The 72089-nt window shown below is 44.4% G+C and overlaps 1 long non-coding RNA gene and 1 other non-coding gene across 2 annotated transcripts; both read right to left on the bottom strand.

Moving 5' to 3' along the window:
• Positions 1 to 30073: 30073 nt before the first annotated feature.
• Positions 30074 to 38544, bottom strand: LOC119810159. Its single transcript, XR_005284716.1, has 3 exons — positions 38284 to 38544; positions 35831 to 35937; positions 30074 to 31974 (listed from the first exon to the last, which is right to left on the bottom strand). It is a non-coding gene; the product is annotated as an uncharacterized LOC119810159 (long non-coding RNA).
• Positions 38545 to 47201: 8657 nt separating this feature from the next.
• Positions 47202 to 47308, bottom strand: LOC119810997. Its single transcript, XR_005284917.1, has one exon. It is a non-coding gene; the product is annotated as a U6 spliceosomal RNA (small nuclear RNA).
• Between the last annotated feature and the right edge of the window lie 24781 nt (positions 47309 to 72089).

The following is a 72089-nucleotide window of genomic DNA, read 5'->3' as shown; positions in this document are numbered from 1 at the left end:
ATATAAACACACACCAAGATTTGGAAAGGCTGCTTAGCAAATGCCGCTGAGGGTTGTCTACTCTGCGTAGTTGATAGGAAAAAGGCAAATGGATGCTTTTGTTTCGATTGAGGATGACCTTTTTACCATTACATATATTTATGTATGTGTGCACACACGCGTGTGTGCAGGGGACAATTTTGTGGCTTTAGTCCTCTCTCTCCATCTCATCAGTTCCGGGATTTAAACTAAGGTCACCAGCCTTGATGACAGGTCCCCCGAACTACTGTGCCATCTTGTAGGTCTAATCCTCATAGCGTTGTATAACTGTAACGGTAAAAGGCTGGGACTCTAGTGCCGTGGCGAAGTTCCCGCTTACTTTGAATTTACTAAACAGCATCCGGGATGGCACTTTCCTTTCGGGATAAAGACAAAACACAATGAAAAGAAAGGGACCAGAATGACACACAAGGGAACAAGGAATAGAAAGAGCAGAGACAAGAGGATCCGTTTGGCACGAAGAGCCGGCTGCACAGAGCCTTCCATGGGTAACAAGCTGCAGAGATAACAGGAGACGCAGTTGGCGGCGGCGTGCACTTAGTAGCAGGCAATGCAGAGCAGTGGCCAGCATTATGGGTGGCCCTGTCTGCCCAGTCTGGACTACAAGCGTCAGAGTGACTGCGGCCTCTCTCAACACCCCTTAGCTCTTCCAGCTGGGTGGTTTTAAGGCTTCTGAAGCCCCTGTTGTATAAAACATCTCGTGTTAACTTTTATTTGTTCATATACTTAATCCTTTAGGAACTTTGGCTCAAACTCAAAGTGCCGCATCAGCTGGGCCAGGGCTCCACCATGAAGCTGCACACCAAGCCCTTCCTATACTGCTTGAGGTATGTTTCTTTTGACTAGATGCGTTTTGAAATGATCCAGCAATGGAAAACTAACTCTGTTTGCAAGTGAAGCAGAAGCAGAAGGTATTTTTTGAATCCTTGAAATGAGAGAAAATTTAGCTGCAAGTCGCTTTCTAAATGTAATGGGGTTTCTTGCCTTGTAAGGAAGTTGTCATTTAACTGTGTATGACTCTTATTTATAGGTTGTTATTTATAGATCTTCTATGCACCCATGGGTAGGTATTGTATTTCCGTCACTCTCTTTCATCCTGAGTATGGTACCCACCTCGGGGCAGGTGAAATTGGCCTCTGTGTGTCTCGGTGTCTGCGGCACAAGTGCTAGTGCTAAGCATTCACTGGATCGTTTAAAATGCACCAATTCAGCAAACTAAACAAACAACAACAAACAAACAAACAAAAAAACCAGAACTGTATAGTTCCTTTCTTGGCTGAGGGCTGGGGGAGGGGAGTGGGCATTAAAGGGCAGGTGGGGAGGGGAGTCATGGGAGGAGCTGCAGCTGTCCTCAGATTTCTGTGGCTCCCATTTGCCAAGAAAAGATATGTCCTAATTTGGCTTTTAATTGCAGGTGTGATTGTCCCCAGAGCTGTGCCAGGGACATTACCATGTTAATAGCAGGAAGTGTACTGGGATCAGAGAAGCAAGCTCCTCGTTCCTCCAGCAGCTGAGTCCCCAGTCTCAAAGGCAGGATTCTAAATATCCTGAAAGGGAAGGACTAGCTGCTGATCACGGGAAAGGAGTCCTTTTGCGGGTCTTGGCGTGGGGGTGGGGTGGGGAGAAAGGCAACAGATTAAGCAGTGGATCAAAATATAAGAGAAAGGCTCACCAAGTTAAAGAGCAGAAAAGAACCAAAGTAAAATAAAAATAGCTCCAACCCAGAGATCAAGAGGACTATTTTGTGTAAGGGAAGAATAGAAGTGGTCCGCGTACACTCTGCCAAACCACCAGCTTGAAGCACAGCATTGTGCCAATGGCGGAGGGGCTGAAAGGGTCCATTATTAAGAAGTTAGCGCTTGACAGCGGCCGACTCCACCACAGCAAAATCGCTCCCTTCCAAGAGACGGCGTCCTAGGAGTCTTGGGGTAATTACTCAAATCTTCAAATTATCCTTCAGGGAGCAAAACGGAGCATGCAGAATCAAAAGCAGATCTGGGGCAGAGATTCTGAGAAGGAGGGTTCCTTCTCGTTTTCAAAACTGACCATTTCGATTGCAGAAACCGCAAGAGGGGAAAGGGATAAAGAAAAACACACCCATGTACCAGGAGGCACTAAATGGCTGGCAGCTGTACAGCCCCGCGGGAAAACAAGATCTGCCCATGTCAGTACTCGGAGCAGGGTTGGCTAAACTTCTAAAACAAGTTGTTTCGAATCGAATTGCCCAAGGAGAATGGGGGTGCAGAAATGAAGGCGCCCGGGTTTTGTTGCAGAAGAATAGTTTCTCTAGACACTGGTTCCTGAAAGAGCTAATATGCCCAACAAGTCACTTTCCATCTACTGAAATCAAAATACTACTTGAACCTTATTTTCTCTATGCAAATACTTATTTCCTAACTCGACTTCCTATTGTAAGAAATACACTCATTTTTTTGCTGTTTCCATATGTGTGTGTGTATGTGTGTGAATGTCTCTGTGTGTACAAATATGTATTCATGTGTATCCATAGATGTGTGTAAGAAAATACATGGAAGTCAGAGGTCAACTCAGGTGTCATTCCTCTATTGCGCTCTCCCCTCTCTCCTCTCTCTCTGTCTCCCTTCTTCTTCTTCTTCTTCTTCTTCTTCTTCTTCTTCTTCTTCTTCTTCTTCTTCTTCTTCTTCTTCTTCTCTCTCTCTCTCTCTCTGTCTCTCTCTCTGTCTCTCTTTCTGTGTGTGTGTGTGTGTGTGTGTGTTTTGTATGTGTCTATTTGTCTATCTCTGTCTCTCTCTCTTTCTTTCCTCTTTTGAGACAGGGCTTTCCTCAGGACCCAGGTCTTGTCAATTAGTCTAGACAGGCTGGCTAGGAGCCCCAGGAACCCTCCTGTCTCTGCCACCCCAGCACGTCAATTATAGGCCCTGTCCACCGCCTCCAGCATCTTTACATGGATTCAGGGAATGAGATTCAGGTTCCTGTTCTTGCATGGAAAATGTTTTACTGAGAGGGCTGCTTCTCTGGCCCCATACATTCAACGTCACCAACATCCTCGTCTTTTCCCACTTTTTTCTCATAAGCCCTGGATGTGAGAGGTTCCCAGAACTTTCCACAAGAAATATTTCTCAAGCAAAGATCCTAGGCATATTCCTGCAATGTGAGAGAGCTCTAGAAATTACAAAAGGAACTTAAAAAAATTTTAAACCCAGTGTCTTGGTTATGATGATGATGACATTAGAAAGATGGCAGTACCTTCTGCAGCAGAGGTTTATCATTGTGCAGCCATCTTCACAGAGGAAGGCTTTAGTCTCTCAAATAACAGTACATCAATTTACTTTCAGGGACAGGAGAAAAGAGTCTTTCGTTCAATGACCCTTAGGGTTTACAAAGTCTTTGAAAATTAGCTACAAGGAGAGTGATATGTTTCCCAACTGACAGATGCTCAAATTCATCATTCTGCTAATTCAGAAGCAAAACAATCAGGTCCACTGATAAGGACTTCGAAAGAATTCTAAGGATTAGAGCAGTAAGTGCCTGGTAAGTCTTAGATTTGATGGACTGTAAGTTAAATTAAAGTGTAGATACTTAAATATCAATGTTAATATATTTAGGTTTGTGTGTTTTAGCCCTGGGTTGCATACATGTAAGGTTGCATACATGTAAGGTTGCATACATGTAAGGTTGCATACATGTAAGGTTGCATACATGTAAGGTTGCATACATGCTACACGAGTATACTGTCACCTACTTTTCATGTGGAGACAGGGTTTCATTAAGTTGCCCAAGCAAGTCTTGAACTCTTCCTGTGGTCCAGCCTGTCCTTGAACTTCCAACACTATCTCAACCTCCCTAGCAAATGGGATTATAAACCTGTGCCATTGGGCTGAGGTGTTTAGTTTTATTACTGTTGCTTAGCTCTCATTATCTCCCATTGAAGACACTTGGTTCTCTACGTTTCTACGGTCTAAGAGTAACCTGAGGGATGCTGGAGGCATGGATACAGGGTTAGCGAGGGTCTCAGAGCAAAATTAATCTCTGATCAATGTCATCATGTATGCTCACATTGTTAAAGATCTGGAACCACCCCTCCCCCCAAAAAATTTCTAACATTTCCCAGCTGAAAACTCCATACCCACTAACCCCACCACCCAATCTCCAGTTCCTGGCAACCACTTTGTCTATGTCTTGTCTCGGAATATAACTGTCTGTCCATCATCCTTGGATGATGCTCTGAGTTGTCCAGTCAGGTAAAGGAGGAGAACCATATGCCCTCTACTTTGATCTTCTACGAGTTACCTAAATCACAGCTTCTGGGTATAGTGTTTTAGCACATCCCAAAATCCTTTGTTGTGCCAACCAGGAGGAACAATTTACTTGCAAGGCTGCAATGCCTCAAGGTTACTCACAGGAGAAGTGCACTGCACTGCTGCACAAACAACAACCAGAAAATGCATCTGTGTTTGCTAGGACCGTGGAGCAGTTATTTCGGCTCCTCTGTGCTCTGCTTACCAAGGATTCGCCTTCGCTGTTTGTCTCAGCAGACCTCATGGGAATGGGGCAACGAGAGTGACACAGAGAATTGCTGGGTTGAGAGAGTGGTCCTTATGGTGACATCCGGGCCCCGAGCTGCTGCTGCTGGCCACGGCTGGGACCGTGGCTCTGCTGCAGCTGGGGTCACTGTTGATGGTCACTGTTCCTATTACCACAGGAGCCTAAGCAAATCATGCACTGAAGCACAAGGGTCTTGATGGGCTGACCCTGGCCCCCACTGGGAGCTGACCCCGCCCCTTACGGGGAAAGGGGGAGTGGGGATGGAGAGCATCGGAGAGCTGGCTCCACCCCCACCGGAAGGAGTGGTCCCAGCAGCCCAGACAGACCCACCAGGCACAGATCCAGGGCTTTGAGTTGGCTCATCCCAGCGTCTGCCCCATCTATGACCAGCTAGAGCAGGTGAAGCTGCAGGATCTCCATGACTTGGGGCAACAGCAGGATTTCCAGTAGGAGTTTCGGTGAGGGTCCAGTGGTGATGGTGTGCCACAAGGCAGAGGCCTTGAACCTGACCCACAACGCACTACACAATGCACATTTGCAAGTGAAGCTGCGTCCACAAAGGGGTACTCTGCACCATACACAGCAGCTCCCAGTGCCACAAGGACAAACGAAGAGGTGACAGACTGAAGAGGCTGAGGATGGAAGAGGTTTTTTGGCTCTGTTTTTTGTTTATTTGTTTGTTTTTAGTTGATATCTTTGTTTGTATTTTCATTTTTTGTGTTTTGTTTATTTCATTCTTTGTTTTTGTTTTGTTTTTAATAATTTGGGAGGTTTTCAGGGAGCTGTAGGAGTGAGAGGCAGTTACGGAGGGAGTAGGAGATTGGGGGGTTGGAGTGCATGATGTGAAATTTCTAAAGAATCAATTGAATGTGTGTGTGTGTGTGTGTGTGTGTGTGTGTGTGTGTGTGTGTCTGTGTGTGTGTGTGTGTATGGGGGCAGGAGATTGGCCCTTGATTCTAAAGCTCTGCCAGACCCCGATTCTTCTACCCAGAGCAGGGTACCCTAAAATATGTGTCCAATTTCCCTCCATCACTGAAAGATCTCGCTATGATTGTTTCTACATGGAACCAGACCAGATGTGTGCACCCAAGGATGAGAGGCTGTGATGGCTTCCTACCCATCTGTAGAACGGTATTCTTCTTAGACTCAGATCCTGGTGCTTTGTTCATCCAAGCAATTGCCCTGCCCTGTAAGGGATGATACTTCTTGCTTTGGTATTTTATTACCTCTGTTACAACAGTAGTGAAGGTCTTTGTCATACTTCTGCATTCTGACCTAAGGTAGATGTCACAAAGGAAGTAGATCTTTACTAAAATAGTTTTCTGTGCCCTGGGACACGCCACTGTATGACCCAGGTGTTTCAGACCTTTGGAAAGGTCATCTGCTTCTAATAGAAACATATTATCTGTGTACCCATGCTAAGTGTTATCTGCTACAGTGTTCTCTTGTCTGGTTGTGTCTGGTTGTGGCCCAGGACCAAGCTACATATTTCCATCTGGATATTGTTTGTCTCCTGATGGGTTTTGCATGAGGAGCCTTAGTTCTCAGCCTTACAGTGTGAGATGGAAAAGGACAGGAAGGGATGAAGTTTAACGGGAGACAATTAGTTTATGGGGACAACATCCTTTGGGAGGATTAATGCCCATCAGACATTAAGAAAGGGGCTATCATGATGCAAGACCACCCCACATTAGGATTCTCCCACTCCTACTGCTCATAACTCTCAATGCACCCCTGCTGTGTGATCTCGCCCACCACGTGATCATGATCCCACTGCCACCGCCACAGATGGCACCTCCTGAGCTTGAGTTTTCTGTCCTCCAAAATTGTGAGCCGAAATAAACTTACTTGGTTTATTTCTAAAGAATGGGCAACAGATTCGAGTAGACAATTTTCAAAAGAAATACAAATGGCCAATAGAGGATAGGGAAAGTTTTGACATGCTTAGCTGTTAGGGAAATGTAAATTCAAACTGCTTTGAGAATCCACCTCCTCTTAGTCAGGTATGACTATCCTCAGGAAAACAAATGATAATAAATGCTAGCTAGGTGTGATGGAAGAGAGACACGTATTCATTTCGGGTGGGAACGTTGACTGGTGTAGCCACTGTGAAAATCAGCATGGAGGTTTCTTAATAAACAAAAAAGTAGAGCTATCGTATGAGCCAGTTATATCAGTTACTTCTTTATCACTGTGACGAAACACCATGACCAAGACAGCTTAGAGAAGAAAGAACTTACTGGGGCTGAGGGTTCCAGAGGCTTAGGGTCCATGACAGTGGAGCAGGAGGCTGGAGCAGCAGCTGAGAGCTCACATCACAAATCACCAACAGAATCCAGAAAGTGTGCCCTCAAGATGATGCTAGTCTTTTAAAACCTCAAAGCCTATCCCGTTGGAGTAAATCCTCCAGCATATCTACCTCCTGACCTTCTCCAGATAGACACCAGCTGGGGACCAAGTATTCAGACGCCCCAGATTTGTAGGGCTAGCACCTTCAAATCACCACACCAGATAATGCCACTCTGGCATATGTCTAAAGGACTCCAAGTCCCACCGTAGTGACACTTGTAAATGTCCATCAGTAGGTAAGCAGATAAAGAAAACGGGGATGCATAAACACAATAAGATTTTATTGAGCCATAAAGAGGAATAAAATTATAAAATCTGTGTGAAAATGGGTAGGATTGGAAAGTATTATGGCAAGTGAAATAAGAAAGAAGAAAAAAATACCGTATTTTTTTCTCATGTGTAAACAGGATTTAAAGGTTCATTTGTTGTCTGTGAATGCGTGCTCACCTGTGTGCGCTTGTGTGTCTGTACTTGTGTGAATGTGCATTTGCATGTGCATGCATATATGTGTGCCTGCGTGTGTGTGTGTGTTTTGTGTGCGCATGTGTGTGAGGAAATCAGAAAAGGAACCATGGGAGGGTAAGAAAAACCATATTATCAGAGGGATGGGGATGGAAAGAGGATCACAGAATGCATGTGATGTGGACACAGGAGTGCTGTTGGGGGAAGGAAAGTGACCAAGAAGAAGGGGACAAGGGTTTGAGGGAGGGCATTGGAGGAGGGAGCAAATATGAATAAGTCTGAAAACACGCAACTAAGCTGTTGTTCTGTATGCTAACTTAAATACTACAGTTTGAATAGAATGTCCAAATTCATATGTCAAAAAGAAGACCTCATCATGAATTGGGGTGGGGGTGGGGACATGGGAAGGGTTGGAGGCAGAAGAGGAGGGAAATGGTATGATTATGTTTTCAATTTAAAATTGCAAATAAAAGATAAAAACACAGATTTCAGTTTCCTCATTTCTAGGATTAGAAAGTGGAACATTTGCGTCATGAGTTCTATTACCTCATGAACGGGATAGTACCCTCCTCTTGGCCCCTTCCACCATGTGATGTCACAGCCGTGGGTACCATCGATGGAACACACAAGCCTACACCAGGCACTGACTCTGCCGGTGCCTTGGCTTTGACTATGTAGCTTGAAGAACTGTGAACGATAAACTTGTGCCATTAGCCAATCACAGCAGCCCAAATAGACTGAGGGAAATATTATTTCTGTTCAAATAAACAAAACATTTTAACATTGAGGCAGTAACACTATGATACCCCCATGATTTTTGCCTTCCACTCAAAAATAAAATATGATATAATAAAGCTTGAAGAAATTTCTCAATAATAGATTTTTAAGAAACCTATTCTTCATTCTGGGTCGCCTTGTCCAGCCTTAATACATGGAGAGGTTCTTAGTCTTACTGCAACTTGATATGCCATGTTTTGTTGATATCCATGGAAGCTCTGCCCCTTTCTGAGTAGAAAACAGGGAGGAGTGGATGGGGGTGGGCAGAGGGCAGGTTGAGGGGGGGACTGGGAAGAAAGGAAGGAGGGGAAATTGCAGCCAGATGTAAAATAAACAAATTTATTTTAAAAAAGAAAGAAAAGAAACCCCACAGAGACGCCAGGGAAGAGCCCTGCATTCTTAGTATTTCAAGGATCTTGTCACAATCTGTCATAGGCGCCTTCTTCTTGCATGATTCCCTAGTTCTACTATGGCATGATGACACACTCTCAACAGTCAAACAGAAATTCTTCCAAGACTGTGTCCTGACTTTGTAGTCTATAAGACGCACGTGCACACCTTCTCACACGGGCCAGGGGCAGTCTTTCAGCGCCAGGATGCTGCAGCTGGCCCTGGCTCAGGTCCACAGGGGACACAGCTGATGGAATGCAGCCACGTCCGCAGGCTCTTGCTGCTGCTGCCCTATGATGGAGTAAGTGCGAGGGACCGAGGCAAGCTTGAAGCTGAAACCTGACTGAGGTGTGCCACGGTTCTCCTTGTGGAACAGGAGATTCTGAGAACATCTCTAAATAAGGAGAAGTCTTCCGAGGCCACAGATCTTTGGGAAACGCTCTCCCACTCTTGACGATCTGCAACGGACATTCACACAACTGTTTAGTGGAACTGTGTGATATTTTTTTTTCTTTCAGCCAAACAATTCTCGGTATGATCTAGGTGTACATTTTTCTTGTTTTGAATGTATTGGAATTTATTTACGTTAACTTGAAAAACTCTAAGCAGGAGACGATGGAGAGTGAGCACACATGTGTTCATATAAGACCGTGTCACACCTGAGAGTGCCCTTCAGTCAAGCATGGGAGTAGACTCGGAGTAGAAGATGAGGTCTGCTCAGCTGTGGTTTAGGTGCTGGGTGCTGAGTGATCCCCAGAGGCTCTTAGGTTAAAGGGTTACCCGCTGGGTGGTGCCCCTGGAAGAGGGACCTTTGAAAAGAAGAGCTGGTTCGAGGTTTTGTGTCATCAGCTGTAAACCTTCAACAGAGATCATGGAGCCACAATCCTCTCTTCTCTCCTTGCTTTCTGGCCACAATGTAGGCAAGTTAGCTGCACCCCATTTTCCCACCATGATGTGGTCGCAGACCTAAGGTCATATAGCCAACTGATCATGGACTGGAACCATTAAAACTCTGATAACAAACAAGCTTTTCTTGTTGTTTGCTTGTTTATAAGCTAATTCCTTTAGGTAATATGCTATATTAGTAGAAATCCAACACAAAATATGTATATATTGCTAAAAGAGGCTGCAGCCCCTGAAGTTTGTCCCATCTCTTTTCTTCACAGTTAACCCAGGTCACATAAACTTGGAGTCCTGTTTTGCTGAGATGTAGGGTTTGAGAGGGCCAAAGTAAATCTCACATGTCAACGAAAAATCCTTCGGGTCTGCCTCTGCCCTGGGCCTGAAGCAGGAGGTCTAGGCAGTCTCATCTGGAACAAGCTATGCAGCCTGACAGGGGCTTCCCATGGGGGCCTGGGAAACCATTCTGTGAACTGTTTGTTGTTTTATAGTTCAGGGGATACGTTTATGAGACCTTCCACAAGCCACTCACAGAGCTATCTGCAGCAGTAGACGGGTGTTTTAAAGTCAAAGAACCCCTCCTTGCGAAAGAAAAGGGAAATGAAGCCGCTACATGCCGGGTACCTGAGGTGACCAGCGCCAAAGTCGGCCTAAGCTGCCTATTGATATTTTAATATTTTCCCATGTCACTCTCCCACAGCTGACCTGGACTCCCTTGTTGACCTAACCTAAGCCTTGCATACTTTCTGCTAAGATAGGAAATGGTTAGGGGTTCATGAAGGAAAACAAACACGTCTCTGAGACTACTATACGGCTGTGTTCTGTTGGGAATTTTGGATCGAAAAACACAATGAGGCAAGTGTGTTTGTGTGTATGTAACTTGTAAGTCTACCACACAGTCTGTGTACAAAATGGATAGAAGGGAGATAGTAGAAAGGCAGCCAGCTCCCAAGATTCAAGCGACCAGCCCGAGTCCAACACAAACAGTTCTGGACACAATTTAAAATAAATTAAACATCTAACGACAGTGTATTAAGTTGCTTAGAAACAAGCAGTTTGGATCAGAATGGGAAAGGGAAGCTCAGAAAAACTGTCCTTAAGCAGTCTAGAAAGTACAAGACACCTTTTTGATTTCCAAAAGGTAACAACTTCATGGATGTAGGAAGGAGAAAACAGCCCAAGCATTGTTATCAAAGTTTATAGAACTTAATAGTTATAATTTAACTTTTTCAGTCCTATGAATGCAGAAAGACATTGTTTAGTTCAATCAACCCAACAGTTCAGATTCACCTCTTTAGGAATGAAGATTGTATATCTGGGCTTGGAGGGGACCTCCTGGGAAAAACGACTGAGAGATATGCAGTGGGATTTGAGGGTCCCCAGGAGACCACTCACTGTGCTGACAGCCTCCCACTGGCTTCACTAATAAGACCTCTTCTTAGTGCGTAGGAAAGCCAGAATGCTGGTGGACGGTCAACTGCCAGCCTTTAAAAGTGGGTGAAGTAGATAAACAAATACTCTAACTTTATTAGCAATTATCTTTTGTCTGACAAAGTTATCTCCTCTTATGATCTGATTGGTGTCTTTAAATTCTACAATTAGAAACCTATTACCCAGGCAAAAACATCAGTATCTATGAAAAAGGACACAGCCGGGAGGTGGTGGTGCACACCTTTAATCCTGGCACTTGAGAGACAGGGGCAGGTGGATCTCTGAGTTCAAGGCCAGCCTGGTCTACACAGCAAGTTCCAGGACAGCCAGAACAACACAGAGAAACTCTGTCTTGAAAAACAAAGAAAAAAAAGAGAGAAAGAAAGGAGGGAAGGAGGGAAGAAGGGAGGGAGGAAATAAAAAAAAGAAAAAAGGTATACAAAAGTACAAGGGCTGGGGAGATTTGAACTGCTTGCCGCATAGGCATGAGGAGCAAAGATCAAATCCCCAGGAACAATGTAAACGCAGGATGGGTGAGGCAGCCTGCCTGTGATCCCAGAGCATACCAGGTGAAAACGGGATCTTCTGAGCACACTCGCCAACTAGACTATCACTGTCCTCTGGATTCAACTGAGGAAGCAGGCCTCAACATGTAAGTCAGAGAGCCATCAAAGAAGACTTTGACACCTACCGTAAAGCTACACACACGCCTGTGCGCATGCGCGTGCACAGGCACAAGAAAAAGATGGGAGGGAGGCAAAAACACAGAATAACTCTTACTAAACCTTTTTTATGTCAACTGAGAAATAGGTTAACATATGACAATAAGTGATTTTACTTACCAAGACTTGGGAGCCTGAGTCGCCAGGTTCTTGATAAATTCAGACTTTGCCTGGAAAGATCAGAATGATCCTGAGAACCCAGGATGCTGAGGAACTCTGAGAGGCAGAAAAGGAGCATCCGTCAGTCACCCTGGCTCATTGTAGGATAAACTCTTTGTCCGGTCCAAGAAAGCTAGCTCCAAAGCATCTCTGGGATTGTTTTCCTCTTTAGAACCACCATTTCACAAATAGCAGCCTTCAGACTCCCCAGGAATCACCCTGAGATTTTCTGTTCATGGTGCTACTGCCACTCCATCAACAAACACGGGATGATGATACTGGCCTGTGTTGTTCTTCCTCCTGAGACAAACTGGGGAGAATAGGTGAGCACACATTGCTGTGTTTGCTATCCAGCCCTCCCTAGAACCATCTTGTATGTCTCTTTAAGTGTTCTATTTTGCTTCAGAAGCATGTTTTTCTAAGTTAAGGAAACTGCTTACAACTTAAAGAAAAAATATAGAGAGTTTCCCAGAATCCTTTTGGACTTTTCCATGTCCTATCAAATCATCTAAGAAGCAAACAAGTGTGTTTCTGAGGGATTAAGAGTAATATTGAGTTCTCTACAGAGGTGCACATGAGTCATTCCCTGTGCAATGGGTATGAAGAGATTCTAGAAAGACCAGAAGATTGTCCTTGCAACCTGGCTGGATACAGATTGCTCCGGAAAAATGTCAGCGTCTCCCATTCTTCCCAAGCATGCTTGGACTGGGCATGCCCAAGAGTCCTCTTGCTGGATTTCTTGCTTTAGAGTTCAGGTGATGAGCACAGTTGCGGGGAGACTTCCAAACCATGTCGCAGTGCTGCAGCGTCAAAACTCACACAGTTGAAACAAATAAATTGGGGGCCTTCCTAAGTAAGTAAGAAACTCAGGTTCCGGCAACTCAGTAACAAGTGCTGCCCATTAAGCCAGGAACTGACCGGTTTGTAGCAGCTTAAATGGGCACCAACAGCCACAAAACCCAGAGCCATTCAACTCACAACCTAGACTTTGATTAATGTCCAGAAAAAGGCTGTGTTTCCTGAAGGTCACTGGATGGTGAATGCTAATAGGAGCAAGGCACCATGGTTAAGTTAATCTAACCGACAAATAGGGGCTGCCTCCATGATAATTGGAATGTTATTGTGAGCTATTGTCATGTCCCAAACAGTCATGAATTGTCTGATTAAATTAGCTCTCTGGAGAGAACTTACAGTGTTTTCAACAACTGTATGATTTTCTGGAACTCTTTAGACCTCATATGTAGAATTAGGTCATGTGCTTAACATTATGTATCTTATTCTTTTCACAGGGAAAAGATGCCTGTAAGTCCTTTAGGCTTGAATAATTTGGGCATAAGCTAATGGAAAAACAAGAAGGAGGAGAAGAAGAGGATAAGGAAGAGGAGGAGAAGGGGCAGAGGAGTAGGAGGAAAGGGATAAAAAGGACCAGGAGGAAGAAGGGGGGTGAAGAAAGAGGACTTACTGCAGGAGAACAGGACTGTGCTGACGGTTGCTGGAACTGCCTTGCCTAGAGAGTACTGGTCTTCTGTTGAGCAGAGTGGCCTGTTCTGCGTGGAGTCTTCCATTGCTTCTGTACACTATAACCTTGAGGTGAATGGGAGGGGATCTCGAAGATGTTAAAGTACTATTTCTCAGAGGTGTGTGGGAGAAGTAGTTTATCTGCGTCTCTCATATTTACACAAGATAAGGATGCTGCGGGTAAACCGAGAAACTGGGGTTTGAGCTCAACCCCTTAAAGGCTCAGAAGAATCAAGAGGGAACCGTTTCCTGTGTTTATTGACTAATTCCTCACAGAGATGCTATGTCCAGGCTCATGGTTACAGTCTCTAATGTCTCACCTTGAAAAGTGTTCTACAAGATGATGTGTCTACACCACCACCGGACATCTGACAGGACTGCTCCAGAGGACACTACAGGCAGTAGGGCCGCGAGACCTGGCTCTCCAACCTCTTCTACTCTCCTTTCTTCTTGTTTCCTGGTTTGAGACATCGTCTCTCCTTTTCCCACTTGTGGTAGTTTGGATGTAATTGGCCCCTATAAGCTCTCAGGGAGTGGCACTACTAGGAGGCATGACTTTATTGGGGAAGTGATGTCACTGTGGGGGCAAGCTTTTGAGGTCTCCGATGTTCAAGATTTGCATGGTGTCCCAGTTCACTTCCTGTTTTGTGTGGATCAAGATATTGGGCTCTCAGCTCCTTCTCTAGCACCATGTCTGTCTGCATGCCACCATGGTCCACAATGATGATAATGGACGAAGCATCTGAACTGTGAACCACCCCAAGTAAATGTTTTTCCTTTAGAAGAGCTGCTGCAGTCATGGTACCTCTGCACAGCAATAGAAGCCCCGAGACACCACTTAAATGGAGGCTATCACTTTTGATTACTTAATGAGTCCGGAAGACCTTTCCAGTAGTCTCTTTTTCAAAACTTTATTTTGTTTTTTGTTTTACTCTTATAAGGCTTGTAATCCTACAGTTTTAACTTTCATTTTTGTTTGCTTACTGATGAGTGTTATTGATAGAGAAACCTCATGAGAAATGCTCGGCTATGGTGAGGTCTATCTGCATAATGGCCCAAGTTTGACGCTAATTCCCCATGTTTTCCCAATGGAGAAATATGCTTTCTCTCATCTTTAAAAGAAATTAAAAACTAAAAGAAATTATTCAGTTAAATAACACTTCTTAAAACGTTCATCAGATTCAATCTGTTGTGTTGCCTGTGAGCCGGTTCTTTTGCTTTTCATGAGGGGGACCCTACAGTGGTGCAGGCCGGAAAGAGAACCATGAGGAGGTGAGAAGTAAGTTCAGATCGACTTCGTCAACCTAGATCAGATGTGTGGAGTCTGACGTGGAGTTTCATTGTCAGCATATTTCAAACACCGTACAGTTTGGGAAGACGTTTACAGGCAACAGTCATTCCGATTTTCGGTGCACAATAAAGTTTAACGTATAACTCCCTAGAAACTTCTTTGCAAAGTACATGTGACCACAAGGGTTGGTTCTATAGCTAAAGAGCATAGAATCTAGATAGCATAGAAGTCAGCAGGCTATAAAGTACATGTCACACCCCCCCCACATCAGTTCTACTAACTGAGAGCTAGAGGGAGAGTCTGAGATAAATGTTGTAGGGCAGCAGGAGCCCGAGAGATGGTTCAGCAGTTAAGAGCACTGGCTGCTTTGCAGAGAACCCAGGTTCTATTCCAAGCACCCACACAACAGCTTACAATAATTTGTAGCTCCAGTTCCAGGGGAATCCGTTATCTTCTGACCTCCCCAGGCACCAGGCATATACATGGCATGTGAGCAAACATGTGAGCAAAACACCATATCATAAAATTTAAAATTAAAAACTAAATCTGGCACCAGAGTTCTGCACTTGTTTCTTTCGGTCAGCTGAACTGATACATCAGCATCCCTAAGGCCCACGGGTGGCGGTAAGGTTGTATATGTTTTATGGATTTTGACGAATGTATAAGGACATAGATCACTTCCTATGATACCCTACGGAACAATGTGACATCCTTAAATCTCTTCTATGCTCCAGCTAGCCTTCTCTTCGACAGCTGCAGGCAGCCATTCACCTTTCTTACTGTCTCCATCCATGGTTTGCCCCTTCCAGACAGTTGCATCATTAGACTTGTATGTCTCATTTTTCAAATTTGCTTTTTTTAAACTTAGTTATATGAATGTAAGCTTCCCTCATGCATCCTCTTTGTGATCTTATCACTCAGGAGACTGAGGTAGGAAGACTGTGAGTCTGAAGCTAACCTGGACTACACAGCAAGTTCCAGACCAACTTGAAGTACATAAAAAGACATCTCAAAAACTTCAACATCACAGATTAATAGCTTGTGTCTTTAGGCTAAATAATATCCCATTGTTAAGTGTACTACCAGTCAATGATGCACGTAGTGGGCCAGGAACACGAATGCATTTCCACCAGTCCTGCAATCCACACAAAGTTAGCACCGTAAACCTACTTGGACATCACCCTAGTCCTGGTTCTAGGGGTTTACAAAAGCTAGTGATGCTCAAAGTGAAGGTTTCGGTTTATTCTCTAGACCCCTCATTGGAGAGAGTACAAACGACATTAGTAAGACAAACTCAGTGCGTTCTGCTTCTTAGCAGCCTGTTTTTATTTTGCTCCTGTGACAAATACCACAGCCAAACGGAACTTTGAGAAACTTCCAAAAGAAACTTACAAGCTATAGTCCATCCCTCATGGACGTCAGAGCAAGAACTCAAGCAGAAATCTGAAGGAAAGCTACTTATTCTATACAACATTTACCTCTGCCCAAAGACCCCTTCACAATTTGAGAGGTATAGCAGGAACCATGGAATTTGCTGCCTGATAACTGACTCACAGGCAAGTTCATGCCCAGTTATCTTTCTTATACAGCTAAGACAATCTGCCCAGGAAATTGTACTGCCTACAATGGGCTAGACACTCCAACATACATTAATAATCAAGACAACCCACCATAGACAAGCCACAGGCCAATCTGATTTAGGCAAATCTCTCCCCCTTCTCTCTGATGACTTTAGGCTGTGTCAAGTTGATATAGTCAAAACTAGCTAAACCAAAATGATTTGGGGAAAATATACCCTTTCCTCGAAATTGGCAGATAAGATTTCTAAGGTGACCTGTAATCTGTTATTTGTATAGTTGTCAAATATGTCCTCAAAATGCCAAACAATCCACTCAACATAATGCCTACCCGCAATATTCTTGAATCATGTTGTCCTGGGGTTGAAATGAATCTGTTCCCTCTGAGCCCTGAACCAACACACATATCATGAATCTTCTTTGCCAATCTCTCAATTCGACTTTTCATTCTTCATTGTAGCATGGATGGTGCTGTTTGAAAGGATCATGCTTGAAAACAAAACACGCTTCAGTAAGCTACTCAGCCTGCCCTGGGACTGACAGGGCCTCTGGGCTGTCAGCATGTATTCAAGATGTGCCATCTACTGTGAACTGATGCCTTCTCCTTCAGCTGCTCTAGCAGAATCACCTGCTCTCTGTGCCCCATTTCCTACCAGCCAGATCTATGACCTTCAGTGCCAGGGCCTCAGCCTCAGTGGGGTTTGTTACCACATAAGTGAACCAAGGATCTCAGTTTTTTCTTTTTTTTTAATATTTATTTATTTATTAAGATACAGTATTTCTGTCTGCTTGCATGCCTGCAGGCACCAGACCTCATTACAGATGGTTGTGAGCCACCATGTGGTTGCTGGGAATTGAACTCAGGACCTTTGGAAGAGCAGGCAGTGCTCTTAACCTCTGAGCCATTTTTCCAGCCCCCGGATCTCAGTTTTTTCTAACACAAATTTATATAATACCAATTTTAGAAACTGAAAATAAAGAGCAATCAATGACCAATAGTACTTAATTTTAAGACTTAAAACTATAGTAATTAAGACAATGCATGACAATAGTATAAAGATACATGAATAGAATATAATTGAATTGAATAGATAAGTTCAGAAACAGAATTGTAGACATGTGGATAAATGACTTTCGACAAAGATAATTCTGTGCCCAAATAGTTTATTTTCAATAATGTATGCTAGAGTTATTAAGTGTTGGTATACAAAATTATAAACTTTTACCCATATTTGGCAGAAAATACCAAAGTTGGTTCATATATATCATAGACCTAAAGTTGAGATCACCTATAGGCACCAGACCCCTACCAAAGAACAAAGAAAATTCTTCATGACTTTGTATTAAAGTAATAATTTCTTAGATACAACACCAAACATACCAGTCATAGAAAACAAAATTTAATAATTTTAACATTATTAAAACTAAACTGTTCCTTTAAGTACACCATTAGAATAACAAATTACAGAGCAAGAGAAAGTATTTGAAATCATATTATGTATCATATCTCTGATGAAGGACATGAATCAGAAGTACAGTAACAATTCTTGAACTCAAAAGGAAAGCACACAAATTAACTTCAAGCTCACACAAAGACGTGAACACACAACCCAGACTACATTTAGAGAGAAGGCTGCTGTGACAGTCAACTTGAAGAAGGAACATGCCAGCTCTCAGTCCGCAGGACCACTGTTCAGCCTAGCTTCAGCAGGAACACTAACACAAGGAGCTTGGACTCTGGGAGGGTCTCTACCCAGCACATTGTTTCACAAGCCATCCTTGGCTTCTCAGAGAAAATAGGCAGAAAAGACATTCAAATGACTGGGGAAGTGAGAATTAAAGTCGCACTTACTAGAATAACCAAAAATTATCAACACAAAGTGGATAAGGATGGACAAGTGACACCTCTATACACTGATGGTGGAAATGTAAGTTGATATAATCACTTCAGGAACAAAAGTGGCAGTTTCTGGAAAAGCTGAACTTATGCTAAGAAGTCCTAATTTACACAGGCTATTCATAGCAGGATTCAACAGCTAAATGGTGCTATGGAATAATCCTTTTGCACACTGTGAAGATGTGTTGCTTTCATTGTTAATAGCTGACTGGCCAATAGCTAGGCAGAAAGAGGTTAGGCAGGAAAGCTAGACTAAGAGAATTCCGGGAAGAAGAAAGAGGGTGGAGTCATCAATCATGCACAAAGGAAGCAGGAGATGAACATGCCATGCTAAAAAAAAGGTACTGCCATGTGGTAGAGTGTAGATAAGAAATATTGGTTAATTTAAGCTGAAAGCTAGTTAGGAACAAGCCTAAGTTATCAGCCAAGCATTTATAATTAAAAATAAGTCTCTGTGTGATTATTTGGGAGCTGGCTAGTGGGACAGAAACGTTCCACCTACGAAAAGGTAGAATCAACCCTCATTTCCATCAGAAGATTAAACAAGAGAGCTGGAGAGATGGCTCAGCAGTTAAGAGCACACACCGCTATCCTGGGGTGGGGTCATTGCAGGGGCACTAGGTTCAATTCCTAACACTTACATGATGGTTCACAACCAGCTGTAATTCCAATTTCAAAGGGTATCGACACCCTCTTCTGGCTTATATATGTACAGACATTCATGTAAGCAATAAACCCAAGCATGTAAAATAGAACTAAACAAGTCTTTTAAAAACAGATTAAATAAAATTCACTCATCCATTGAAATAGTATTTAGTACTGAGAAGAAAGGAAGCCCGGTCCTGCCTAATACTATATGGAGGAACCTTGAGGATCCTATGCTAAATGAAATAAGCTTCTCTCTCTCTCTCTCTCTCTCTCTCTCTCTCTCTCTCTCTCTCTCTCTCTCTCTCTCTCTCTTTGTCTGTCTCTCTGTCTCTCTCTCTCTCTGTCTCTGTGTGTGTGTGTGTATGTGTCTCTCTCTGTCTCTCTCTGTCTCTGTCTCTCTCTCTGTCTCTGTCTCTGTCTCTCTCTCTCTCTCACACACACACACACACAATCCCCAAAAAACAAATATTATTTATGTAAGTTTTCAAAACAGGCCAATTTGTAGGAGCAGAAAGAATATTGGTCAACAAGGACTGGAGAAAGGAGGGGGAGGAGAACTGCTTTGCAGGTATCAAATTTCAAACTAGCAAGGTGGAAATCTGCTTCACATCAAAGTTGATATACTTTAATATGGCTAAATGCTCACTTAATATGGCCAAAATAGTAACTTCTGTGCCCCGTAGTTATCCCACCATGGAGAACAAAACATTAAGCTATCGTATGAGAAGGCCACTCCACTCATATGTATTTATTCATGTGAAATGAGATAACATGTCTACACGACACTTGTTAAAGAGACTCACAAAGGTCACGTATGTAATAGTCAAGCACCAGAAATAATTCAGGTGTCTAAATAGGTGGGCTTGAACCTGTATTACAAATATAAAGGCTTATTTCTTCACTCTCCATTCTGGTCATACGGTTTTCCTTGCAGCAACCCACGGTCTTGATTATGTGGGGGTTTGAGGGAGAAATGTCCCTCATAGGCTTATGTATCTGGACTCTTGATTCACAGCTGTGGTATTGTGCTGTTGTTTGGGGAGTGGTCATGGAACTTTCAGAAGGTAGAGCCTTGCTGGAGAAAGTTCGTCACTGGAGGTAGCTTTGAGGGGTTCTAGCCTTTGTCCTACTTCCTGTACTCACTCTCTGCTTCCTGTGTGTGAATCAAAATGCGATTGGCCAACTCCTACTCCCGCCTCCACGCTTTCCTTGACTGTTGCTGGGCCTTTCCCGCCATGATGAACACTATCCCTCTGGAACCACAAGCAGAAACAAACCCTGTCATGATTTGAATGACAACTGTCTCGCATAGGCACACACCTCTGAACACTTAGGCACTGGTTGGTAGTTCTGATTGGGTATGTTATGGATCCCCTAGGAGGTGGTGCCACACTGTTGAAAGTCTGTCACTTGGGGGAGGTTTTGAGTTACAACCTCTCCCCACATCTGCTTTGTTCTATGCTTTTTCTTTGTGCTCTTGACGTTTGTGTCGTTGTTTTGGAGAGGGAGAGAATCTTAAATGTTTAAATTAAAAGCACACTAATCTACCTAGAAAATCTGCTCCCTGTCTGTCTACCGGGGAATCTATCTGACTCCCTGTCCCTCGGTATACACATTAACCTACTGCCAGGGTTGCTGCTTCGAAGTCAATATTCCTTGGATGCAAGATCTCTGAAGATAAAGATGAGCTGATGCGAGTTCTAGCAGATTCATCTCAGATGCCATGGTTACTAAAGAACAGCATAAGCCTATGAGATGGATGTGTGCTTATTTGCACAGGCTTGCTTTCACATTCAGGGCAAGCCTCAAGACCCCCAACCCTCTCCTTCTCTCCTTTTATAAGTCTTCCTGTGTATTCCAGGCTGACCTTAACCTCATGACTCTTCTGCCTCAGCCTTTCTGGCACTGGACTCAAAGGCCTGCCCCTGCAACCTGCTTCTTGATGGCCCTGGGAGTCATTGGGCTGTAAGGAGAGTGGTGAGCCAAGGAGACCTGGACCAGTGTACTCTCAGTAAAGTTTTTGACTGTCATTTGTAAAGTTGCAGAATCATTCTCATTGCTCCTTATTGGCAGAGACCATAGGATAAAACAGTGTGCTGGCCTGGAGGTTGGAGTATCAGGGAAGTAAGTCAGAGAAGGGACAAGAAGGGAGCTGCAAATATAAAATTAGTCCCTGTGAAGCAAGCCTCCACCCCACTACCTCAACTCTTGGAGTGCAACCCAAACCAAGAGGCAATAGTGTAGAAATGGGAGCACTTGCTGTTGACTGAAGGTCACCAAAAATAGAAATTCAAGAATGCTAATGTGTGAGAAATAATGATGGTTTCCAAAATGATTTAGAAGAGTATAGTTGTCAGAGTCAATGTGCAGAAAGAAATCACTTCCTTCCACCCTTTGGACCTCAGGACCATGGTCCAGCCCAGCCTCTGCTATTGGAAGAGTCTCCACCCAGTCCATCCTTGGCTTTCCCACAGCAGAACTACACCATCACGAACCCTTCTTCACTCTTGACCCAGGTTGACCTTCTATAGCTTGGCCTGAGGGCTCTGGCTGCAGAAGACATACACAGAGCACGCAGATGGGTCTGTCCCTTTTGCAGAGTTTAGAAGGGCTTCCACGGCTCTTCCCAGACACCATTGTAGAACCAAAGTTTCCTTGAGCATCAGGAGGCCTCTACTCTGGCCAGAAGGCTTGAAGTAGTTACCTATCCTGCTGCCTATGATGGCTGTGCAGGTTTTTATGGGTATGTGTCACCTGTTCTGTGTTTGGCATTTTGTGCCCTCACGCTACTGCCTGGTTGCTCCAATGAGCTGGATTTATATTCTGGGCTTCTGAGTCTCTCAACACGATCCATCTTCATTCTCTTTCCCTCAGGATCGCAGGTAACCCACTCTAGTTCGTCAGTTTTCTTCATCCCACACAGTCGTTCAAGCAAGTGGCAAGAGAATATAATAGACCGCTTTATAAGAAGACTGTCTTTGATATCACACCTGCATCATGATCACCAGGCTTTATGGATGTACATGTTTAAGAATGCTTTAAAAGAAGAGATGGACGACCTAAGGTGTTGGCTCCCGCATCTCAGCCAGGACTGCCCACTGAGGAAAACAATCTCGTGAACACAAAATGCTACCCGCTTCCATGTGCCAGAGACAGGAGAGAGGGAGGGTGGATGTTCCACTACTGAACCACACCATCCTTCAGCGTGGGATGTTCTCCAGTCCACCAGCAGCTGGCATGCGCTCCCTAGCTGAGTCACTTCTAAGTGACTTCTTAAGCAATGGTCTTAAGACATAAGAGTCAGCGTAAACTGAGACAGAGATGAACGTAGGGTGAGGGAGAGCGTGCCTTGCCACTGCCTCCTGCACTGCTGTGCGAGAGAGAACGCCTTGTTACTCACATCATCAATCCTGCCAAGAGGTATCCATCTCCAAGAGCCTTCTCAGGGCTGAGCCCTGCTCCACGCCCTATGATACAGCAGGAAAAAATGGTCAAGCATAAACCTCTCCCCTCATTGATCAAATTATAATAGGGAGAAGTAGAAATTAAACACAACAAATAAAATCTAGAGTTTGATGTCTGTTGGGGACTTCCTGCTTTAAGTAGGGTTGTCAAGGTAGACCTGACTGGGAAGGGGGCACTTCAGGAAACTCTCAAGAGAGGTAAGAAAGTGTGTGGGGTGGACACCTGGGACATGGGTTACGGGTGGAAGACAGGCAAAGACCCTGAATGGGGTGGACACATGGGGACAGAGAGTTCCGGGTGGAAGGCAGTGCATAGGTCGTGAAACAGACATTTGCGGATGAACAAGAAGACTGAAGACAGGCCCAGGGCACTAAGGGGTCTCTGGTAGCTGGTAAAGACAGAAATAATGAAGTCTTAGTTGTATGGGCATCAAAAACTTCTGAAGGCTTTTGGCATCTGCTCTGTGAAATAGAAGGCACTGGGGCCTTCTAAGAAAAATAATATGACTTCTATTTTTAATTACATTTTTATTTACTTCTTGTGTGTATGCACACGTATGTGTGTATGTGTGTCTGTCTCTGTCTGCCACAAAAACTGAAAACAGTTCACAAAAGTCAGTTCTGTCCTTCTACCATGTAGATTCCGGGGACTGAACTCAGGTCAGCAGACTTGGGGGGCAAGCATCCTTGCCCACTGAGCCAGTTCACTGGCCCCTGAATTACGTTTTAACCAGATCACTCCGTCTTCAGGGCCCAGCATCGTCTGAAAGGGACAGGGACAGGAAGACTAATGGCAGAGGTGGGCTCTGTTGCAAGATCACAGAAGGAACCACAACAGTTTAGACCAGAGTCAAATGAGGTGAGAGGTAGAACCAATTAAAAAATTGGAGAAGGGAGGGGAAAGGGAGAGATGGGGAGGAAAAGGCATTAAGAAAGAGTCCAGGGCCCCTGGGGAATAAGCAGTTAAGGTGAGGAAACCCAATGTGGGTGCACAGTTGGGAGGGGCACATAGAAGCCCCATTTGGCTTTTTGACTCTGGTATCTTTTCAGCCTCCAGGTGCAGAAATTTAAGAACTAGATTAGCCAGAAAGAACGGTGCTTCTCCAGCCCTGTTTGCCTGTGCTCCTGGGGGTGAGGACAGCACCAGCCCTTTCTGTCTGTGTTCCTGGGGGTGAGGGACAGCCCCGGTCCTGTCAACCTGTTCTCCTGGGAGTGAGGGGCCACACCAGTCCTATCTGCCTGTGCTCCTGGGGGTGAGGGGCACCATGCTGAAAACTGGTTTTCTCGCTTCCTTCCTATGAGAATTTCAGATGGACATTTTCTGATGAAGAAGACTCTCTACTCTAGCATGATCCACTGATGAAGAAAGACAGAGAACCAGCATCCACCCTGGAGACTGCAGGAAATCATGTCCATGAAAGCAGTTGTTGGATGCTGGCTGCAAGTCAGGATCACCAGGGATACTGCTAGTGTCCTGTGATCAATGCCACCTACGAGATTCTATTTCCTCTAGTGTCAGGCTGTTATTAGTGACTTTAGGCCCCTCCCACCAATGGATCTAATATTTAGCCAGAATTAATAATTAATTGTCTAATTATAACCCCCAACCTAGTTTTCCTGTTAAGCCCCCCAAATTCAGTGGTTTTACGTTGAGGTTTGAAGCAAAGGAATCACACAAAGTGGTCCGTGGAAAAGTTGGGTGGAAGCGTCCCAAGCAAGGGCAATAGCAGCTCGAAAGAGATGTTAATATGAGAAGTTCTGGCATTAGAAAACCAACAGCAGCCTCAGTAACCACTCACAACTTGTGGATGGGGATAGGGATGATGCCAAAGACTTACATACTATGCTAATTAATAGTGCACCCCAAAATTCACTTATTGAAGTCCTGACATCTGATGAGAAAGTATTAGGAACTTCTCTCTCTCTCTCTCTCTCTCTCTCTCTCTCTCTCTCTCTCTCTCTCTCTCTCTCTCTCTCTCTCTCTCTCTCTGTCTGTCTCTCTCTCTTTCTCTCTCTCTCTGTCTGTCTCTCTCTCTGTCTCTGTCTGTCTCTCTCCTTCTCTCTCTCTTTCTCTCTCTCTCCTCTCTCTCTTTCTCTCTCTCTCTTTCCCCTCTCTCTCTCTCTCTCTCTCTCTCTCTCTCTCTCCCATGTGAGGACATGCACACAAGCAATCTGCAACACATAAGAGGGCTGTAGCTAGAACTCCTAGCCTCAGGCACTGTGAGAGATCCACCCAGCCAATGGTCATTTGCTATAGCAGCTTGAGATGCCAGACATCGGGTACCATAGTCATTCAAAGATTTAGCACAAGCCAAGCCATGAGAAACATCACTAACTGATGGATACATGCGTAGTCAAACCAGTGGGTCTTGCACTACCAACGTAGATGTATTTTTGTATATGAAGTGCTATGACTGAAGCTAGCTTTCTTCACACCTCGGGCCTCTTCTCAAAGGTGACACATGAGTAAAATGCTGTCCTCATTAGCTGTGTTTCAAGAGGATTCTGAAACTGATAAAGAAAAATGTGTGCATCCTAACTGGCCTGCCCGGTAGCTGTCTTGATGAGGGGTATGCTGTGATGAAACACCATGACCAAAAGCAACTTGGGAAGGAAAGGACTTATTTGACTTCTGCTTCCAGACTATTGTTCATCACTGAAGGAAGGCAGGACAGGAACTCAAGAGGACAGGGACCTGGAGGCAGGAGCTGATGAAGAAGCCGTGGAGGGGGGCTGCTTCCTGGCTTCTTCCTGGATTGCTCAGCCTGCTTTCTTATAGAACCCAGGACCACCAGCCCAGGGATGGCACCACCCACAATAACTGCACCCTTGCATGTCAAATACTAATTAAGATGTGTCCGACTATGTTGACTCCCCATGGGAAGCCTTACCCTTTCTGAGGATAAGGGAGTAGGGGGAAGTGTGGGGTGGGAGGAGGGGAAGGCGTGGGAATGGGGATAGCTATGTAAAATGAGAAAAAGATTGTATTTTAAAAATTTTCTTACAAAAAAGTAAGAGAACATTCCCTACAGGCTTGTGTACAGACCTATCTTATGAAGGCATTTTCTCAACCAAGGCTCCCTGTTCTCCAATGACTTTAGCTTGTGTCCAGTTGACATAAAACTAGCCAGCCCAGGGCCAAAGAGATGGGAAGTGTCATGCTAACAACAAATCAGGATTTGACCTTCAAATTATTAAAATAGTTCAGGAAAAAAAAGAACTCATATATATTTTTACATCTTCCAACGAGTGGTGGCTGCCATTCTCAGACTTATGTTCTCTGGACAGGGTACTATCATGTCTGGGGTCCTGTTCAGTCCACACTACGCACAGCTCTGTCCTTTGGTTTCAGATGTTACTTAACTCTGGCTTCTGCTCTTGATTTCCAGTGTTTTATCCAATAGGAACATTGGTGGAGCTAGGACTAAACAGAGTTTGTGTCTAAGTTAAAGCCACTGCCTGATTTTTTTTTTCCAAAGGAATGTCTCCCCCCAACACTGTATTTCTGTTTTCCCTTTCTGCTGACGACAAAGGCACTTGCCAGGAAGTGTCTGTCTTTTTGCACGCCTTATGGCAGTGCAGCTAGAAATAGAAACTAGAATTACTTTAAATCTTGCACCATGCGGTGTTTGCACTTCAACTACATATGGTGCCGGGGGGCAGAGCAGAGTGAGGGGAAGTTGTTGAAATAACGTGAATGTGAGATCAGCCTCCAGTGCCACATCCTTTGAATGTCTTCTGATCTCCAACATGGGTTATCTGAAGCAAATCACCTTGTTATAACACTTCCTCCCCTCACAACCAGGCCACATATCAAGACCTGGATTCAGGGCCACATGCAAAGCTTAGACTCGTTCAGTACTAGTTGGGAAGTTGTCGCTTCTTTGAACTCACGGTCGATATGACATATGACATACGTTGATGGAACCCACGTAGTCAGTGCCATGGACAATCACAGGGTTGATGTGTATTGGAGAGTTTATCCCTATTCAAACACGTATGAAAACATTCACTTCTGATCCTGAGGGATGGATGTGGTATTAATAGAGGCTTTCAAAGAAAAATAATCTCAAAGTAACTGTTCTTTGGAAGTAGTAGAAAGAGAAAGCTCCATCTTTAATTTAGGTAAGATTTGGGTACCTATTATAAAAGGGGTCTAGCACTAGAGAATTAGTAGTTAATCAAACAGTTAAACATGACTATGGCCTTGAGTATCTGTTATCTGAGCTACGAAACAAGGAAAGGAGAAAGGAGAGTTTGGGGTAAAGGGAAATATTTTCTTTTTTAACAATCTTTTTTTTATTTTACATACCAATCACAGTTCCCTCTCTCTCCCTCCCTCCTCCCGTTTCTCCCCCACCTTCCCTCCTCCACCCTCCATCCACTCCTCAGAGACGGTGAGTCCTCTCATGGGGAGTCAAAAAGTCTGTCACATCACTTGAGGCAGGACCAAGGCCCTCCCCCCCGTATCAAGACTGAGCAAAATATTCCTTGATAGGGAATGGGCTCCAAAAATACAATTCATGCACTAGGGGTAAATTCTGGTCCCATTGCCAGTGACCCCACAAACTCCCCAAGTCACAGAACTGTCACCCACATTCAGAGAGTGTAGTTCAGTCCTATGTAGGTTCCCCAGCTGTCAGTTCAGGGTCAGTGAGCTCCCACTAGCTCGTGTCAGCTGTTTCTGTGGGTATCACCATCATGGTCTTGACCCCATTGCTCATATTAACTCTCCTCCCTCTCTTCAACTGGATTTTGGGAGCTCGGCCCAGTGCTTAGCTGTGGATCTCTGCATCTGTTCCATCAGTTACTGGATGAAGGTTCTGTGATGACAATTAAGGCAATCATAAATCTGATTACAGGGCAAGGCCAGTTCAAGCACCCTTTCTACTATTGCTTAGATTCTTAGCTGCGGTCATCCTTGTGGAATCCTGGGAACTAAAGGGAAATATTTTTCATGGCACAGAAATAAGAAAAGTTCCAGAACATTCCAGGTGGAGAGAAGTAAAAGAAGAATTTGTTCTACTTCCTCTCAAGGTGGAGACTAAACCTTTATCACATAAATGTGGAGGTTTTAGGGCCCTTTCTTATCCAAACTAAAACTGGAAGGAAGAATCAGACAGGACCACCGCTACTCTGGTATAAAAAATTCTAGATGATGATAGAGCCAATTATGAGTTCAAAATAGAAATGATGCACCCAGAAATCCCAAGCAGCAGGATTATTGGTTACAGGCCAGCCTAGGCTGCAAAGTAAGTTCTAGGCCAGCCTGGGCTGCATAGTGAGACACTGTCTAAAATATGATGATAACAATAACAATGAGCAGGAAGGTAGAGATTTTTTTTTAACAGCTTATATGTAGAGTCCTACATGACAAGCAGGCAAGTCTCTGTTAGGTGGCTGGCAATAAGGGAATCCATTGTTCTTTTTGTATTATTGAAATTTGTAAAATATATTCTGATCATGGTTTCTCTTCCTTCATTTCCTCCCAGATCCTCCCCGACGTCTACACCCATCCAACGCCTTATTTCTCTCTCTCTTTAGAAACCAAACAAGCAATTTTTTTTTAAAAAAAAATAACCAAACCAAACAAACTCCAGAATTTAAAAATCAAGCTAATTAGTAAAGCAAAAAAAAACCATTGAAAAATGACAAGAAACACCCCCCCCATACACACACACACACAAAAACCAGAAACCATAATATACAAACAAAAGACTAGTAAGATTTTTTTTTAAAGCCATATGAAAGAAAAGACCTATAAAAATACCACTGAGTTTGAGTTTGTTTCGTGCTGGTCAACAGGCCTATCCTTAACTGTAGTTTATATCCCCAAGGGACTGCATCGGAGAAAACTTATATTTTTCACTGTAAGTGGTTGTCAATCAGAGACAGCATCTTGATCGGAGATGGAGGATTGTGCTCATTTTCCTCCCTCACTGGAACTCTGCCGGGCTTGAACTTGGACAGGCTTTGTGCAGGTCGCCTGTCTCTGTGACATCATGTGGGTCACATGCACCCACCTACAAGACACTGTGTTCTTGGTGTCCCCATCCACTGGCTCTACAACCTTTCTGCCATGTCTTCCACAAATAGCTAGTCCTGAAGGGAGGGGTTTGATGTAGACAGCCCTTATAGGACTGAGGGTTCCAAAGGCCCATACTCTCCGCATGCCATCCAGCTGTTGGTCTCTATTTTAGTTCCTACCTACTGCAAGAGGAAACTTCTCTGGTGATGGATGAGTGAGACACTGACCCAGGGGTATAACAGAATGTCACTAGGAGACATTCTGTTGCTATATTCGAAAAATATTTTGTTATTTGTGTTCCCTCTGGGCCTGTGACTTATCCAGTCTCGTGCTCAACGAGTTGTGTAGGTGTTGTCTTCAGCAATAGGGCCTTGCTGTCAGTTTTTGGAGAGAAACCCACAGCTTTGGCAACAACCTGGGCTGTTTGGGGGTTCCCATGAGACCCCTTTGGCCAACAATTCAATTAGATGTTACCCATTCCCACCCATTCCCAGAACTTTATTTGGTGACAAAAAAAAAAAAAAAAACTGCCTACTTGGGGCTCTGTCTCCTAAATTATTTGGTAATTTTATTTAGATGGCCTTCATACACACACACACACACACACACACACACACACACACACATATGCTGGGCTTTTAGCAGAAACTGTGGTGAGACACGGGGAGGGTGAGGTGCTGGTCAGTTCATTTGGCCCAGTCATGGGGCGTCCAGGTGCCTCCTCTCAGTTTTGGTCCTATTTTGCAAATTGCTTCCAGGAGAAAGAGAGATAATGAGAAACGAGAAACCTCCCACCTGGCATCCTGGCTTCCAGCCAGGGCACAACCAAAGACATTTTGGTTGAAGTATTTCTGGCATCCCTGGCCTTTGTCAAGGACAGAACTTCCAACAAGCCTTGGGACAGTTCCAGCTTTTGGCCTTGTAAAGATTGTTTTCTTCCTGGGTTCCTTGCCCTGAAACTGCTCAACCAGACTCTAGCACCTGCTTTTATCAGTAATTATTTGTTGAGGGGCATCTGGTGCACGTTAGGGTGGTCAGTATCCTGCATACCCACGAGATACCAGAGGAATCTTCTCCCTGACTCACAGCAGCCAGAAATGCCTCTAGACATGACCAGCCTTGACCTGAGTGCTGGAAAATCTCCCCCTTCCTGAGAACCACAGGGGTAAAGCAAGGATCCTGGAGAGGGAAACAGATGAATCGCACACTCTGAGCGTCCGTTCCTGAATTCATCACCTCCAGCGATTATAGCAGCAACCCAACTACAGCTGGGAAACACCCCTGAGGCAGCCAGATACTGAGAGAATAAATGACAGTGGCCGCCATTAACTAAAGTTTTATAAATCTGTACGTGAAGCTGGCATGTTGGTGACGTCCTCTGGATGTAGGGATAACGTGGGTCCTGGGATGTTGGTGATGTCCTCTTGATGTAGGGGTAACATGGGTCCTCAGTCCACAGCCAAGCTCTCAGCTTCAGATAACAAAACACCCAGAGTCCCGGGCTGTTTCTGCAGAAGGACCTTTGGGCTGTTCTGCCAGAGGAAGATTTTCAAATCCCAGTTGTACCCTTAGCTTCTCTCTGAAACTAATGACAAACGATATGTTCACACTGGTCCTCCATCTCGTTTGTCACAGTCACTGAGTGTGAGTCTTGAGGTATCACGTATTTTGGTGTTACCTGGGAAGATTATTAAAAAGGCAGACACAAACTGTTGGGACCAATTGAGTCCTGGCCTTCAGCTGCTCTTCCCTGCTAGATAGAGCCTTCTAACTGAAGTTACTAGAAGCTGTGCCTAGCCTAGAGGATCAGAGGATAGGATTTTCACCTGTTGGCCATGGACTGCAGGGTATTTAAGCCTCCATGGTGCTATTAAAGAAGGGCTTTTGGTACCAGTGATTGGAGGTCCGTGTGCCGGTCTGTCTCTGCGTGTTTCCTCAACCTCCAGCCCCTTGCCCGAAGCTCGCGAACTGGATTGTAGCACATAGAGCGCAGAGGGTGGGGGCGGTGCGCGGCAACAAACGAAGTCTGAGCTGGGGGTCCACAACAAATACGCCCTTGTGTACTTTCACGCACCTGGCCCTTTTCTGCATACAGTTCATTGAGCTGTATCTCAGAGGCGGCGCCCGAGCATCGTATGGACGCTGTAAATTAGGCTAACATGCTTTAGAAAACAGCACAATCTGTCTGAAAACAATTCCCTGCAAGCCTTGGCCTTGGGGAGTGATCCATTAGAGAAGGCCCAATGATATACTGCCTATTTCATGTCTGTTACTAAGTCTAAGTCTTAACTATATCTAAGCCTGGTTGGTTGGCCTCCCTTCTGCCCCCACTTACGACTCCTCCAGTATCCACCCCCACACTCCTGCTCTCTCCCTCCTCTCCTCAACCCAATCATCTTGAAAGATGAAAATTTACAGCCTGGAACCTAGAGTCACCGTTCAATCAGCCATCACGATTTAGTCTCCCGCTAAAGTTGAGGGTGACCGGCTGTGGGTGCCTTCAAAGGTCCCCACCTCCAACACCATTAGCTTCCCAGTGGAAAATTCCTGGGCACAGAAGGGTCAGCTTCCAGACAAGAAATCACCCAGATATGCTTCTCTGGGCACAAACGCCTTGGTGCTCAGCCAACCCCTGTGATTAGCAGTGGGGCTTTCATGCCAGTGTCTGCTAAGATCGCATCTCAGACAGCTCTTTACTGTAACGGTGATTATTTTTTTTCTCCAAGGCCGGGCCTCCACCCTCCCATCTTTGGAGGAATGTGTTAATAATTTGCCATGGGGAAATGAAAGTCTCTTTGATACAAGTAGAATAAACACATGGAACACTGCTCAAAGGTCTTGTGTCTCCAACAGGAGCCCAGTTTCGGACTGAAACGAGAGCGAAGCCAAGAGTCTCATTTCTGAATTACTCTTCACCGGTGTCCTTCCCTTCGCCTCTGTGGCTCCTTCCTTGTGCAGCTGGATGTTGCCCACAGAAACCATAGAAATCTGCAGTCCACAAGGGCCATGGCCAGCAGTTATGGTTTACCAGGCCTGAAAGGCCTCTGCCTTCTGGATGGGATTGCATTGTGTGGGATGAGGATCGTTATTAAAACAGGCTTCATGAAACAATAACACATTAGAGTGGACAGAAACCATTTAGTCCAGCTCTTCATTTCATGGATGAGAATGCAGTGCAGGAAATTTATATAACTTCATGGTCATATATGTCTTCCAGCTGTGGTATAGTCTCCCCTTAGGCCTGATGCTATGATAGTTTCCTTATCCCAAAGACAGGTGAAATAGAAGAAGTTCCTTGGTAAGATTTCCTTAGTCTCCTTTTCTGTACCCATTCCTGCTTTGGAGAGTACCACCAAACACTGAGTAGCATCCCTGGGGCTCTGGGCCCCTTTGGAAATACAAGCAGTGGCTTAGACTGCTTGCTCTGGCATGGGGGTTGTTCTCACGCCAGCAGAGAAAGCCTCCATCCTGTACCCCAAGACCCTGCCCTGAAGGCACCCAGAAGTCAATGGATGGGCATGCTTCTTCTCTCTGTCCCCTTGCCAGTCAGTTTATCTGCACCTCCTAAAGGCAAGCTGGAAAAGACGGGAGCACAGGTGACAGTTGTGTTTCTTGCTCCCTTTGCACTTGGGGCTCTTTCAAGTTCCGTTTTGACATCTATTTGTTAGTAAATTCTGATGAATTCGAAAGACTTCTTTTGAACAATGCACAGATTAGCAGCAAAGTTCTGTGTCCAGGTTTTGATCTCAGCCTCATTGAACCTTGCCATGAGATTACAGCTCATTCCCCTCTGCCTTCCTAGACAGGAATAAAGTGAACAGACTTAAATAATAGGTATTATAGTAGGATTTTTAAGGTAAATTGTGAAAAATAATATCCATAAATATAATTTTTTAAAAACCTGATTATGGATTTCTACACAATGGCTAAAGATTCCCATTTACAATGGATGTTTCATTAAGAGTAGACTATGACTTATTCCTACTTTAATTTTATTTATGTGAGATAAATTTGTGTACTTTTGCTGCATTATCATGATGAATTTTCTGTATGTGCTCATAAGGTTTTTCCTTTTCCTTTTCTTTTCTTTTGAGACATCTAACTATCCACTTTCAGCCTGATGAGCCAAAGGCCGTCCTATCATTTATTTTTCGAAACTTAAAACTTGACAGTAATGTTCTTTTCCTCCAAATTGTGTGGCTTTGATGTTCATTATCTTAAGATTCATAATACATTTTCTCCCTATCATCAAAGCCCTAAAACTTGTTTTGGCTCAGACATCTCCAGAGACTGAGTTCATTCCTTCAGTTCGTCCGTCAGGTTCTTCCTTCAGAGCAATTTGTCTGGATACCCCGAGGCCCCATTCCTCAGATACAGGTCTCCATTCTCCCCTCTCTTCTCCTCTCCTCCTCATGCCCTTGCCTCCACCCTATGCAGGCAGTTGCTTCTAGAACACTCAGTTCAAGGATTATTTGTGAAAAAATCTCACAGAATAGCCAATCACCTATTTCTCTGAATTAGGAATTTCGAAGCCAGCATTTAATCTGTGTTTCTCAACTGACACCCTTGCTGAACTTAAAATGCCCCCAATAGGGAGGGGAAGAACGGTTTCATTGTTAATCCTGGATAAAATAGGCATCCTTGTTCATAATACCTGGCCAGCTACAAGACTTAAAAATTTCCTCCCAAAACTTCTAACCAAAGACAGATCCTTGTCCCGTTCAACAAAACGTTAAAATGCTTAGGTTCTGCCCTACACTCATGCCCTCACTGAGCAGGCTTTGGGAAAAAGCCGTCATATAGTGGAGGGTTGACACCTCTCACGTGCCTACATGAAGGCGCCATGGAGTATGGATTTGGCCATCCAAATCACCAAAAGAATGATATGGCTTCTGTTACCCCCAGCTACAAGGTTTCCATTCAGGCAGCAGAAAATCTGTCATTGCGTGCCACCCCATAGTTGTCCCCTCCCAGTTTTTAAGCAAAGGGACTCCTAGTTTCTAAGTTGAGTTTGTCAAATACTGAACTACAAATGGACATGAGATTGGTTAGCGTTCTTCCCGCTGACACGAACTCTCGGACCTCCCTCCATGCAGGGCTAGCAAGCCATTTATTAAAACGGGGCAAAGCGCTCTAAGATGGTAGCAAGGTTTGGCACTTGGAACAAATAATGGCTCACCCGGCACTGTTGCTGCCATTCTGTCTTGTCACTTGTCCAAGCCCTGCCCTTGTCTAGCTTTCCTTTGACCTTGATACAAGTCAGGAACGTAAACACGGTGACTCATTTTATAATGGATCCTTTGTGTTCATATCTTTCCTTCCTTCCCAAAGATCCTTAAAGGCACAACACACAAAGCCAGGAGCCCAGGTGCTCTGCTCTCAACCTGCTGACTGCTGGACAGTGGTAACAGGATAACTGGATTCTTAACGCTCAGATTTACTGATAACAGAATTCGCTTCCCACCTATGGCGCTGCAAGTGTTAAGTGATTAGTCTGACGCCAGAGAGGGAGTGAACTGGTCAGAATTCAGGCTGTTTCACAATAGGCTTGGTCTATGGAGTTATCTCCAGACATGCTCTCTGTTAGGGCTAGATAAACCGTTGTTGATACTCGCTATTAATTGATAACCAGCTGGGACTTTCCACTAGAAAGAAATAGAAACACAGTAAGCAATTCCTCTGAGCTGTTCTTTCTTTTGACTCAAGTCAATCCTGGGGTTATTTTTTTGAGAAAGTCAAAACACCTTCAAGGATTCAGTATTCGTTTGTGGAACGTGCAGACATTTATGTAGTATCTCTGTACTAAAAGACTGTGGGAGGAGGAACTCATGAATAAAGGTGGGCCCGGAGCAGGGATATAAAGAATGACTCAGACCCACACAGTGAACTGGAAAACAAGATGGGCACCATAGCCAGAAAATGCTTCTCTAGACAGTATGTTTCAGACTTAGAAGGGGTTAATATATGTGGATAATTAGGATCAAAGAAAAAAAAAGAGATCTGTAAAGCTGATATCCTCAAATAAAATCCTCTACTTCTGGAAAAAGCTCACTTCTGTCAGCATTTGGCTGGAAACACCCAGGCTGAGGATTTTCCTGACTGAAAAATCTCCTCTCACCTGTGTGAGTGCTTGTCTGATCCAGACAAAGAGTGCGTGACAACAGTGTCTCTTTTCTGGAGGGCCTATATTTAGAACACATCATCTAATCTGAAATTTATAAATTCTAAAGAGAGCCCTTATTGAAATATGGACAAGTCTTTGTTAATGAGGGAAGGGCGCCTGATGACGAGTTTCTTTATCAGAGACTATATACCTACCGATGGATAAAATATGGAAGGAGACAGAGATGTGTTTCAAGTATGAGGTCAGAAAAGTCAAGCAGTTCTGTGGAAACCAGTCATGAGCCTCTCGTTGTAGAGTGCTTCGAACAATACTTGGCGATTCTCAAATACAAATTGACAAGTTTCTGGAAGGCTTCCTCCTTCCCTTCTGCCCCACTGTCTTTCCTCTCATTCTCCCCACCCCTCAAACTGGTAAATGGGAAGAAAGAAGTAGCTATGACTGCAGCTTGCAGGATTTTGAGATGATGACATAGTTTCTGGTGGGGCATGGTAGGCATAGTGGTCCCTGCCTCCTAGTCTCTGTCTACCAGCAGTGTGTAACTAGTGAGCTAGTTCTCTGTCTCTGTCTCTCTGTCTCTCTGTCTCTGTCTCTGTCTCTCTCTCTCTCTCTCTCTCTCTCTCTCTCTCTCTCTCTCTCTCTCTCACACACACACACACACACACACTCACGGGTGTCTATAGCATCTTCTGTTCAAGCCTGGCCTCTGCTGCCAGAGTCCCAGTGACCCCAGGAGCCTCGCAGGCACTTCCTCCTTAGAAAACAAGGCACAAGACAAGTGCTCCCTGTGACTAGCCAGGCTCATGGGCAAACTGACTTAATAGAAAGGAGTTGTTTTCTTCTTGGACGTTCTCTCTATCTGTTCAAAGACCTCGAAGGCACAAATATTATATGTGACTCTTCTGTGTCCCTTCATCATGCTAGATGCAAACATATGTGTGCGCACACATACACACACTCATACACACACACACATACACACACTCATACACACTCATACACACTCATAAACACACACACATACACACGAGTTCTAGGGATTGTCTGGCTCCTCTACCTATGAGGGGAATCAGTAGGGTGTAAGGTCTTAGCACTTCCTTTCTAGAAGAAATTTATTTTTTTATGAAAATTTACTCTCAAGACAACAGCCTTATAGATAGATCTGATTTTGAACATTAGAAGCAATGCTATCTGGGCTTTCACAAATAGAAATCTCTACTTTTTTCCTAGCTGTGCCATCTGGCTCTGCCTGTGCCCCCGCCTACATAATCACATACATACCTATGAACATACTGTAGCCGAAGGGGACACTAATAAAGTCAGAAAGTGAGAGAATGGCACATTTGCATATCCAGGAGTTTTAAATAATGCCTGAAAAGAACTAATAAATCTTCCTAAATTCACCAAAGTGGCACTATTGAGATTTCTGAAGCTTGGTTAGGACACCCAGCGGTCTGCTTCTTTAACATGAGACCAACACAGGAAAGAAGTCAAGCTGTTGGAAAACAGGCATTCCTCTGCAACAACACTTACCTTGCTGAAGTTCTCACATGCCCTTCAGTATTAGGAATACAGCAGCTGCCAAGACTTAGTCTTAGGAAGACTAACAACACACCATATTCCAGTAGTTCTTTCCATTGCTTTAGAAAAAAAAAGGGAGGGAGGGAGGGAGAAAGGGACAGAAAGGGAGGGAGGGAGGGAGGGAGGGAGGGAGGGAGGGAGGGAGGGGAAGGGAAGAGAGGGGAAAGAAAGGAAAAGGAAGGAGAGGGAAGGAGAGGGGAAAGGAGAGGAGAGGAGAGGAGAGGAGAGGAGAGGAGAGGAGAGGAGAGGAGAGGAGAGGAGGGGAGGGGGGGGGAGGGGGGGGAGGGGAGGGGAGGGGAGGGGAAGGGAGGGGAGGGGAGGGGAGGAGAGAAGAGGAGATGGGAGGGGAGGAGGGGAGGAGAGAAGAGGAGACGGGAGGGGGGAGGGGAGCGGAGGGGAGGGGAGGGGAGGGGAGGAGAGGAGAGGAGAGGAGAGGTTTGGTCTGCTCTGTGTAGTCTGTGGGTTATATACAATAAAGGCCCCATTCACAGCCTTTTCTATTGACTGGTAAACAGATGACCTCCATCCATGGAAAATGAGAATAATTTGTGAACAGCTTTCTGAAATACATGGCCCCAACCTCAGTTGCTCTTTATGGGCTAAATCATCCTACTCAGATTCCTGTGTTAAGGCCTTAATTTTCTGCAAAAAGGCATTCGGAGAGCTTTAAAAGGGCAATACATGTTAAGGCAGTCATTGGGGTGTGGGTCTAATCCAGAAGCTCTGAAGAGAGGGGAGAAGAGGAAAAGGAGGAGGAAAAGCAAGGAGAAAGAGAAAGGTCAGACTTTACAAGCCCATGCAGAGGACAGGTCATGTGAAGATTCAAGGAGGTGACAGCTTGTAAACCATGGAGAGAAGTGTCCTCAAAAATGGCACCAGGCAGCACTTCGATCTTGGTCTTCTGGCCACCAGAACAGTGAAAACCTAATTTCTGCTGCTTCAGTTAACTATGACATCCCAAAGAGTCTAACACACTGGCCACCGTGGAGATCAACATTGCTGGCAAGAAGGATTTAAGCAGAATCACTTTCAAAGTGGCCAAGTAGGTAGGCATGTGTGTGTATGTGTGTATGTGAATGTGTGTGTGTGAATGTGTGTAAATGTGTGTGTGATGTCTGTGTACAAATAAATGTATGCATATACACATGTCTGTAAAGCACACATGAAGGAAAACACTTGTGTTTTGCCCTGAAGTCCACACTTAGGTTCGTAGCATATACACGGAAAGGAGGTTTTCAATAGCTTGCAGGCTTTGTTTTAGTTGGTTGAAAAATGAACAGAGCAGTTTCTTAAATAAAATGTGTGTTAGCCTAGCATCAGGTGATCCTCACAGTCTTTTCATGAAGACTCTCCATGACTTTGAGTACCTTGAACTAAAATGTAGGGCATACTAGAAGTTACTCTCACATCGTGGGTTGGTGACAGAATGGTTCATTTGTTTGAAACAGAAGAAATTAGCAATTGAAGCAGTTGGAATTCTTTCCCTTTTTCTCTTTTACCTTAAAATTATATATTGTGAACTTTCAGGGAACTAATCCTTTAGCTTATTCACACGCCTCCGAACACTTGGAGGAGGAAATTATGCTGCTCCCAGTGCTTTCTACTCTCATGACCCTGGACACATTCTCCTAACTCTGCGTATCAGGGGCCAAGTCATGGAACTCATGTCTGAGATCGCAGTAGAGGATAAATGAGACATTACACTCAAAGTCCACAAGTCAGTATCTGGCACAGACTAGAAGCTTAATCAATGACAGACATGTCCACACTGGATCTATATTGATATTATTTTTTACAGTTGTTTTACAGATGTAAATGCTAAATTTTAACCCACTCAAGGATCTTGCATGAAGTTGCACAGCTAAACAGTGCTAAGTTCAGGGTTCAACTCCAGATCCATCCATCTGACACCTGTTCCTTTTCTCTTCCAGCAAAGGAAATCTGAACAGCATACTCTCGCTGTGGGATAACCCCTCTGTATGCTGGGACCATATATTATTACCATTGGTTAATAAAGAAGAGGCTTTGGCCTATAGCAAGGCAGGCTAGAACTATGTGGGAAATCCAAGCAGAGATACAGGAAGAAGAAGGGCAGTGTCAGGGAGATGCCAGGGAGCCCCTGGGGCAATATGATATACTAAAGAACACGTAAAACCATGATGCCACGTGACAAAATGTAGATGAATAGAAATGGCCATGTGACAAAATGTAGAATAATAGAAATGGCCAAGTGACAAAATGTAGATTAATAGAAGTGGGTTCATTTAAGTTATAAGAGCTAGTTAGTAATAAGCCTGAGGAATAGGTCAAATAGTTTGTAATGAATATTTAGCCTCTGAATGATTATTTTAAAAATGACTGCAGGACCCGGCAAGGCAGAAAAGCCTCTGTTTGCCCACTCTTACCAACAGAGCAGGGAAGCAATCAGTAAGGAGAAGTCTTGATTACTCCAGGGAAAGTTGTTGCTTCCAGGCTGAGATGGTGCTGAGCCATCTTAACCTTTCCTTGTGTCTCCCAGAGCCTCCCTTTCCTTCCTCCGTTCAGAAGCTGGAGAAGAAATGGCAACGGAATGAAAAGGCCAGATAAACACGTTCTGCGAGGATCCTAGGAAAGGGGATTTTGTTTGCATCAAATGTTGATAAAAAGATCATAGGCAGCCCTTTTGATGTTCCTCTCCCCACAGTTAGAACTAGATTAAAGTGCATGACTCATGGAAATGACCCAGGCAGGAAGAATGAGTCACCTCGCCTTTTTGGACTTTCTGGCCACAGTTTCTCCTGGGATCAACTTCACCATGGGTAGGCGGGTCCTGCGCCACCTGCTGTAGCTGGTCCTCGGCTGGGAAACACTCAGAACAAGGGGGAGTCTGGGAGAATGAGAATCCTTGAACCCTCAAAGGGCTGCCCTGTAATCATTCCAAAAGCATTTTCTGCTATCAGCTTGGAAGCTTCTCGTCCATCATTTTCAACTCCCAAGTCTACCCTCACTGCAGGCTAATCCATCCTCAAAGGTGGACACACACTTCACAGATGCCCGCTATGATCCTTGCCTCCCGCTTTAAGCAGGCTAGTGGGCTTGGGTTTGGGCATCCTCCCAAGAGCTGTATCTCTGTGCTTTTGCTGTTGTTATTGACCTCTTGGAATCTACCCACCGTGCTTCTTTCTAGGACTGAAATGCCCCCAGTTAAGGCCCATACCCTGGGGCTCAATCCTGGGAGCCAGAGAGGTAAAGAATTGTCTCATCTTTCGGTCCACTTTGTCCTGAACCTATAGACTCCCCCTTGGTGGAGGGTCATTGGATGCCCTGAAAAGCCCAGGCTTGACATCAGCTTACTCCCGATGAATCTACTTCTGTATGTCCTTTCCTGTTCTCCCTTCCTCTTGTCCCCTTGGCATCTTTGAGGATCAGACCAATCTGGAGTGCAATGAACTGCAAGGCAAACTGGAGACTCTCTGTCTAAGCTCTGGGGCAGCCACTACTCAGTTTGGACCATTCGACAAAAGGGAAACAGAGAAACAGAAAATATCTTAGACTTCTGAGTTTTTTAGAGAAACCAAAAATAGTAGACCTCCTTCTTTGGTAGTGAAATGATTCGATAGTCAAAACTTTGAACTAATAAGAATTTTCAAAGCAGTCAGTGTAGACCAAAAGGAAAGCTGTGTGGGGTAGCTTGTAGTTGGCCTGCTGCTAACATGGCCTTTTGTGTAACTTTTATGGCAGAGTCTGGCTCATCCAGTTTGTATCCTCCTCTCTTTGAGCAGACAGCTGAATTCTGGTTCTCATGCTAATTTGCAGTTAGACCAAAAGATCATTGATAGAAGCCAGAGACCCCATAGCTCTGCCAGCCACATAGACTCCATAGCCAGGCACCTCCTCCATTTACCAAGTTTCTCCTCTCTGCCAGCCCAGGAAATCTGAAGTTGGAAGGATTTGCAGAAGAACCCCCAACACATACCACACAGAGCCTCGAAATGCACTCTGACAAGAGACGAGAATCCTCTGAGATTTGGGGAACATTTGTCTACAACCATTAGCTGAACTGGATTCGTGTAGTGTTGGGACTTTTTCTTCCTCGTATGAGAGTGATATTTGTTAGTTCATTTGATCTCTCAGTATCGAAACTTCAAAAATAAGGAAAATGATGTTTTCCTCAAACTAATGAGATTTTTAAAAAAGAAATACGGATACCTTCATATCCAAACTGTTTCCAATAAGCAATTCTACTACTAGAGAAAAAAGTGTTGCCTGCTATAAAGCTCGCTCGCTGCTTTATCCACGGCAAGAGAGATGTCTGGGCATCAGTTGCTCGCTCACTCGTCTCCCTCAGCAGTGTTTTCTATTGGTGGTTGATCTAATATCCTATCACTTCTCAGATGCCTAAATGCCTGGATGTTGGGTAGAAGTTATGGTGTTTTCTCACACTGACCTGTTTTCTCATACTGACCCAACACTTCAATTTATTTTGTAGCTTACACCTATAGCTTTTAGAATCTTTAAACTTCTATCTATAACATTCATTCTCCAAATGGAAACACACTGCATTAAAACATCTAAAGCAATCCATTTGAAATAATTTCCTCTGTTGGCAACTTGAATAATTTCTAAATGAGTAAGACGTGCTTGAATGTCGATCAGGAGAATCCTGCAGAAAGCAGTTTTTTGTATTCTTTGGAGACTTGAGCTACCCAATTGGGTTAAAGAGTGTCAGGGTGCATTCTGAAGTATCCCTTCCTGTCTCTAAGAAGGATGTCTTCCTTTGTATGACCACACTGCTGTCTGCTTGTCAAGACAGCCACCTGCCGATTGTGATGACTCTCGACTCCTAGGAAAGCTCTTCTCCCTGGGTGGTTGAATGTCCTTGGAAGGCACTTTCCTTCGCATCTATTCGGTGATAACTCAGAAGTAAGCAGACAGTCCTCATCCTGGAAAAGAATGTCTAACAACGAGAAGAATGATGGACATTTCTTGGTTGCTATCTTCATTTTGTTTCTCTTCCCAGTACATACCCAGCAGGACGCTATAAGGAAATACAAGGTAAGTGTGGGGTTTTACACCATCATTTCATTGCTGAAACAGCTAAGGTCATGGAGAAATTAAACATTTACATAAAGTTGCAGAACTGGCAGAGGTGACTGACTTCACCTTAACTGCTGCACTCTCCTGACAAGGCCAGGTCAGGTGGAACATGGCAGCTACCCTGGGCTTTATATGCACACAGCTAGGTTAGCCTCTTCAAACAGTCCCTGAAAGAAGTCCTTGGGATATCTGCAGACTGATATCTGAACTATGAAAAGGGTTTGTTTTTAAGGCATTGGGTGTCAATCCTTAGCGTAGGTAGAAGGAGGCCATTTACGTGGGTGGAACATCCTTGGATGGAGATATGAACAGAACAAGGAAAGGAAGAGGTTTGGAGTTTGCCACACATTACCCCTAGCAGGGAAGGAGAAACAGTGAAATTGGCATGATTGTAGCAGAGGGGATGGAAGTAGAAGAATCCCAGTGGGAGAGAGATGTTCAGTCCAGGGACAGCGTGACCCACATCCCCCTGAAAACCACTGGAGATCTAATCTACACAGACCTCAGGGGACAGGACAAGGCAATGTGTTCCCCTTCTCACCCACGCTCAGCCCTTCATCAGAACTGAACTGCATCATGGGAGCTAAGGAACAGAGCCGCCCCCAACTCTCCGTGTGCACACTCATCAAAGAGTTGTATTATCCAGATAGGTTCTTCTGCAGAAATTCAAGGTTTAGAAGAGATACCAGCTGTGTGGCAGGTCCAATTGGTCCAGATTAACTCTAAAAGTCATATGGAGTTGCTTTAGGGCTATTCATTTTCAACATTACAAACTATTCCAGGTCTTTTGCATTTCCATACTAATTTAGACTCTACTCAGTTTCTACACACACACACACACACACACACACACACACACACACACACAATATACTCGCAACCAACTGGATTTTGACTGAGATTGTGTTTATAGGTAAGTCTGAAGTTGGGAAAGATTTTTGATTCTTTCAGAGCCGTAGGCAATAGATGAATGGATGGTGTGGGTGTGTTTGATAAACACTTATTCACAAAGGCAGGCAGTAGGCTGGACTTGCCTCCGTCACAGCTTTTTGGCTTCTGTTACAGGTCATCTTGCACCTACCCACTTCACACAGTGACCCTTCCAATACACAAACAGGATTCCTGTATTGATTTAACTCATCCTCTTTTTTTGACTCAGTAATAGTTTGATAATTTTAGTGTGCAAGCATTCTACTTGCTATTAAGTTTATATAGCTTTTATGTTATTATAAACAGACTCAAAGAGATTAGTGAAGTTTCAGTGAAATCTATTTTAAGAAGTATGGGGATTTATAATTTATTCCTTATTATCAAGAATACAACATTTTGGTTACTAAGGAAGGCTAAAAATAGATAGAATAGCATTTAAAAATCAATCTGGGCCATTTTAAGTTAAAATTAATTTTCTTTTTACCTCTTCAGTTTATGCTTCCATATGAGACTTGTGGAAGAGCAAGTCTAAGAGCAGAAACTGCAGAACATGGGTCATGATGGCTCAGCTCTCCACACTCCACAGGGAGGCTGAAAATGACTGCATAATTTGTTTTGGATAACTTACTTGAGATAATCAAAAACATTGCCATCTAATATATTCTGTTTATGGCATCCTTAAGAGAGGTTTGTAGGACACGAACACACTTCTAGGTGGTCGTCAAATTAGCTCAGGGATTAAAACGTGGCCACCAAATTTTCCCCAAGTGAAAAGTAATAAGTAAATAGTAGCACATGCTCGTAATCTCAGTAGTTAAGAGGCAGAGGCAGGAGGATCATAATTTCCAAGCCAGCCTGAGCTTTGTAGCCTGAACAAAACTAAACACCTTCAACAGTTAAGAGCCCTTGGTCTTGATTCTGGACAATAATGCAGTGGTGAAGAACTCGGAGTCGTTCTGCCTCTTGTAGCTTGGGAGAGCGTGGGAGAGCTTGGGCATGTCGTTTTAACTTCCTAAGGTCCAGCCTTCTTGTGTAAAAGATGGAAATGGTGGTGCACGATGAATGAGACCTCTGTAAAATTCTTCAGAAAGCATCAAGTCCTCCATAGACAGTCAATAAAAGATGTTAAAAATCTGTTCCCCATTGTAATCACTACTAAGGAAGTGAAGTGGGCAATGACGGCTAAGATCTTTGCTGTAAAGCTACTCCCCTGGCAAGCATCGTCTGATGTCTACCAAAGACCTTAACGCAAAAGTGGGGAAAAAATACAAAATATGAGAAATGTCTTCACTTGGAGAATGGTGGGCTGGTTAGAGGGTGGGGGATGTTGGGCAGGGTGGAAGCAGGCAAAACCTCCTCAGTGGGTCACAACCAGAGGAAGAAAAGAGCGGAAAGCCAGTCTCAGAGGTAGTTCTATCACTACAGGGAGGGGCAGAAAACTTTTTAAAAAGCCCTGCTTTTGATCTTCAGACCCCAGATGCACTATTCTCTGCTTCATGTCAAGGCCTCAAATGAAGACTCCAAGAGTTTTTCTAAAATGCGTGCCACAGTGGGTCTTGCAAGAACCAAGGTTGTCCTGGTTGGAGGTAGCTCACCTTTATGTGGGCTACGAATACCCAGCATCCAATGCTCAGAGGCTAGAGGTCAAATCGGAAAAACCAAGCATTTCCAATAGGACTCCATAGGAAACAGTAACTAGGATCACGCTTTATGTGGATAAATTTACCCCCTTTCAAGAAGGAAAATGGCCTGCTGTGTAATATAAATAAACAATCTTATGTACAGCTACTTTAAAGAAATGCATACATTTCTCTTTCATCATGTTTTATTTTGGCTCCATTTTGTTGTAAATTTATGTACATGATCATTTATAGGGGAAGAAAGCCAAGAATTTAGTGCTTAGTGGTGTGAGGTATGAGGGATGCTGACAAATGCTCGCTCGCTCGCTCTCTCCCCCCACCGTGTGTGTGTGTGTGTGTGTGTGTGTGTGTAAAGACTGCCATCTTTCTATGCCTGTCTTTGCATTTTTTTACATTAATGGATTTCCCTGTGTCAAATTTCGGTCAAAGCTGTTTGCCGCTCCTCTGGGACTCAGCATTCCTTGCTCACTGCGTCAGTGGTATGCCAAGCAGAGGCCTGCTACACAGTTCATTGCATTTTCTTTAGTTAAAATGACTCGAGGGGCTGGAGAGATGGCTCAGGCATTGAGAGCACTTGCTGCACTTCCAGAGGACAGAGTCTGGTTCTGTGTTGGACAACTCACAGGCTCCTATGACTCCAGCTCCTGGAATCCAATGGTCTCTTCTGGTCCCTGTGGGCACCCTGCACATGTGGCATACATTCACATGCACATATGAACACACACACAAATCAATCAATTGCTTAATTTGAAAAGTAAATAAATAGAATGGCTTGAGCATCTCTCTCTAGGAACTGAGAAGAAACACACTTTCTACATTCAGTCATTCCATCTCAGGTGCAAGTCGACAAAAATCTGCCTTTCTGCCTTCACTCCAACTCCCAAAGCATGTTGGCAACAACTGCTAACTTGTATGAGTCCCTTTATGGGACTCTACAGAATTGTAGAATTATAACCCTAAACAATTCAGACATGGGGTCTCTAGGCATTCTCTATTCATGTGGGTCTACAGAGTTTCACCCTCAATTGCCTTCCACTACCTCAACACTGCATATTCTACATGTCCTACATATGGGTGTCTCACCAGCTTCCTGGGGCTTCTACCTCTCTTGGGGTTTTCATAGGGAAATCCTAAAATGTCTGATTCTAATTCAGTTTCTATTCCCACCATCCATGGGAGGCATTGTGCTACATGCCAAAGATACCATAAGACATGTTCCCTGCTCTCCCAGACTTCACGAAATAGAGGCATGTACACATGAAATCAGGCGCTGAAATGATGTGATGTATTTAGTGTGTAGGAGTGGAGATCTAACCATGGCTGGCAGGGAAGGCGTGGAAGGAATGGTTCAAAGAGGGGGTGATGTTCGACAGATACTTCCAAAAGGTAAATAGAAATTAGCCAAATGGAGAAGAGAGAGAGGGAATGGGGAAGAAGGAAGAAGGACATTATGGGCAAGGAGATTAGCATGCACAAGAGCGTGGACATCACACACGGGTTAGGTAGAGAAGCTGAAGAAGCTTTATGACTGAATGAAGATAAATTAAAAAGTGGAAGGTGAGAGCAACACGCTAGTACTGGCTATTTACAGAACTTCTGGGAGATGAGCAATGGCTACTTTATTCTTTACTACTCATGGCTCTTCCAAGTTTACTGAGTGGAGCAATGGTCTCCAGCTTGTGAAAGACAGAAGTAAAAAAAAAAAAAGTCTTTATTTTGGCTCATTGCAACAAAAGACAATCAAAACCAAAACTAAACATAAGTTCCCAATGGTGGCCTCTTTAGAATGGCTCAGCTAAGATCCTCTAAAAGCTTTTAACTTCATGGGGAGGTGGATTCTTCTCGACGCCCACCATGCGAAGTCTGGTTGCCGGCAGCTGGTGTCTGGAGATGTCGGTGTGATTACTGACTTTTGACTTCTGCTCTTCTTGCTTCTTTGCCCTCCCATTTACTAGTTGCCATTTCTGTCCATCCAGGATTGACAGGGGTGTGGTTAGACAGGAGATGTAGAAAGATTGGTCATTCTCAAGGGTCCAGGTAGCACCTAGACTGTTGGGTTCATCAGGGAGCTAAAATAGACTCTCCTGGCATTTGTACCTGGGGTAGCGGGTTTTGGCAACATATTCCCTTGGGATCCCCCTGTGTGTTGTAATTCAGACAGATGTACCACCATTCTGATGCTCACTTACATTTCTTTCTGACCCCACAAGGAGTCCAGCGATCCAGGAAGCTGTAGCTTCCTGGCAGTAGAGTGCCTTTATCATATAAGCAACCATGTTGAATTGAACATCAGCCAGCACCCACTAAGTGGTCCATGGGGCACTCACACAAACCTCGTTCTTACTCTGTAGGTGAGCACAGCTCTAGCCTATGGCCGCTAACTCTGATTGTGCACTAATTGCTTTCCAATTCCCCTGGCATGAGCAGCCTGCAGTTGCTTGTGCTTTTGGGGTATTACATAGTTACTTTTCTCATCACTCTGACAAAGTAGCTGGCAAAAACAACCTAAGTAATAATGAAAGAGGTGCTTTGGCTCACAGTTTGAGGAGGTACAGTCCCTCGGAGTGGAGGAGACAAGGCTGCAGGAAACGGCTGGTCACAGTGTGTCTGCAGTTAGAAAACAGACAGGGAAATGCCAGTTCTCAGTTTTCCTTCTCTTTATCTTATCAGCCCAGGACCCCAGATTATGGAATAGTGTCACCCACATTCAGAGTGGGCCTTCCCTCCTCAGTTAAACCTTTCTGGAAGCACTCTAACAAATACACCAGAAACAATGCTTCTCTGATGATTCTAAGTCCAATCAAGTAGACTGCAGATGTCAACTCTCTGGGATATCATATAAAAGTCAAATTATCTTCCCCCGAAACAATCTGCTAATCATACCCATAGTACTCCAAATGTGACCTTATTTAGATAGCAGGATGCCTGCAAATGCTATTAGTTAAGATAAAATCGACTCTCTTCAAGTCAGCCACTTCCCAGATCCCTCTACATTCTAGCCTTGGAAAATACCTTTGACGGAATTGAGGGAGACCAAGAATAAAAGATGTAACAGGCTGCAGCAAATCTCAGGCAGACCCTGAGACAAAAATTCAAGTGTAGGTATATTGGGGTGATGGAGATGTTACCAGGAGGGAAATGGGAACTAAGACGAGAGGAAAGACAACCAAAAAGGGAATGCTATCAAGTTGGCTCCCATACAGGATGATGTCTGCAGCTTAATCCCTCAGGAAGTTCTGGGAAGCAACGTAAAACACCACGAGTCATCCCACTAGACGGCAAAGAGCTGGGGTATTTATACATCGAATCCTGTCAGCCATCGGTAGAGGGCAGCTACTTCGAGACACTGGTTAGAGCCAAGACTAATAAATACACAGGCGGATTTTCAGGGAGGAAAGAGGTAAATATCTATTACAAGAATACATTACTAATGAAAAGGGTAAATTTATGAGTATATATACATATAAGTATCAAGAATATGTAATACAACTTTCAAATAATAATAGGATAGGTAATATTGCATTGTAAATTGAATAAAGGCAAAAGATAGTCACAGAGCACTATCTCTGGCTTCAGAGGGCCTAGCTCAGTCACATGCAGGTTCCCCAGCTGTCAGTCCAGAATCAATGAGCTCCCACTAGCTCGGTTAGCTGTCTCTGTGGGTTTCCCCATCATAAAAACATATGAGACAGTTCATGAATGTGCGTGTCATCCTTGTGCAGGGGCCATGCTAATCTTCTCTGTATCATTCCAATTTTAGTATATGTGCTGGCAAAGCTAGCGCTCTGGCTTTTGTTGAATGTTTGACTGTACTTGATCTGTTGTTTGTTGTTTTTTAAATTCACGTAGACACGTGAAACTGAGCTGTGTTTGAAATTTGCCAGGAAATGATGTCTTTGCTGAGCCAGACAATAACTGGTGAACACTGAAAGTCTATTTCTTCAATGTTGTTTTGTACAAGTCACACTGTGACTACATTCAAGTGTAAAGCGTTAGGATTTACACACGTAAGGGACTATTGAAACAATAATTTAAAAATGTTAATTACTCATCACCATGGCAGAGGCTCTGAAAGGTGCTGTCCCTAAGGGAGAAGCATACACAGTCACGAATCACACAGAACGTTCTCAACTTCACAAGTAATCAAGGTGAGACAGACAAAATCTGGGTTTGCAAAATTTTATTTCTTCACTTACTGTTTTTTTAAGTACAAAGACCTTTTATTAGAGTTCCGGAAAAAACAAAACAGGGCAGACAAGCTCCAATTCACAGCAGGTGCAGGGAGGATGGTGTACAGAGGAGGAGAGAATGCCACGCCTTTCAAGATAGAAAGTCAGCAAGAATCCAAGTGGCGAGGTGAAGGATGGGGTGGGGTGGGACTTCAGAAAAGGAAATTCCACCCCAGGATGTGAAACCCATATGCTGCTCTGGTGAACGAAAACCTGAGAGAAGATAGCTCAGGGGCCTAGGGTAAGACCAAGTACTACTGTTCTATGAAAAGACTATAGCAGTAAAATGACTCCTAATGACATTCTGCTATGCTCATAGATCCGGGCCTTGTTCAGCCATCATCAGAGAAGCTTCCTCCTGCAGCAGATGGGAGCAGATATCCCTCCAAGGGAGTCGCACTGGGGGAACAAACTACTCTTGAGGGCAGGCTGCGTGCCCAGCTGTAGATGCCAACAGAAACCAACTCAGTGGCATCTTTCAAGCTTCCCTGTCTCATAATGTCATGTCGGGGTTTTTTTCTTTTTTAATTTGATCTTTTCTTTATTATTTTATTTTTATTTTATCTTTTTTACCCTACAGGTCCTTTGTACATATCTTATAGCTTCTGGCTTTGTGTTTGTCCCAGATCTCAGGGCCTGAATCTGATCCCCCAAACCTACAGAGAAGTGAACAGAAAGAACCAGTGCCCCAAAAGTTGTTCTCTGACCTCCACATGTGCACTGTGGCTTTCACACTCACACATATACATACCACAGATACAGATACACACACACACACACACACACACACACACCCCAATAACAAAACTATTAAAAACAGGCTAGTGTGTTTTACTGACTGTCCATCACTCTGGCGTGTACTCTGGGTAGCCTCTCCCTGGTATGTCACCACAGAACAGTGACCACCTCCTCAGTGCCCACTGCTTTCCCACTTTTGAACCGGCAGCTGTTTTCCTCTCCCAAGTCCTCTCATCTGGGCAGTTGTAGTGTGTAACAAGCATTTCCCGGTGGACTGCAAAGTGGTACATTAACAACGCATTGGGTGAGTGGGCGATACTCCTCAAGGGGGTTGGATGGGGTCATCCTCAAAGCCACATCTCAGAACCTCTGGTTGCTTTGTATTCCCACTAATGGACTTCCTGCTGTAGATGGCCAGTCCCAGAGAGCCAAGACAAATGAATGAAGACTTCCTTGTCATGCTTGGGTCTAGCCTCGAATCCATCTTTAGATTGCCCTGTTCATATAACAAAAAGAATACAAATAAGTAATCCAATAAATATGCACCACTTAAGACCTACATCACTAATATTTCGTGGGTTTCAGGGATCAGATTTATTCAGTGTTGCCTTAGAAACAAATGGTTTGTCTGGCATACCATTATTTAAAACATGGCTGGAGTTCAAGAGATAGGCAGTCAGACATCATAAGCCTGAATGACCAAGGGATGCAGAGTTGCTGCACGCTGTGTTAAGCAGTTGCTTAGCGACTGAGCTCCACAAGATGCTTTGACTTTGCAGACTGTGATTGCATGACCTAGAGATGATGGGGTGACCTGCAGAGTTGACAGGTTGTAATAAGGGCTTTCGGGTTTGGAAGGTATTTTAGAGCTTAATAGCTAGACTTTCTGAAACACATCTCTATTTTATATGCATACCTCCTGAAGAAAAGAAAAACATTCAATACAAAAGGGAAAGAGGAGAAGGTGGGAGAAAGGAAGAGAGTAAAGGGGGGCTCCTAACTGGGGTACATTGTTCCAAAGACTAAAACATCAGGTTTTAAAGCTGCTGACAGCTGGTCTCTTGGTGTGAGCCAGGCTTGGTGCTGAGTTCTTCACACAGAACACCGGTTCTCTTTGCCTTTACAGCAACTACTTGAAGCATCAAGTGTTAGTTCCCCCACCTCCCCCAGTTACAAACAGAGATCCTGAGAGTTGCTTAAGTTTGGTTATCAAATCAGAATTCAAACCCAAAGGAGCCTAGCTCAGAAGCGGGACTTTCAGCCACTCTGTGCTGCTTCCTTTACCTTGCCTGGACTCTGATTGCACAAACAATGCCAGTGACCCTCACTCAGGCCCAGGGCCTGGGTGCTGAGGTAGAGAAAGGCCTGGGCCAGCAGATCTGAGTTACTCATCCTGGGAGAATGTGAGAGTCTGAAAGGACTCTACCTCTTCTCGGTAGCAAAATGTCTCCAAGTTGGCTGAAAGGTCGAAACAGCAAGAAAAGAAGCTGGTCTTGGATGGAGTCCTTCTCTCAACATCCTGATAGCCACACCAGGTCCAGGGCCTTGATATTGTCAGGAGAACTCTCTAAATCTCCGACCTTCCAAGAGGAGCACAGCCTGGGCAAACATCCTTCCTGGCTGTACGTTAGGATCACTTGAGATTTAACAAAAAGCCAGTATAAAAGCCTTACCTCATTCCTGCTTTTAGGATCATGGTATGCCTAGGGTCAGAGTGCTGGACTAGTTGTAGGGAACCAGACACCAGTGACCCTCCTATCCAGAGCTAACACATCAGTGGGATGGGAAAAATGTAAACAGAAACTAACTGATTCATAAAAAATATCTATACATCCTTAGACCGTGGCTTCTTCACATGTGGGCTCAAGAAACCATGTATTAAAGACAGCCAGGGAAGAATTGAGGCTGCATAGGACACCCATAAGCATTTATTCTTGCCATCATTCTCCAAACAGTATAAGAGCATTTGCATGGCATGAGTATTATAAACATATTATAAATGCAAGCACTCATCTAGAGATGATTTAGAGTATGGAGGAAGACATGGTTGGCTATGTACAAATACTACACCATTTTATACCCAGGCTTAAGAATATAAGGATTTGTATTCACAAGGTATCCTGGAACAAATACCTGCAAATGCCTGACAGGTGCTAAAGGATGGCTGTGTATATATAGCTTGTGCTAAGAGATATCGAGGAGTTATATGAGTTATGAAAGCAATGAGAGGATCATGGCAGTCAGTTTTCATTCATGTCCATCGTGGTGATATGAATGAGAAATGTCCCCACAGTCTTGGGCTTTTGAATACTTGGTCCTCAGCTGATCATAATGTTTGGGGAAATTAGCAGGTGCGGCCTTGCTGGAGGACGCGTGCCATCCTGTGCTGGCTGTGAGCGTTTAAGGCATTGCAATTCCAGCTCTGTTTTCTCGCTGGCAGTTCCAGCCATGAATTTTCACCTCTCTATTCCCGCAGCCATGCCTTCTGCTGGGGTTCACCATCAGAGTCCCATCCCTCGAACCGGAAGCTGAAATGAGCTTCGTCTTCCTATCGCAGCAGCGGTAAAGGAACTCATGCATCTGCGTACAGATGCATGCGTATACTCTTGTGCATGCATAGATAAATGATTTATGTGAAGATTCCGAGCTGGAGAAGAAGGGTGGAGAGTGCAAAGATGTGGGGGATGTTACTACTGCCTTTGGGGAGGCCAGCAGGAGCCAGAGAAAGTGGCAGGTCAAGCTTAGGGCCTTAGGTTTTATCTAAAGGATGACAGTAGCCATTGAAGAGTTTAGACATGGGACCCCACACGTTCAGAGTTTATTTTTTAAAAACTAAGGGGGAAAAAACCACTCTGTTTAAATGTAGGGAGTGATTTGGATGGAGCCAAGGGAACAATTACAAAGCTGTTGTAAGACTCTGAGCGAAGGTTCTGTTTCTTGATGATGCAAAATGTTTGCAGAATCCTGGGTATTTTTGAAAGCTAAATGGGGTAGAGAAAAAAAAAATGGTAAATGTAAGTGCCATGACTCACTTAAAGTCGGGGAAATGCTTTATCCAGAATTTAGATGAGTGGGGCCCTTTGCTTGAATACATGCTACCCTCTTCCTTCTGGATCTGTTCTGCTCCCCCACAAAAGCACACGGAGTCATCCTCCCCATCTCCATTCTTTCTGCCACTGTCCTTCCTCTAGGATGTCACTGTTTATGGATCTCGGCTTCAAGGCTTACGGTGCCGTTCAACCTTGGGCTGCCCTTTCCATCCTTGAAGGGCTCCCACTGTGCATCGGGGCACGGTTGGAGAAGCACACTAATTGTGCGGGAGTTGGCCAGGCATTGAATTTTTAGCTTTTTGTGCCCTGGTTAAGTGGCTGGTCCACTGGCCTCAGTCCATTTCCTAATGGATAGGGTCAGCTTCACAAAGCCTCACTCTGACTTGCCACTAATTGCCACCTTTGAGAGTTTGCATTGCCCTAGGCACAGGACTGAAAGGGCAGCAGGAAAACAAACTTCTGCTTGTGCTTCCTCAGGGGTGCTCCCCAGTTTCTGATCATGCCTGCACCAGGGGCTAATGGGAAACAGACCTGTTTGTCTTTCTGCTTCTAGGCCAGATGTTTCTTGAAGGAGTCAGCCTGGGAACCCAAGTCCTCAGCTCAGGACATGACACCCTCAGTTCATGGCAGAGCTCATTGTAACTTCCCTCCTTACCTTTAACACTGATAGACCCGGAAGGATATAGCTCCTCCCGTGTGTGTCTGCAGTACCCAAGTGTAGCACAAATTCTAGTCGGTATTAATTAGTCAAAACCCAGAGACAAATATAGGGGTTAAAACTGAAGATCAGAGACACAGAGCAGTAAGCCACTAGAGAGACCTTTTACCTCTACCAATGCTCAGACCAAAGAGGCGTTCCTCAGACTCCCTCGCCTGCACTGTGTCTCCACTAAACCTCAGACTCCACACTCCAGTGAGCCCCTGTCCCTTTCCACCCAGCCATATTGCTCCTGTCTCCACCTCCCTAGTGCTGGGATTAAAGGTGTGTCATTCCCAAACACTGGGTTGTGAGCCACCACCACCTAGATCTGTTTCTGGATCAATCTTGTATAGCCCAGAGTAGCCTTGAGCTCACAGAGTTCCGTCTGCTTGAGTCCTGGGATTAAAGGTGTATGCCACCACTCCCTGGCCTCTGGTGGTTTAGCTTTGCACTCTGATCTTCAGAGAAGCTTTATTTATTAAAATACAAATAAAATATCACTACATATCTCCTTTTTGTGTAAAATAAAAAGAAAGCTATAACTAATATAAGAAAAACTATATACAATAAATATAATAACTATATACAATATATATACAGGCAATAAGTGCATCAACAATGTCTAGTACATTTGCATTTGACAAAGTCAGAGAAAATACTCCATTATCTATCCTATCTTGGTTAGTCCAAAGTCTTGTTCCTAATTTACTTTCTATCATAACTTGCATTACCATCGAAAACTTTTTTTGATATCTTTCAACCTTATACACTTTACACCTCTTTAGTCAATTTCTTTTCTGAGCTTTGCAAACAAGTAAAACTATAGCTATAACTGTCTAGTCTTCAACTCCCTTAGAGACCCAAGAAAAAAATAATATTAACTGAACAAGCAGGAAGTCCTAGCAAGCAGCTTCCAAAAAAATATGTGAGGAAAGACAGAAATAGCTTACTGCCTGGACAATCACCCAGGGTTCCTCTGCAATGTTGGGGCATCTGTCTTTGGCCTATAGACTTTTCTATAAAGCAGGATATTTTGAAAGGCTATCCCTTCTTGTCTTGACAATGCTTGCCAGTTACTTTTTTTGTGCATCCTGCTTATCCAATTACGACAGCATACTGTTAACAGTTTAAGCAAGGTCACTTTCTTGCCCAAGGGCTTACTTTTTGCCACAAAGAAAATGGACTCCATGTGGAGTTTCTTTGATGCCCATTTTCTTCTCTGAAGTAGATTGGTGCTGCCAGGAGCAGACACGTCTCATTGTCATAAAAAATGAGTCTATGTTATTAAAACATCTTAAATGGCATATTCTATAGATCTCTAAAGTGTTTGAAGATGACCTATCTATCTAAAATGTATCTTTGTTTGACCTTGAAAACATACCTAATGTGATTGCAAGTTTGATTGTGATTAACTACTAACCTGCATTTCCTATTTCCTTATTATCCTAAACAGTTGGTAATCATTTTCAAGGACTATAAATTTGCAGTACATTGTTAAATGAGTTGCATAGGTACAATACCTTGAACAAGAGTAGAAATGTATGTACAGTATGTTCTAACAAAATTAATCCCAAATTTGTATCAATATACAAAATTTATATAAATATACAAAAGTCCAATCCAATGTAAAACATTGCCTCTTCCAGCATCTGGTGTCTGTCACCATTTCTTCACTAATTATTTGTTGGAGGCAATAGTTCAGCAGTTAAGGACATAGACAATAAAGCCAGCCCACCTAAGGAATTCAGTATCCCTCTTGATGAGTGCATGACATTGAACAACACTGTTAACCTCCCTGAATCTTGATTACCTCCTTATAACACGATGATAGCACTGCCCTGTCTCAGAGGATGCTGCAGGGACCAAATGGCTTAGTTATATACGAATTGCATAGAGTAGCATGTACACTGTGGATATATTAGTTGCAATCTGTCTTAGTCCGTTTCCTATTGCTGTGATAAACATCATGACCAAGAGCAATTTGGGAAGGCAAGGCTTTATTTGGTGTACATGTTGTATCATAGCCCATCTTTGAGGGAAGTCAGGCAGGAACTCAAACAGGGCAGTGACTAGGAAGCAGGCACTGAAGCAGACACCATGGAGGAATCCTGATTACTGACTTCCTCCTCAGGGCTTGCTCATCCCACCTGATTATGCCATCCAGGAGTGGCACCACGCTCAGTGTCCTGGGCTCTCCCACGTCAATCATTAATCAAGACAGTGTCCCACAGACTTGCCTTCCGGCAGTCTGATAAAGGCATTTTCTCAATTGAGGTTCTGCTTCCCAGATGACTCAGGCTTATGTCAAGTTGACAAAATACTTACCCGGACACAATTCTTCCTTGACACTATGACTAATAGCAAGGTCTTTCATTTCACTTGTTATCATTAAATAATGAGATTCGGATGAAGTGAGAATGGACTTTCTCTTCTGGAAGAGACACTTGAGCCATGTACCCGTTGCCAGTTACTTTTCTGAGATCAGCAATCAATATTGTATATAGGGAAAGGATAAACACTAAATGCAATGGAAGAAAATAGTATTTGCACATCTTTCTTTAGGGCTGGGGAGATGGCTCAATAAGCTAAGACCCTTGCTGTCAAGCCTGACAGCCTGAGTTCAATCCCCAGGACCCACAATGGTAGAAGGACAGATCCAATTTCTGCAAGTTGTCCTCTGACCTCCACACACGTGTTCTCTCTCTCTCTCTCTCTCTCTCTCTCTCTCTCTCTCTCTCTCTCTCTCTCACACACACACACACACACACACACACAGAACACACAGGATAATTTAAAACTCAATCTTTCTTTGAGTTTCCTTTTGACTCTGAAGTCTTTTGAGCCTGTTCACTCTAAAAGTTGGGTTTCCCTATTGAGTACATGGAGACTGCAGACTGAGGGATCGTTTAATATTAAATGGGCAAGTTTTCACAGGAAGCAGGACTTGGTCTTGGAGCAAACTGTCACCAAATAGGACGATGTTCAGACCAAATCTCTGAGCTGTGTAGATGTAGTTCGAGCTGGCAGCATGGCGAGGGTTGAGTTCACAGCGTTTCTTCTCGTCTTTTCACCTGCATTAAACTCTGTTTTCCTGAGACCTTGTCCAGCTTTCCCTACTTTCCTCTCATCCGAGGAAGCAAATATCCATCCAATAGATAAAATCCCAATCTCAGAATGTCGGTGATTTCACCCCTGAAATTAAATTCATTAACATCAGCATCCCCCCAAGGAGAAACCACAGCTCAGCTTTGGACTCTGGGCTTTTAGCCACTGCGTGGGAGGACCTGTCTGGAGACTGGCAGGCTATTGGATGCTGATGCTACAGAACATTCTAGTGCTAGAGAAAAACTGGCAGAGGCTCCAAACCTGAGTGAACTGTGATACTTAGGAATGTGTGTTCTCTTCGAGTGTGAGATAAAAATCGTATTTAGAGAAAACGAGTTAGTTATCTCTGTTGAGAAGTGGTGTGTACCTGTACACATAAACACACAGAGAAACACAAACACCCCAATTAACAATTAACTAACCATTCAATGATTGAGTTCTTTAAAAAAGAAAGAAGATCCTAGCTGGGTTTGGTGGCTCATGTATATAATTCCAGCACTTAAGAGGCAGAGACAGAAAGATTGAATTTGAGGATGATTTGGGCTACAGAGGAACACTCTGTCCCCAAACAAGCAAACAAACAGATAAATGGAAGGAAGGCCCTTATACAGTCTAGCCTGGGGCATGAAAAGCCCACCATGATAGACATATCCAGATCAAGACAAAAGCAGAGTGAACAAGCTGCAAGCCCCTACCCCTGCCCACTGCTGCCCACACCAGGACGGGAGGCTGGAGGAAGCTGGCCTTCCACAAGCCAACTGGAGCCAGATGAAAGGACACCAAAGAGGGAAGGGGAATCACTCCCAAGTGCCCAGCTAGCCAGCCCCTTTCAAAGCTTCTAGGCCTTCCCAGGCTCACCCTAGTGTCCAGTTCATACTCTCTACCTCCCTGGGGATGCAGATGAACGCAAAGGAGCCAAAGCCGGGACAGAGCTGAACTGTAAGGACACAGGTCGGAGATTGGGTACCAATGGTCTGCAGTTTGGCTGAGAAGAAAAGCATTCTAGGCCCCACGATCATTTGGAGAGCCTCGCGGGGGCGGGGGGGGGTGTATGTAAAAAAAATCATTGCGCCCAACATTGCAAAAAAAATAACAAAGAAGAAGAGGCAGATGATTCCACTGTCCTGGCAGTTGAATACCAATTATTAGAATCCACAGTACGACCAGCAGCGAGAGCTCCACTAGTCTCTCACCTCTGAGTAGCTTTTAGGGGCAACATCAACTTAGCCACTGACTGACGGAAGCAAAAACAGTCAAGTAATACGACTTTCCCGGTGTGTTCAGCTATGAGCATAGCAAGAAACGATGAAGTGCAAAACTTTACAATACTGCTTGCAGAGGGTGGTGGGGTGAAAATTGGGCTGAATACCCCTAGAGCTCTCTCGTCGGGTAGGGGTAACCCCCAGCAGCCCCCGGAGATTCAAACTTGTTTAGAAGTTCATCTAAAGGTTAGATATGACATCTGTGACTCTGGAAGGTAAGGAAGTCCCTGAAGTAGAATTAAGGACATTGTGAGGCAGACAGGACCGAGACGAGAACAACAGAGATTATTCTGTAATATATAAATATAAATGTGTAATATTTATATGTAATATATTATATATAAATATACAAATATAAATAAAGCCTGTAGGGCCTTGTGAGTGACTCTGGGTGATGTCACTGAATTTAGACGAGGCTTGGTAAAGAACTGAGTATAGGATGTGAAGCGTACCCCCCTCCCTCCCAAAAACCTGATGTAGCCCAGAGATGCCTGCCTTAGCATCCTGGCAGGCCAGGGTGGAGCCCAGGCCACACCGCCACCCATGATATAAACCCACTATCAAGGAAAACTGCTCAGACCCTGGGTATCTAACTCCCTGGAGACATGAGTATCCTGATGTTGGTTAGAATCCAAACCTCTGCAGGAACTATGGCACCCTGGAGAGGAATTGATTTCCCTTTTGCTCTATATCTAAGTGGGATGGGAGTACTATGCTCTAAAACTAGTGTTTCCCCCCCCCTCTCTCCCTCCCTCCCTCCTCCTCTCTCTCTTTCCTTCCTTTTTTTCTTCTTTATCTTCTCTTTTTTTCTTTTAAAGACAGGGTTTCTTTGTATAATAGCCCTGGCTGTCCTGGAACTCACTTTGTCGACCAGGATGGCTTTGAACTCACGGAGATCCTCCTGTCTCTGCCTCCCAAGTACTGGTATTAAAGGTGTGCACCATCACCACTTGGCTAAGCTATTATTTCTACATCCAAACTGCACAGAAGTTTAAACATTAAATCATTCAACAAAAGAGGATGTCTTGAAGGTTGCGCTGAGGTCAGACAGACCTGAGTGAGAATTCTGCCCAATTCTCTTAAAATTTCTCAGCTCTGGATGTCTTGTGCCTGTCATTATCTTCAGGTCTATAATGATGGCACCTCATCACAGGGAAGAATAACGGAGTGGCACCCTTGGTAACACTGAGTGTTCATGCTGAGAGTTACCGGGGAGTGGTTTCCACAATGGTGATGAGGAGAACAGCTGGTAAGCCATGGCAGAACCAGAATGTTCACAGAGCTCTGATGCAAGAACCAAAGCCAACCGATTCCAAAACATCAATAAGATTTTTGGTGTGATTTTTTTTTTTTTAGTCTCCCTAAAAGGTTTTCAGTTGTTTACAATGATAATTTCTATTCTGGTTTTTCTCCGCGTCCTTCCCCCAATTCCCTTCAATTTTCTTCTGAGAATTCTATCTCCACGGCTTCATTACATCTTTACACATAAATTCCCATTTGAAAATAGCCATGCAGCTCTTGTTCCCTTGGTAGTTTGGTCAAATTCCCCCTACTTTTGACATGAGAATTCCCGTCTCTGAAACACATCTCCGAGGTGAAGTACAAGCAGTGCCTCTCAGGGTGGTGGTGGCAGGGACATTGGTACATCAGGGATCTTCTTGACAAGCTTCACTAGGCCTGAGTCCAAGATGAAGCTGAGAAAAATGAAAAGGGATTTGGCTGACAGAGAGGATGACAGACACAGAGTGAGGGTTGTGAAGGGAAACTGGCCAATGGCAAAGCGGGGGATTGGTAAAGAATTGGCAAGGCTTTTGTGAAACCCCTTGGTGGAAAACCATGAGCCTCGGCTTGTCCTTCTGGAGCACCATCTAGGAGGCAAATCATTTTTGCCTGGGGAAGGTGCCTGCCAGGAAGCTGCCCCTCTGTGGGGGCCTTTGGAAGAGTGGATGTGTCTGGACTCCTGCCCAGCCTTTTGGATGGGGACGAGAAGAAAAGGCCCCCAGTGAGGTCTCTGAGGGCTGAGGGGTGGGGAGCACCCCGGTGGCTGACACTTCTGAGTCAGAGCGATGAGAAGAAGGAGTTGAGAAACAGAGGGAAAGGACGTGGGGGCAGGAGGAGGTGGGAGGCTGCTTTGTTTCTTCAGTCTGAGTCTGTCAGGACCTGTCTCCTTCCTTGATGGGTCCTCCACTTGGCGTTACGCACCCATCTTTTCAAAACCCAAGTCTGTCTTCTTCCAGGTGAAGAATCTACTCACCCTGTGAGAAACCTCTTTCAGAATAATAATGATAATAATAATAATAATAATAATGATAATGATAATGATAATAATAATAACAATAACAATAATAATATATGGTTTTGTGTGCTACCCTAACGGGGTTGAGCTGCTGCCCGGGAAGTGGCCTTGGGACACAGGCAGGATTTCAGCGTCCTCTCCTTTCTCCCTACAGTCCTTATCTCAATGTTTTGCTGTTTTCTCCGGGTCATTGAAAATTTCACTCTGGCCTTCCCAGCTCCAGGCTTACCACACTGTCTTCCCTTTCCAAAGGGGCTGGCTTGTGCCCATCTTCCCACTGGTTCTCCTTCCAAGTCTTGCCAGACAAACGTCCTTCCCATAAACAATTGGCAGGGTCAAAGTTCACTAGACAAAGTCCTGCTGAGGTGGCAATGACTGGTAATAATGTGGGGTGATCACCTCCATCAAAGGATGCTGCCTTCGCCTGGTACACCCTAACATTTCTCGATGCTTGGAACCCATAGAAAATGATGATCATTTCACTACTCACTGAGACACGTTAAAGCAGCAAGCAGCGGGCCCCAGGAGGCTGAGCCACTCACAAACCTGATTGCCGCTATTGAAGGCTAAGAGATCCGAATCCTCCAGCTTCTGAAATCCTTTCGTGAGCATCCAATTGGGAGCCTGGGTCTTAACCCAGTGGCTTTAAAATGTCTTTCAGTGAAGCCCAGCAGTTTACAGCTGTTCTCAATATAGAAGGCTGAGCCAAGGACTTACCAGTTTCGGCTGTTGCCACTCTGCCTTTAGCTTCCTTTTGTATCAGGACACTGGATATATATTTATTAAAAGAGCAGCAGAACTCTGTGAGTGTAAGCGGAGACTGCTTGTTCATTTCCCGGCCACCCAGACCAGAATAATCACACAGAAACTATACTAATTACAATACTATTTGGTCAGTAGCTTAGTTGTATACCTTGCTAGCTATACATCTTGAATTAACCCGTTTCTATTAATCGATGATTGCCACAAGGTTGTGGCCTACCGGTAAGTTTCCATCCTCTGTCTACTTCGGCAGCTACATGGCATCTCCCTGACTCCGTGCCCCCCTCCACTCTCTCTTTATCTCTGTTTGGATGTCTTGCCTAGCTTCACTCTGCTAAGACATTGGCCAAAACAGCTTTATTCATTAACCAATAAAAGCAACACATATACTGAAAGACCTCCCACAACATGTGAGGTCTTGTCTCTTCTAATAAACCTATATTTAGCACTCTGATAAAATAAAGAAGGTAAAAGCAGCGTGGCCACAGCTGAAACCAGACTGAGTAAAATGGAGGGAGTGAGCTGAGTGCCTGCAACCTTGCTTTGTGCTTCCTGAGCAAGTGCAGCGGTCTTAGCTGCCTCACGCTTCTGCCTCCGTGACTTCCCCTCCAAGATGAGCTGCTCCCTGGAACTGTGAGCCAGAAGAGACCCTTCCTTTCTTCAGTTGGTTTTGATGGGTAATCTGCCACTGTGCTGAGAAAAGGAACTTACGCCCTTTGCTGGCTATATGTTTGAAAAGAGAAAAGGAGCAAACACAGTGTTGTTGGGGAATATTGTTTTCAGGTGGGTGACTTTTGCTTTTGCTGTATTTGTTTAACTCTGGGAAGCTGTGTCTGTCCAAAACACCCACCAGATGGTCTAATAAGGAGGTGAACAGCCAATAGCAAGGCAGGAGAAAGGATAGGCGGGGCTGGCAGGCAAGAGAGTATAAGTAGAAGGAGAAATGAGCCTGAAGCAAGCAAGCCATACTTTCAGGCTAGGAGCGGTGCACTGCTGCCACCAAGACATCCAAGCAGCTTCCACTCCCCACTCTGCACTCTGTGTCTGCCTCAGCAAATTTCAAGTTCATGCTCCAAATTTGGAAAAAAGAATCATCAAATATAGAAGATTTAATGGAAGATTTTAGCTTAGGGGTGTGTCTGTATTTTTCTTAGAAATTTAGAAATGTAAATATTCTTTATATAATTAAGAGAACTGTTTGATGGGCCTTATGCTTATCTCTGAACACCCTTCATGTTACTTTTCTTACTGCTGCAGCAAAATGCATGACAGAAGCAACTCCAGGAAGGAAGGGTTTCTTCTGGTTCGCAGTGTGAGAATGAAGTCCACCATGGGTGGGGAAGGTTTGGTGGCAGGGGAGTAAGGTCCCACAGCATGTCAGGATGCAGAGCAAGGTGAAGGCTAGGAGTCAGCTTGCTTTCCCCTTTTCTTCAATCTAGGACCCTAGCCCATGAGGTGGAACTGTCTGCTTCTGGGTATACATCTTCCCTGCTTGGTTAAACCTCCCTAAATGCATCCTCCTTGACACACCAAAAGGACTGCTTCTATTGTGATTCTCGGTCCCGTAGGTCAAGATCCAGCCTAAATCCACAGCAAAGGTTCCATCTCATTATTTTGGTTTGTAGAATGGTTTTGTTTTGTTTTGTTTTTTGTTTGTTTTTTTAACTTTAAGTTTTGAGACCCTGATTTTAGCCTACTTGAGAATTAGCCAGGTCCTTCTGTAGGATTTTTTCATAAGATAATAGTTTCAAAATTGGTTTCAGTCGAAACCTGGAGCTCCTGAGGGAAGAGTGATAGCTTGGGAAAAGTGTTCCCTCCTCCCACTTTGGCTCTGGCAGGTAAGCCCTGCCCAAGAGTTGGCAGAGAGTCAGTGAGGACTTCCTGCCTGCAGGACTTCTGGGAGTTCATGCCTCTCTCATCCCTGTTCAAAGAACTAAAATGCCTTCTTGGTCTATTACGAGAATTATTTAAATAAGAGTCAACCACTAAGTAATTGTGTCTAGGATATGTCAGGCCAAGGCCTGCCTTCGAGCAAGAAATTAAACAAGATAATTAAGACCGAAAGGGTCAACTGAGAGTCCTCCCTCTTGGGAACACACCAGGGAAAAAGAAGGCATCAAAATCCAAATCATATAATGTTTCCTTATTCTCCTCTCAGAAATGTCTTAAATCCAGTTACCTTGAAGGAGCCCATTGGTGCCCTTCCTGCGGCTATAGAGCAGTATAGCAGAGAATCCCTAAGGGACAGCACATTGACACAGGTCTCGGAAAGATTCCAAAAGCAGGCTCTGCAAGCACCCAGGGGCGCTGGCTCATTTTTCACATAAAATTTAACACATGAACAAAGGGTAACATATCCCAAGGTGCAATCGGGTCTTAAATACAAGAGAGGAACAAACCAGACAGACAAGTTAGCTTGAAAAGAGGACAGACTGGCTTATTCGAAGGACAGATTTTAGCACAGCCATGTCACAAAGAAGCGAGACATTTATACGCGAATCCCAAAATTCTGTAAGTGTAACTAAATGAAAATTAAACTTAGGATATTATCTTCATTCTACATGTGTACTTCATTCCATTCTCTGACATTTTGTCATTTTACATAATCTGAAATTCCATAATCATCCCATGTCCCATAATTGACGTCCTGCTTAGAAGTGGCAGAGCTGGTGTGCTAGCCAAATAAGGAATGCATAGTGGGGTTGAGGGCGGTTTGTAACTGGGTCTACCCCATGCCCCATTCCTACCAACTTTAACTCCAGGTTAAGAGTAAATAAATAATCACTTCAAATATTTTATCATTGTCCTTAATAATGCAAGTCAGGCTGGGGAGACAGCCCAGTCTTGTCCAACATGAGAACCTGAGTTCCACTCCTCCACCCTCCCCAGAGCCCATATGAAAAAAAAAGCTGGGCATGACAGTGTGTGCCTGTATCCCCAGTGCCGTGGGGTAAAGACGGAGCATCCGTAGGACTTACTGACTAGCCAGGTTAGCCAAATTGATGAGCCCCAGGTGCAGGTGAGAGACTATGTCTCAAAAATTAAGGCAGTAAGCAACTGAGGAAGACACCCAAAATCAACCCCCAGCCTCCACATATTATACAGCACATATTTATACACATATGAACACATATGTTACATGTTCATACAGAAACACTGAAAATGCAGATCTTCACATTGATGGCTTCGGGTCCGTTTGATGCTAGTCCATTCCTGGCATTAGTTAGATAGCCTTTCTTTAATTCCTGGAAAGTATTGTAGACTCCAGCAGTGCTTCAGCCTCCCCTGAATTCTGTGGCTCAGCTGTGAATTGGTATATTTGCTCTCTCAGACATCTGGGTGAATCTGCAGACTCCAGACCAAAGCACATTCCAGGCCCTGCCCTGGATGTCTGACAGCTCTCAAGAGGTTTACTCACGGTCCCTTCTGCCTCCAGCCTTTGGATCCACTTGACTATCTCTACATCAGTCTTTCTCAACCCAAGTGTCATTCCAGCCCTTTTGTATCTTATACAAAGCATTCAGTCTAAGTTTTCTATGAGTAATATACTATATTAAAGGATCCAGGGGGGGCGGATCATGCAATATAATTCAAAGTATCTCAAGACCTTGGCTCTCTCTTTTCTTCCCCTCCCTTATTGTCCATGGGAACAACAAGATCTATCCCCTCTGTTAGTCTCATGAGCCCAGTTCTCCTTGGCTCCTGTGTGACAGGTCCCCCATGGACCTCAAAAAGACCTGTGCTCAACAAAATCTATGTTCCTTAGAAGAGTCCTAGCGATAGACTAACAAAGCACCAGGTGCATCTCCTTATTGGTTGATTGAGATGAAATTCAAGTCGGCCTCTACTTAAAAGTGGTACAATGCTTTGTCAAAGGAAGCAAATTAGGAGACAGTGTACTAGGGCTGGGACCCTGCAGTGCTCCGATCCAGCCTGTGAAGAAGTCAGAAATCCATCTACGACTCAGCTCACCACCTGGAGAGCAAAGACAGTCAAACCTTGGAATCATTGTGCTGATTCAAAGAGATAACACACACAGGTCCTCTGAAATACAGAGGGGTGTTTCTCGAGTTGTATTTTCAGCTTTACAATGACTAGGGAATGCCGTTGGCACTCGCAGGGAGGTGCCGGGTATGTGACTAGCTAGCACAGGGCAAGAATTCTGCAAGGACTGCCAGATTGCAAGAGCATCCTCACTAGGAAACACTGTATTTGAGCGCAGTGTAAATGCAAGGCATGTCACCTCTGACCTTCTGCCTGGCATTCAAAATGCAGATGAACTTAAATATGGTGTAGCTAATTCTTTAAAAAAAAAAAAAAAAAAAAAAGATTCTCCTTGTTCTGGGTTATTTTAGCCCAATCTTTGTTCCAAGGTGATAGTTTCTCTGACATCCCATAATACTGGCAACATTTTAATTACAATCTTGAGCTTCTTCCTGTAAGAAGTTCTTCCATGTGGGGTGTCTGTGTTTAATCTTTCAGTTGAAACTATGTTTTACTCCCCAGAAGACAAAAAGGAGGGTTAATGATGAGATAAAGTCTGAGAGAATTTTTCAGTAGGGGAACACAGGTGACCTGGGTCTGGGTGACCTCTGTCTGCTCCTCGGGCTTCAGTAGTCACCTTCCCAATGCTGGCATCATCCTTAAACAGCAATGGGTTTTAAACAGGCTTCAAGTGTCTTCCTCACCCTGCCCCCTCACCTTGCAGTAAGTGACAGCCCTAAATAGTCACACCTTCTCCAGGGATGACAGGGTTCTGCATTCTCTGACCGTTGCAATTTGAATGTAAAATATCCCCGGTGAGCTTGTGTGTTTGAGCACTGGGTCCCCAGCCAATGGTGTCACTTTAGAACATCCTAGAGTCACCAGCTGCTGATCACCGGTCAACAGTCTGACCCCACTGCTGGTCATCTCATTACAGAGACTGCAGATTCCGTGGGACCACCACCCACAGTCCTGCTGCGACGCTTGCCCCGCCATAATGGGCTGTGTCCCTTCTTAACCTCCGAGCCAAAATAAACCCTTCCTCATCACAATTACTTTCTTGCCAGACAGACTGCCATAGCCGCCAGAAAAGACACTAATACCCTCCAGTGTCCGGGAGGCTGCTGAGCTATAGCCTTGCACCAGGCTCCTGACTTGCTCTTCCAGCCAGGGGGAATCTCATTGCCACCCATGACTCATTCCCTTTATCCTCAAGTGGAGACTTAAGCTGAGACTCCTGCCGCAGAGGTGGAGTCAGTGAGGTACAGGGGAGGGTTTATCATGAGTCGTCCTCGGGCCAGGAGCCAGGTGACCATTTGGACCCTTGTTATCCACTCCGCATTCCTGGGTGTTACAAGGATGTTCTGAAGATGTCAGTGAGGTGGGGATTCCTTGGGATGTTTTACTACTTTTATAAGGGGGTGTGGAATCTCTACCTTTATGGACTTATGGGAGATGGTGATTCAGATGGGGTGGAGAGCCCAGCTGGCTGGGGAGATGATATGGATCCTAGACTCCATCTGTTACGTCAACATCATTTCTTTGCCGTAACTTTCAATGACTCTGTATGTGAATAGAAAAACTCCAGTTGAAGGGCTGTGGGCTTGCCCTATCCAGCATGGCTCCAGGGATTGGCCTGACTGGGGAAGTGGGGTAATTAAGAAAAGACAGACACAGGGACGCATGGAAAAGCTGGGGTTGAGTGGACTGGACTCTGTGATGGAGAAGCTATGGCCCCCCAGGGGGCTCAGCATATTTATTACGTACAGTTGAGCAGAGAGATGGGGTTATTGCACACAGCTGAACAAGGAGGCAGGTTTAGCTGATTGCAATAGAAGATGTCTCCATAGTGGATCAGTCTTCAGGTCTCAAGTACTCTGTGGAAGAAAGGGGGGTGGTGGTGTGAGAGGGAGAGCTCTGTGTACACCTTCTGCGCACACTACCAGCATCCACAGATGGACCAGGTGGAGGTGTGAGAGGAAGAGTTCTGTACACACCTTCTGCGCACACTACCAGCATCCACAGATGGACCAGGTGGAGGTGTGAGAGGAAGAGTTCTGTACACACCCTCTGTGCACACTACCAGCATCCACAGATGGACCAGGTGGAAGTGTGAGAGGGAGAGCTCTGTACACACCTTCTGTGCACACTACCAGTATCCACAGATGGACCAGATGGAGGTGTGAGAGGAAGAGCTACTGTGCACACCTTCTGTGCACACTAGCAGCATCCACAGATGGACCAGAGGAAGACTTTGTCATGCCCATGGGTCCAAATCATTTGACACAGCCCCAACCATGTAAACAAATCACATTGACTCTGGACTTTACTGGTTCCCTACAGGGGTTATAGCATGTGCAAGGCCCTATGTTCAACCTCTAGGACCACAAAAGAAAAGTCCAGTTGCCCTACCTGTCTTCCAACCCTTGCAGAATTTGTGTCCAAGCTTCTTTTCTTAAGTCTCTGCTTTCATACTTCCCTTCACAAGTCTCCTTCGGGAAAATGAACACAAAAACCAAACCCTCGTTCATACGTGAAGATAGGCCTGCAGCTAGCCAGTGCTAGCTCATGAGCAGAAGCCCTGGCCTGTTGCTATCGTGGCCAGGTCCCAGCGGTCCCAGCAGTCTGGCTTGCAGAATGCAGAGGTGAAGACTGAGCTGATGAAGCATTCAAAAGTTGCCCAGGTGGACCTAACCCATCAAAGTTTGTGAACACCACGACCTGTAAATCCCTTCACTTTTCATTCTGCTCTCGGCCTGTGCACTGGAATTGTGGGTCTCTTTTGTGAGTCCTTATTCTATTAGTTACTTTTCTGTTGCCGAAAAAAAAAAAAAAAAAAAAACCCACGACCAGAAGCAACTTAAAGACGGAAGAGTTCATTTGGTCTTAAGGTCCGTCACCGTGGAGAGGTACGGCAGCAAGTGGCAAGCTTGTGGCAGGAACAGGAAGCTGAGAGCTGCTATCTTCAAACGTAAGCACAAAGCAGAACGAGCCAGCTGAAAGTGGCGTGAAGCTTTTCCTCCCAAGGCCCCACCCCAACTGATAGACTTCCTCCAGCAAGGCTTTGGTTCTTAAGCCTCCCTAAATAGCACCACCAACTGGACACCAAGTGTTCAATGTCCCAAGACTATGGGGGGGGGCATTTATCATTCAAGCCAGCACACTTCTGGACATTTCTTTTCCTGGAATGCATTGTTTTACCCCCAGGTAACCCCTACACTCAGACGTGCATTCACATGGGTTATCAGTACCCTCCAAGATCAGTGCCCGCCCTGCCTCCACCGGAAAGTCTTAACTGGTGTGACCACTCCAGCTGCAGACACCAGAACCGTCGCTCCTAGCACACTCAACCTGAGTTCTTAGGGGTTTCTCTCACCTTCGGCATGTTGTAAACTTAAAGATGGATAATTTTCTTGTTCATTACCTTTTCCATGTTCCTGGGAGTGGCTTGTGAGAGTAGGTAGGACTAACTTAATTGATTTCACATTAAGCCATTGAGAGTCACCTCGGAGAGGCTAACGAGTTGTAAGTTCTTCGGAAAGCTTTGTATTAGAGTGGAGGGCAGTGCCAATTATCTCAGAAACTTCGCCACCACCCCCCCACACACACACACCATAAAACTGGGTATTCAAAATAAGAAGAAAAGTTCCATCTGCTTTTTGTCTAAATCAGATGATTTTATTATCTGTACTCTTGCAGCTAGAGCCACGGGGTAGATACATTTAATGACTCACTCTAGACAGACTCAAGTCTGTCCCTGAGAAATGAGGAGGGGGAACCATTAATCTTCTAAAATAAACAATGTTAGAACCGCTCCTTAATCTAAAGAGTGAAGAACCCGGGCGGGGAGGCAGCAGCCACAGGCTTGCCAAATTCCTTCAAGAGTGGGGTGGCCCGATGGGAACTGATTGAGAGATCATTCTCCCTGTCCTTTCTGGGAGAGCGTTCACAGTGTCCACAGCTCGAAGAGGGACTTAGGAAGTCCCTGTCTCAAGTTCTTATGAAAAAGGGACTTTGGAACTCTAAAGGGTTTGCTTTTCTAAATTTGTTTGGAGAATTTGGGGGTGCCTCGTTCTCATGTTTCCTTCTTTGGCCTCCCCTTGTGGCAAACTCATACCCATCCCGACTGTCCACAAGTCCCTGCTTCTCCCCCAGATAAGAGAATTTTCCACTACGGTCCTCACTGGTGTCCTGACCCCAGAGGTTTTACCAGTGCCTCCTTTAAGATCAACCCGTGTCACCTTTCTTGTTGCCATCTGCTCCGCCCTCCGAGCACAAGTCACAGTGGAGATTCCCTCATCTCCTTGGCTTCCAGCCCCATCCTCCCTGCCACCCTCTTTAACTTTCTCTGGTGTTAAGTTCTCAGACACTTGAGAGTCTGGCATTCTCCAACTTCTCCTTAATCCAGCCTCGTCTCCCCTCTACATTCTTCCTTGATAATGTTACTTATTTCTACAGAACCTTGATGCCAAGGATGTTCAAAACTGTAATCCTCTCCCGAATTACATACTAAGGTGTATGTGTGTGTATAGGGCGGGAGTAAGTACACGATCACACACATACAAACACACATAAACATACAATAAAGTGGAGAGCGATAAAGGAAGATACCTGATGGTAGCTCTGACTGCAGTGTGTGTGTGTGTGTGTGTGTGTGTGTTTATGTGTCTGTATGTGTGTTTATATGTATGTTTATGTGTGTATGTGTGTGTTTATATGTGTCTGTGTGTGTTTATATGTATGTTTATGTGTGTGTTTATACGTGTTTATATGTATGTTTGCACAGTGAACTCTTTGCTCATTGAGCCTTCTCCCTGAATACTCTCTTTTTTGATGCACAAATGGACATTATTTGGACATTTTTCTGGGCATCTTACATACACCATTTCCAAACCTAGTGGTTGTCCCTGCTCCCTATCCTACCTAACCCATATTTTAATAGGCTCTGGTATTTACTTTTAATCTTTCCATTATTATAGTAACTATAATTACTTCATTCAACCTTTACTTTCAACCTTGGAATGAGCTATGGATCCAATCTCACTGATGTTCCACCATCAAATTCACAGAACCCCACCCAATGGATTCTGCATCCAGATTATTTCTCATCTTTTCTCTGATTTACACCCACAATCATAGGCCAAGCCTTAACCCCTTTTCTCTCTCATGATACCTTTGTTACTAGTGGGTCTATATAAAACTTGAATTTATCAAGTTCATGTAGAAAATTTCCCATCAAACATAGATTTAAAAATATTCAATTCCAAAAGCCAAGGCCTTCCACACGATGTTGATTTCAACAACAAAATCTTAAGCCCATATACAAACCTCACAAGAGCCGGGCGGTGGTGGCACACGCCTTTAACCCCAGCACTCGGGAGGCAGAGGCAGGCGGATCTCTGAGTTCAAGGCCAGCCTGGTCTACAAGAGCTAGTTCCAGGACAGGCTCTAGAAACTACAGGGAAACCCTGTCTCGAAAAACCAAAAAAAAAAAAAAAAAAAACTCACAAGACTCTGTGACTTAATGTCCTTAATGTCAAGTCAGTTAATTCAGTGCTACCAAATCTCTCAAGTAGAGCAATGAGGTTGGAGGGCCCTGAAGCTATGAAAGTGAAGTATTCCAACAACTCCCATATACATTTCCAGTATCTTTTCCCACTAGAGCCAAATGGGACATTCCCTGTCCCTGAACAAGCAGAAGCTTTCATGCCTCAATGTGTTGGTATCATGCTACAATTATACCACACTGTCATCCTGCAGTACCCCAAAATATCTCTCTTCATACTAACTCAACTCTTGCTTCTGTGTCCTCTCTGGGGTACCAAGCTCATCTCCAAGCTCTCTTTTCTGAAACCCCTCCTAATGTCTCGAACAGCTGGAGAGCACCCCCAGCTATGGAGGACCACTGTATGTCTCTCTAGTGTTTTATGTGTTCCTGCTTTGTTCCTTCCAGCAGATGGGCAGTCACCAACACTTTCCACGCTCCCAGTGAATGACAAGCCCATGCTGTTTGCATTCTTGTGCTAGGGGCCCATAAAAACTGTAACTTAATCCCCACTGAGAAAGGATATTAAGAAGTAAGAGAAGGAAAACCCCAAGTCTACTCTTATTTACAGTAAATAAATAAGTACAAGTGAAAACAAGGATTAAGTCAATAGTCCTAGGTTGTTCAAAGTCCCCAAACTTCAAAGAAAAGCCTACTTCCCAGAATGGTCTTTGACCTTGAAAATAACCCCTGAGCCCTTGGAATATTCTGCCTGATCAGGGTGTTTGTATGCCTAGGGCCTTACCATAAAACTAGATAAGTTTAAGCTAAGGATGTGATTTATGGCAAATGTCTGCTTTTGCTCCGGAGAGCTGGAAACTGAGTGGCTGAGGTCAGTCACTATGATGCTGATGTCCATGTAACAGACCTCCAATAAAAACCTTGGATGCCAAAGCTGGGAACTGGCCTGGTGGAGAACATTTTTCATGTGTTGTCACATCTCCTTGCTGGAGGGTAAAGTGTCTGTGTCCCTGGATGACTCCATCCGGAAGAGACGACTGGGAGCATTGCTCTGGCTTCTGGACTTAGCCACCACATACTCTTTTTCTCTTCCACGACTTAAGCCTTATCTTTTAAACTTTATTTATCTATTGTCTGTATTTTGAGGGGAGGGATAGAGGCCAAAGTTCACCACTGGGGTGCCTTCCTCAGTCACTCTTCACCTTTTTTTTGGTGGGGCCTCTCTTTGAGCCTGGAGCCCCAGGATTCTCTTGTCTCTGCTGCCCAGGGCTAGGGTACAGGCACATGCTACCACATCCACATTTAACATAGATCCAGGGGACCGAACTCAGGTCTTCATGCTTGTGTTGCAAGGACCAACCGAGCCATCTCTCTAGCCCATACATTTTCATTGTAATCAAGCAGAATCACAACCAATGTTTTATTGAATGAGTCTCTCTCAGGATGTAATCAAACCCAACTGTGATCTTGAGGTTTCCCTCCACAGAATTTCATTCAAATACTTCAAAATTTTAAGTTTCAAATTGTTAAAGGCTGACCTCATGCCTGTTTATCAGCCACTGGAGAATCCAGTATTAACAGGGGACATGTTTTTTCTCATCTTTTGATTTTCTGCAATGTTCTGTACAGAGACCAATCTACGACAGATACCCAGGGAACATTTGCTAGCTAATGCCAGAATCAAGATGTTAAAATATTTTTAAAATAAAGCTTTCATGCCTCAGTGTGTTGGTATCATTTAAAAAGGACTAGGTTCAAGCTATGGTAACAGAGATCCAACCACACAGAGGCTTCAGGGAGTCAGATGTTTGCTTTCTTCATGAGCAGTTTTTAGGTAAACAGTTTTTACTGTTGGGGTAGTCTTACTTATGTGATTCCCTCGGGGACTCAAGTTGCTTCCTTGTGTTCTTTAGCCATCTCTCATGGTGAGAGGTCAGTAGCCCCAGCCACAGAAATGATCATACTGCCCTGTAAACAAAATCTTGTCGGAATGCAGACACTTTTTTTTTCCAATCTTGTCACCATCTGTCTTTCTGCTACAGGGACAATGTCAACAGAGACTCATGGCCATAAAATAAGGTTCAAAATATTTACTATCTGCACCCCTACAGGAAAAGGTTGCCATGCCTTCCAGAAGCAGGAAGGAGGATGTGAAAACCAGAACAAGACAAGAGTGTATGTATCACTCTCACTGCTAAGTCCGTGCACCAAAACCAACCAGACTTCTCATAGCTGCAAGGGAGGCTGCACGCGGCAGGGTTTAGCTAAGGGCTCAGAAAACACTGTTCATAAAGAGCCGCATAGTAGTTGCAGCTTGGGACACTACGTTGTCTCTGTCATGATTACTTAGCCCACTTCGCACATAAGAGAAATCATAATCAATATATAAATAAATGAACATCACTATGTTCCAGTAAGACTATATTTATGAAGCAAGGTAGGGAACAAATTTTTTTTTTTTCACTGATCTTTGGCTGATGACTTCTACAGATTAAAATACATACAACCAAAATGCTAATTGCTGATGCTAGTGGCACTTTCTATTCATACCGCCTCTTTTGTGGGCATTCCTGTACTGCAGAGCCTCGAGGGGTGAAAAGCACATTTCCCAGACTCTCTTGGCATTAAGGGGTCTAGAGGCAAACTGAATTCTACCGATTTTGACACATGGTAGCAGGATCTGGACAAGTTAAGGCAGAAGCTGCCTCCCTGGGACTGTCTCCACGGGGAAGTAGGTTGCAGATCCAGAGTGGAATAGCTGTGGCAGATGGATTCGGCTTGCTGGGATGCTGTCACTGACTTTACAGATATCATAGGCAGGTGCCACTCAGACACTAGGAAGCTCAGGAATCTGCTGGTGGCCCTGGAAGCTGCAAGCATCTCAGCTGAGAGCTTCATCAATGCAGGAGATGATACCTGGCAGAATTCTGGGT

The sequence above is a fragment of the Arvicola amphibius genome, chromosome 3 (assembly GCF_903992535.2).
Source record: "Arvicola amphibius chromosome 3, mArvAmp1.2, whole genome shotgun sequence".
Taxonomy (NCBI): Eukaryota; Metazoa; Chordata; class Mammalia; order Rodentia; family Cricetidae; genus Arvicola; species Arvicola amphibius.
This window is presented reverse-complemented; position numbering and strand designations above follow the sequence as displayed.